Source organism: Mesoplodon mirus (genome assembly GCF_964341445.2).
Source record: "Mesoplodon mirus genome assembly, chromosome: 3".
Classification (NCBI taxonomy): domain Eukaryota; kingdom Metazoa; phylum Chordata; class Mammalia; order Artiodactyla; family Ziphiidae; genus Mesoplodon; species Mesoplodon mirus.
Window position 1 is genome coordinate 177,754,374 of NC_138978.1, and position 72,089 is coordinate 177,826,462.

Genomic DNA, 72,089 nt, shown 5'->3' on the forward strand with positions numbered 1-72,089 from the left:
GGGCACAGTTAGTACCAGCGAAAATTCTATTGCTTCTTGCCTTAATGCAGCCTCGTAGAAGCTTAGTAACTAGACCAAGAGGGAGAGAATTTACTTAGTCCGGCTTTTAGAGGAGCATAGATGACACAGTTTCACAATTAACTAATCATTCATTTCTTTAATGGGGAGAGATGCAAAGAGGAATAAAATACGGTTCCTGCCTTCCAGGATGCCCATAACATCAGGTGTATGTGGGAAGTGCCATGCAGACAGAGAGACAGGGGAAGCTTTGCTGAGGATGAGCAAGAAGGCCATTCTCAGAAGAAGGGAGAAGGCATTCAAGCAACATGTCTGTGGCCCCATTAGAAATTTTGTAGAAATGGAGGGTGAGGTGAGTGGGAAAGGTAAGATAGGCATAAAAAGGAGCAGAAGGGGCTCACCCCGGCAAAGATCTACGAGGGCAAGGGTTTCTGAAGCCCTTTCCTGTATGTCATGCTATGAAGTATGAACTTTTTGGTGCAGAAAAATAATTCAGGACTCCCTGAACACATCGAAGCAAATTTTATACTAATTAAAAAAAAGTTATTAAAAAAGTTATTAATCAGCAAATGTTAAAAACAAAATGTTTGAATAATAATTACTTTCTGAACAAAGGAGCTTTAAGTTTTAAGATTAAATTTGGTGAGCGGGTTAGATTTTTTACTTAGAATAGTATAGACCAAAAGACTGAAGGTACAGCAGTCTTATATTTAAAAAAGCACTACAGGAGGATTCAAAGGATTTAGATACTTAGATAAAAAACAACAAATGCATTAACATTTTATTGACACATATGATAGTCCAGATCCTCTGGGAAGCAGAGCCCAATAATGGGCACAACAGAAGACAGCACACTGCAGTTCTGGTATTTCATATGTAAGGTTGGTTTCCTGGTCCCATGTGTGTTTTTTGGCTGTTTTAGTGGCGGCGCTGATGGGCTTTGCTTCTCCACTACTCCTTTTCCTTGTAAGTGCAGAAGGGGACCGTGCCACTGATGGCCACTTTAACACCAATGCCAAGACACAGCTCTTCAAGTGACTTTTTATATATTCTGAAAATCCACAGTTGGCTAATTGTGGTTGACAAGTATCTCTCTGAGGACTAAACTGGGAAATTCTCCACTCCCAAATCTACATTAATTTTTGGTAGTCTCTAAAAAAAGAAAAAGAAGAGGAAAATACCAACAGTTCCTTTACTGAGAAAGTAGCCTAGATATTCTTCTGATTTTTTGAAATGTGCTCCAATCCACTAACTAGAAATAAACAATAATTATTCTTTAGTTCCTCTGATGTCAAAAGCAGTTGTATTAAGAATGTCTTTAAAAATTTATGAGGTAGAATGTTAACTAAGCTAACTCTAGTGATTTATGATCTTTTAATTTCATTTTGTTATGATGAGAATTTATAAACCTGACCTTTAAAATGAAGTGTGTGTTTTAATGAATCTTCTTTTATTTCATAAGTGGAAAAATCCAGGAAATGTGTACCTCAAGGGAAATCCAGTGAAATCTTGGTTCTGTGTAGAAGATAGGAGAAAGGAATAATGAAGCACTTCATGGCTATTAGGAATAGTTACTATCTTAGGTCCCCCCATACCCGCTACAGTGTTTTCATTTCTGTGTCATTTGCTGCAAAATATGAGGTAACACTAATACTATCTCACCTTAAGGGCTAAGACAACTGAGGCTGAGGTCTTTGCCAAAAATCACAAAGGTTTTCTGACACTGTAGTGCGGTGTGCATTCCTATAGCTCAGATTTCCACCCAGGGCAAATTTGATGACAATGACAATTTGATGTCAGAATTTGTTCTAGGGAAAGTCTTTGATGAACCCATTCACACTGGATGTGAATGACAGAGAAAACTCAATGTATTTTTTTTTTTCTTATTTTTGTAGTAGTAAACCTGGGTGTTTTGTAGTTATTAAGTGTGAGAAAATGAGAGCTCTTGCACCCGAAGCTGGGCTATAAATGGTAAAGCCTACTTATTATAATTTAATGGATAGTGCTTCCAAAATAGAAATTCACTTAAATTTACCTAGTAAGTTAGGTTAACCTAGTAGTTGGGTTAAGAAATACTTTGATTAAAACCACACTGCAAAATGGGGAACCTCAATGGATTGCTTTAAACTCTTGACCTCAAAGGAAGGAAACAAACTAACCAATAATGATAACTTGGAGAGGAAAAAAAAAGGTTTAGGATCCATAACAGATTCGGAGTTAACAATGTAATGATTCAGCATTTTGGAGGCCAAGTAAAACCAGACTTGTGGGATGCACGTCAAGTGGCATCTCACTGTGTACGACACAGAATTTTCTCTTCCACGCCGCACGTTGTTGAATATCTTCTACCATATCTCTGCAGGACCTCCACTTAATGTTAATCCCCCTCCTCACAGCAGTCGGCCTAGGAACGCTGCGAGCTGTAGGGAACCCTTGGACATTCTTTACCAACCCCCTCCCACCCACTGGCCCCACTGCCCCCAAGCTGCGGTCCAGGTCAGTTTCTACCGACGTGCAGCCATCGCCAAGACAAAGGAGCCCCAGATTGCCTTCGTAGCCACTGCTTGGCCTGGAGTCTTGTTTTGTTTTTTTTTTTTTTTTTCTTTTAACACGGTAAGGAGAGCAGTAATAGTGTTTTAGCAAGAAGTACTTTCAGTCTCGGTCAGTTGATCTTTAGTTATCACTATGCAAATTTACTTTATAGCCCTTTTATATCTCTCGCCAAGTCACTTCACACACCAATTTCCCTACTGTGCATCGCCAGACAACTGTGGCGAGTGCCGGGAGGGAAAGGGCGGGGAATGCTCGCGGTCAGCGGGCTACAAGAGTGCCTGGGCGGCTGAGATAAGGCCCGCTCAAATATGCCTTCTGGGCCGCACCACGGCCACACCCGCCGGGATCCTCTTCCCCCATCACGGGCCTTGACGCGAGGTGGGGCGGGGCGGGGAGGACGCGCCATGTCTCAAAACCAATCGACAGCGCCGGGCACTATTCAAAAGGCCGATGGGCCAATGGGAGCCCTAGGAAGCCAGACGGGGGGCGGGGCTAGGAGAAGAAGGGGCCGGGGAGGCGCGCGCCCGGGCTGCGGGACCGCGGGGCGCGAGAGCGCGAGAGCCGGCAGTGTCGTGCGCGCGGAGCTATCGCCGGGTTGCTGCTCCGCAACTCTCCCGGAGCTGTTCGTGTTCCCGCCGGAGTCCGGAGCAGGTGAGCACCCGTACCCACGCCCCGCTCCCCACGGCGCAGTCTCCGAGGGGCCGGGGGGGAGGCCCGCGGGGCGGGCGCGGCGGGTGGGCCGGGGTCCCTGGGCGCCGGGCCTGGCGCCGCGGCCTTTCCCTCCCCTCCTCCGAGTCGGTCCGGGCCGCAGCTGGCGAGGCTCAAGGTGCGTCCGGCCCGGCCAGCTGCGGAAATGGAGCTGCGGTTTTAAATTGCAGACGTTTCCCTCCATTTTGGACGCGCCGCGTCGGAGTAAAATGATGTTGGCTGGGAGGATGTGTGGGTGGGTGACCCACCCCGGTCCCTTTGTCCCCGCCCTGCAGCACCAGCCCTCCCAAGCCGGCTCCGAGCGCCTTTTTGACAGATTAGCGGGTGGCTTGGTGGGCCCTGCTCTCGGGGAGGCAGAAAGGGCGCGGCAGCCTGGCGGACGGGGAAGTGGGGTTGCAAAGTTGCCTTTAATTCTCGCTGGTTGTCACTGGCCTTGAGGGTCGTGGCGGTCTCTGTTCGGCTACTCTCCAGTGCTGGCTGCGCGCGTTGCATTCCCTCGCCCGGTGTTTCCGTACACTCAAGAAACGGGTACTTAGGCAGGTTTGCGTGCTCCAGCTAAAGCTCGATCCTATTTTTTCATCTTTTTAAAGGCTTAAAAAGAATTCTTCGTAATGACACCTTCCGACACTCGCAAGGGACACTTAGCGCTTGATGGCAGAGGGCCTGGTTCCAGGCGGTTCCATCAAAATGATTGCACGGTCTGGTCGGGAGTCAGGCTGTGGATACTCAGAACGACCCAGTAGATACATTGGACAGCGCGTGGACAGTGCCAGGGTTCAGCCTGAAGCGAGCGAGCTTGCTCACGGGCTGTGACGGGCATGCATCCGGCCGGAGCCCAGCTAGATCCACGCTCCTGGTCCCAGCCCTCAGGGACCTTGCAAATAAATACGTGCAAATTTGTAATTACACTTTGTAGCAACTGCCGTGGAGGAAAGGGTGTGTGTGTGTGTGTGTGTGTGTGTGTGTGCGCGCGCGCGCTAATTTAGACTGGGCACCAAGTCCAGTTTAAGTTTAGTTCCTGAGAGCTGTCTAGGGAGGAGGGAAAAGAGTGATAGGAGGGGGATTATTGTTACCTTCAGTTCTTTATATTGCTTAGGGGAGAAGTCAGGCCGTGCCGCCTCTACAGCCAAGAAGGTGGCGTTTCTTCTGCATCCTGCGACAGGGGCAGGAGGTAGACCAGGGGTTCCTGTTTGGGTTTTGCCTGGCAGGCCAGCCTTGGGCCCAGGTGTTGAAGAGGGAAGCTGTCAAACTTCATCTGAGCTTCCCTTTCTCTGCCACGTTTAGACTAACTTGGGAAAGTGAGTAAAGATGACCAAAGGCCTCTAACACTGCGATCAGCAGAGAATATTACATTCTGTTGTGCTGATAAACAGTAATATATTGGAGCTGATATGTGTGGGGATTCCAGTGCCAATTGACACAAGTTAGCAAGCATGTTGTGGCTTAATAGAGAAAAGCCTGAGGGTCCCCATGTTTCCACTGCTAATGGGGAATGAAGACATTGTGTTCAGTAAACAAAATCTTTCTTTGCCAACCTACTTGGCTAAAACCTCCCTCCTGAGAGAGGCCGATCCCTGCGTGTTTTGACTTCATCAGGTGAGCATAGCGATGTGCACAAACGTCCTGGGGCTTTTCTGTCCTACCTGGCTAATTCACTCCTGCAGAATTAGGATGTGATGCACTGTGTGACACTTGTGTGTGGACCTTGTGCAAAGTGGAGGTGCACATAATGTTGGTGGTTTCACCTTTTGGAACATTTGTGTGTGAGACAGTGGTCTCCTAAGGAGCGTGCTGGTTTGTTCCTATTTTTTCTTTTTTTCAGCCATTATATGAAAGATCGTTATCGAGTCCTAATTCCTAATTCTTTTTTTTAAAAAAGTTTAGAGACCTAACAGATATCCACCAGCTATCTTAATTTGTTTAACCCCAAATATTTGATAGCAGAAAAACCTCTTTGGCATTGACCTGTGTCCAGTATTGCACAGATACTGTGTGTGTGGTGTAAAATAGGTACAACGGAAAGATGCCAATAAATGAATTTTCCAAGAAGGACAGACTGCTCAAGGGCCTTTTAAAAAATCCAGGTGGTCCCCAAGTCCTGAGGGCCTGTGTTTCAACAGTTTATAAAGAGTTGTTTGACACTCGGATGGCATCTTCACGTAGAAAGATGTAATTGCCTTCTGCCAACCCTGGTTGACCAATGTCAGAGAACAAGTACTAATAGCAGTGGTTTGATTTTAGGGGGTCTGAGGAGAAGGGGGGGCACGAGAGAAGGAGGGCACATTTCCTTCCTCTTCCTTAGTGTTTGGAGGCTCACAGCTAAATGTTGAAATAGGCAAAACTTGCTGTTGTCACCTTTTTTGTGCCCCTCATCCGGGTCCCAAGGTGTCCACCGCCCTCTGCTTCCCAAGTGCCCCTCACGTGACTCCTCAGCCAGGTGTGACTTCGTCCCCAGAGTGTCAGGGGTCCTCCCCGAGCCCCTTCTCCCCGACCCCCCCAAGCCCAAACCTTCTCATTACCCCAGCGATGCTATCTGAGGTAGGTTTGGGAAGAAAGCCATCTCTTGTACCTAATGTGTAAATGGACTGACATCTTCTAATCACCACCTGAGTCTTTGTGTTTTCTTGCATCTACTGACCTAGCTCCTATCTATCTAAGCAAGTGAAGCTTGTGAAGTTTTTTCCTCAGGCAATTAACAGTGAAGAAATGTGCTTGGGAAAGACTTTTTCTCAGGAGGGGTGTGGTAATCTTTCTCCTTGCTTAACTCTGGAGAGTGTTCAGAAGTCCTCAAGCGTTGTTTTTGTTGACAGGAACTGGGTGAGGAATGTATCTTTACATGCCCAGAGGATGTTTTGGGAATTGCTTAGTTGGTGGGATGAGGGTGACGTAGGGAGAGATTTTTTGGTCCTACTCTCTGCTTCTTAGACGAGGCCCAGCTAGTTCCCTTGGTGTTGGAGCTGTCGGCAGGCGCTGGTTTTGTCCTGTGGAAATGTGACTCTGCTGGTCCAAGGAGGGAGAAACATTTCTACCTAAGAGCTTGAAGCACCCAGCAATCAGTTGATGTTTGAAAAACAGGCCTCATGTAAGTGGCAATTCCTGCAGATTGCTCGTGGCTTCTTAGAGTGTTGTTTTCATACCAGGCTTCATGGGCCATGTTTTGGTTCAGTGGAGAAGAGGGTTATAACTGGGGGTTGATGTCTGCTGTAGGCTTTTGAAAAAAGAGCTAGGATGCTGGCCCAGGTATGTGGTTGGCAGTTACTTGGTAGGCATTTGAGACTTCAGCTGTAAGACTTGAAAGTTTGGTGAAAACCCCAAATTTGCTATTCATTTTAGATTTGGAGTTATATTTTTCTCCCCGTTGGTAGGTTATAGTAATGCTAATTACACAGCCTTGAGTTTCCCAGTCTGTTGCATAGTTTACTGTTTTTAATAAAGGTAATTTATTAAAAATTAGATAATACATCTTTAAAACCTTTGTAAGACGACAGTCATCCCCCCTTACCCGCAGTTTCACGTCACCTGTGGTCCAATAATATTAAATGGATAATTCCGGAAATAAATAGTTCATAAGTTTTAAAATTGTGTGCCACTCGGAGTGGCGGGATGAAATCTTGGGCCGTCCCTCTCCGTCCAGCCTGGGACGTGAATCGTCCCTTTGTCCAGCGCATCTTGCCCATTAGTCACTTAGCAGCCATCTCGGTTATCAGATCAGCCGTCGAGGTATCACAGTGCTTGTGTTCAAGTGACCCTTATTTTACTTAATCATGGCCCCAAAGCACAAGAGTAGTGATGCTGGCAATTCAGATATGCCAAAGAGAAGCCGTAAAGTGCTTCCTTTAAGCGAAAAGGTGACAATTCTTGGCTTAATAGGGAAAGAAAAAAAAAATCCTATGCTGAGGTTGCTGAGGTCTGTGGTAGGAACGAAGCTTCTGTCTGTGAAATTGTGAAGAAGGATACATGCTAGTTTCGCTGTTGTACCTCAAACTGCAAAAGTTACAGCCAAAGTTACGGCCACAGTGCGTGGTTAAGTGCTTAGTTAAGATGGAAAAGGCATTTAATTTGTGCCTTGAAGATATTTTGAGAGAGAGACCGACCACCTTCATATAACTTTTATTAAAGTCTATTGTTATAATTGTTTTATTACTAGTTATTGTTGTTAAGCTCTTACGGTGCCTAATTTATAAATTAAACTGTATCATAGGTATGTATGTATAGGAGAAAACACAGTATGTGTGGGGCTCTATACTATCTGTGGTTTCAGGCACCCACTAGGGGTGCCTGGGGGTCTTAGAATAGATCCCTCTTGGATAAGGAGGGAACTACTGTATGTGCAGATTTATCAATCAGAAAATGTGTGTCCTTTGTGAGATTGTGCCCTGTTAATTAAAGAAGCATAGTTCCTGCAGGCGGGTAGCGTTTTGCGTGGTGCAAATCATTTGGACCCTTTATGTTTTGTCATATTTAATCCCTAGTGCCACTTCGGTGTACCGTGGCCGTATAACGTGATTCCCAATGAGATACGGTGTAGCAGAAAGAACAACCCCTGTGTCCTGACTCTGCCACTTCATGCCGTCTGTTTCTATGCCCTTGGACAAAACAGTTAACATCTTTAAGCTTCCGTTTTCTCACCTTTAAAATAGGAGTTGTCCACCCTCTCCTCTAGAGGCTTTTGTAGCCTGAAAGTCTTGACCAGTTAAACATTTTGGAAAGTTGTATTTTAGCTTTTAATCTATGAAAAAAGACAAATGTAAGTGTGTATGCGCCGACTCTAATTTTTTTTTTTTTTTAAACGACTCAGACTGATTTTCAAAAATGCCAAGTAGGAAATTTGCCGATGGTGAGGTGGTAAGAGGTCGATGGCCCGGGAGTTCACTTTATTATGAAGTAGAAGTTCTGAGCCATGACAGCAACTCCCAGCTTTACAGCGTAAAATACAAAGATGGAACTGAACTTGAATTGAAAGAGAGTGATATCAAGGTAAGCACCTTTGGTTTACAGAGCATGTTTATAATAGTTGGGAAATCACTGTAGGTGTGGTTTTTAAGCTTTAGAGCAGTCAGGTCTGGCTCTCTGCAGGCATAGGGTCGCTCTCCTGCTTTAGGTCAGATCCTGTTTTTTGGCTTTGGGAATGTATGAATGAGGCACAGTGCCCTGTTGCTAAGAAGCTGTCCGTCTGCTGAAGTCAGACACTTATATCGTCCTCTCCCTGGTTTAATGCACTCTGTCATTCGGTGACAGTTTGTCCTGCGTGGTGTTGGAGCACATCAAGGGTACAGAAGCGCACTGGGTTTTGGGGAAGGCTTTCAGAGCTCAGTGCTGAGGACAGATAGGGAAAACTCAGGTGATGGGGTGGGGGGACTTCCACAGCGCACAGCATGCCAAAGGCTTGGGTCGGGGGACACAGACGACCAATGCTGAAAGGGTGTGGTGGGCGAGGGCCAGAGGAGGGGAAAGAAGGAGCCAGAACTGGAGGGGTTTGGGCTTCATCCCGGACACCGAGGATTTAATCAGGAGAGTGACATTAATTAGATTTGAGCCCAAGGCTTCTCAACCTATCTGGTGAGGACCTGAGCTTGCAAATATCTGGTCCATGGTATAGAAGTATTTACGTAACATACCGTAATTACTAGGCAAATGGGGGAAAAAAAAGGTACAAGATAAAACCCTAGCTTTTCACTGTCAGATTCAATAGACATAAAATTACTCTGTCAAAATGCTATAAAAATTGCTGCCCATCTCTTCTCAGTTTCATTCCTTGCTGCAGATCAGTAACAAACAGTTCTTGAGCCTACAGCCTGTGGATCACAGTCTGAGCGCTCTAGACCGGGGGTTGGCAACATTTTTGAGTAAAAGGACTTGTAAATATAGTCCGTGCACTGCAGGAGCAGCGGTGGACATGGCTGGGTCCCAATGCAGTTTTATTCATGGACACTGAAGTTTGAAGTTCAGATGATTCTCACATGCCAGCAAGTTTCATTCTTCTTTTGATTTTGTTTGCAGTCCTTTGGGAACTGTAAAGCCATTCTTCGCTCCTGGGCCCCCCGAAATGGGTGGGAGGGATTTGGGCTGGGGGGTCGTTTGCCTTCCTTAGGTCTAGGTTCCTGGAAATATTAGGAGTAGGTGAGTGCAGGGTAAAACATTGCTAAGTAACCCAGTCTTGGACTCGTTTTCAAGGTCTGACCGTGTTTTATTCAGAGCAAAACTGTGAGACGAATTTTCTTGTTATGGTTTGTGTGCTAATTTTTTTTTGTCCTATCATCTCAGTTTTAATCAATGTTATTTGTATCTCTTATATATGTTATTAGAAAAATGTACAGCTGCTTGGTTTAGAACATTCATTTCCTGGCAGTACCTTCAAAGGAGAGTTAGGGGTGGAAAGGCTGCTTTGGTCTGAGGAGAGACGGGTCATTATAGCTGAAGCTGTTATTGGCCTCATCTGATGGATGCTCAGACCCCATGAGTCCCCAGGGTGGTTTTAGAGTCACTGGCGCAGTCACCACCGTTGCTGCCCTCTGGCAGTGTGGGTCTGCGTGTGTTATGACTTTCGGTGAAGCTCTGCCTTTTCTCCTCCCTCTAGCCTTTAACCTCCTTCAGGCAAAGGAAAAGTGGCTCAACTTCCAGTTCTCCCTCCAGACGCCGAGGGAGCCGCTCCAGGTCACGCTCCCGATCCCCTGGCCGGCCCCCAAAAGGTTCCCGCCCATCCCCATCCGTCTCAGCTTCGCACCAGGCTGACATGAAGGAAGCCAAGAAGGAAGCAAGGAAGGAAGTGTTGGAAGTTAAACTGACTCCGCTGGTATTGGTATGTGTGTTTGGGAGATCTCCAACCTTACACGGTGTTTAATCTGCCCAAATCATGTCTTCCCCTTTATGTGTACTCAAGTGATTTGCAGTTAATAATATTAAAGATTACATTAAAAAATGAATGTTTGGAAGAATAGAAGGTATAATGCTTTTAAATACCATGAAAAAGAACATTTTTAGGTTATGAGTGCAATTTAATATTGTGGGTTTTTTTTAAAAAGCAGTGTTTAAATTTGAAATAGATGTAGATTATAGATTGAACTGAATAGTTTTTATAGTGAATAAAAGTTCATGTAGAAAATAATGAGACATAACTGTATCTTTTTTTAATTTTTTTTAAAATTTTTTATTTTTTTTGTGGTATGTGGGCCTCTCATGCTGTGGCCTCTCCCGTTGCGGAGCACAGGCTCCGGATGCGCAGGCTCAGCGGCCATGGCTCACGGGCCCAGCCGCTCCGCGGCATGTGGGATCTTCCCGGACCGGGGCACGAACCCGTGTCCCCGGCATCGGCAGGCGGACTCCCAACCACTGCGCCACCAGGGAAGCCCCCTGTAACTGTATCTTATAAAAACATATTCTTGCTGTCTTAGTATCATTGTACTTGATTGCTTTCCTTATTCAAAGATGATACTTTTAATGGAATTTACTTTCAGAGTTCAAGGTTGGAAATATTAGGTAGGGTGTGCAGAGCCTGGAGGACCTTGCACAATGAATATTTTAGATAGTAGACCAAACTGAAATTATAAACAGAATTGAAGAAAGGTCGTTGTTTATTCTGTTCACTTAATGTTACCTCTTTTCTGGATAAAATGCACACAGATTTTTGATAACCTTAAAAAACTGGATTATTACAGTGTTTTGTAGTCAGATTTTTTAAATTTTAAGATGTTGGGCATAACCTTCTGTGTTGTATTTTCCTGCATCACTTTTGTTGTTGTATGGTATTATTTGGATTTATCATAAATTATATAGAGGTAATGTAATTGTTAGCTCCCTTGTTGATAGACATTTAGCTTTTTTTTCTTTCTAAGTTTTCATTATTATAAACAAATATTCTTACACAACATCTGATATATCCTTAGGATAAATTCTTATAAGTGGAACTGCTCGGTCAGATGGATAGAGCAGATTTGAGGCTTTTCTACATATTGCCAAATTGCTTCAGGAAAATTGATACCAGTAGGAGTAGGGTATGAATGACCATTTTCTCATTCTGAGTATAATAGTTAATAGGTTTTTTCTCTTCTGTTTGGTATTTTTTGGCCAGTATGATTGTGAAAGATTTTCAACTCACCATTTTAAATTGCATTTTGATAATTACTAGTGAGTTTGGACATTCTATTAGTGGCTCTTTTTACTAGTCAGGTGACTCAGGGTAAGGAACAGATGCTGCATGCTTTCTGTCGCATTCCATTTTTAGTTTCTCGTGACCGTTACATTTTTTACAGTGTAACCTCCCTATAGTCCTGGTGACCCCAGAGCCGCAGACTGGCTTCACCCTTTGCCCGTCGAGCCCTAGGCTCACTGTGGACCCATCACTGAGCTGAGGATGGGGCGACGTGTGTGAAAGACTGTACTTAGGCTGCACGTAGCTTTGACATCACATCATCCTTATTCTTTTGGACTCTTAATTGTGATCTTTGCAATACCTTGCCTCACTGTGTGAATACCGTGTCAGTTTGCAGTCAGTACAGTTAAGGGTCAGCTGACTAGCTGTGTTACAGGATTACATTTGTGGTTGCTGTGGATTACACATTGGACCTTTGAAAAACCGAGAGTGTAGTTTTTAGGTGGGTCCATTTGCTGCTAAGTGACTCGTTGGCACTTTGGTAAACTTAAGTATATGTTGAATGCTGTCACTGCTCAGTTAGACCTTGATTAGAACTAGAACTTGATACTATATTAATGCCGTCTTTTGACAGCTGGCCTCCCAAAAGATGTATTTGTCTTTTTAATTAATCTGTCAGTGACTTTAAAGGAGCAAAGTCACCTATTTCAGCCATACATTGCCTGGAAAATGTTTTGTAAGCGAAAGTCCTTCCTCTGTACAGTCAGTAAGAAATTCCCTCCACTGCTTGAAGAGAATGACATTCAAGGAAAGAGACTGAATTGAGAAAAGAGACATTACGGAGAGAAAATGTAAGGTTAAAGAGAAATAAGGCAGATGAAATTCAGAAAGTAGGCAGTTTGTAGGTTACTAGCAATACTCCATAAGTAGCTACTATTTCTTAATTTCCTGTTATTTGCTGTTTGAGGGCAGTGAATGTCTTTTCCTCTTTTTTTTTTAACCAATTAATGAGCTGATTTACCAATTTTTACTGTATCTCCCTCTCATGGTGAATATTATTAGAGCATCTGTTATCGAACAGTGAAATTATAAGATTTAGTCTAATTTTGTTTAAAAGATGAAAGATCTTATGTGGAAACCTCTACTGTAAGAGCCAATCTTTTGAGGATTGGGAAATTCTAATCAATTTTATTCCATTTCATTTTTTTAAAAAGTGGGCTGAAATTCTCCAGCATTATGGCTGTGAAAAGCTTTGGTTGGTTTTATTGCTTGGTTTCACAATACTGAATTTTTACCATCATGTTCCTTTTTACTAAGGTATCATTCTTATGGTTAAAATGTTTTATATTTTTCAATTTAGAAGCCATTTGGAAATAGCATCAACAGATATAACGGGGAGCCTGAGCATATAGAGAGGAATGACATACCTCACAAAAACACGCAGGTACAAAGGGGTTCATTTTCCTCTCAGGTAATTTTTTTTGTTGTTAAAGTGACTTTCTCTAAAGAAGCACATTGAAAACCATAATTTTTCTTAGAATCTTTTCTAAGATTCTGTTCTTAAATTAAGACTGAGTATAATTTTAAAAATTTATTCTTATTAGTGTATATGGCTATATTAAGATGCTGAATTAGTTAATGTGGTAGCATTAATGATACTTACTGACTACAGATATTTAATACCTTTTATTTTTTAAATAGGAAAAATTCCCTTTGTCACAAGAGAGTAGTTACATACCTACACGGTATAGCCTTCATCCGAGAAGAGAAGAGGTCAAATTAAAAGAAATAGATTCAAAGGAAGAAAAAATTGTTACAAAAGGACCTACGTCGTTGAGAACCTTTGAAGTGACAGCCACACAGCAGAAGGACTTAGAATTTGGAGGAGTACCTGGTAGGCATCAGAACCGGCCTAGGGAGGGCAGGCAGGGTGGGCAAATGCTAGTCGCTATAATGTGAGCAGGAAAGGGCTTTCTCTGAAGAAATCTGAAGGCGGCCAGGGTAGTGAGCCAGGTGGGAGCCTGGGGAAGAGTTTCCAGTCAGAAGGGACAGCAGGTGCAAAGGCCTGAGTAGGAGCATTTTTGAGGGTTGTCATAGAGTAGAAAGGGGGCCATTGTGGCTATATTTAAAACCTCTGGCAATATTTTAATAGGTTTTGAGCAAAGAAGTGCAAAGAAGTGATGACGGGAAGGTTGGTATGACTGTTGTATATAGGAAGGACGGTGAGCTATTCGTGACTGGGAAATCTGCTAATAATCAGATCTCAGTGACAGGGCCTGGCTTGGCAGTAGCACTGGGAATAAGCTGCATGCATCCAGTGGGTCCATGGTGTCTACCCTACCTGTTAGACAGGTTGCTTTTGAGGGTCAAAGGTCTGAAGCATTCAGAGGCTTGGAGTTACTAAGTGCGTGGAGCCGGTGAGGTCTTATGACTTAGTAAAAGAAAGTACTTCTTGGTTAAATGGTTCAAAATCCTACATGGCTTAACTGCTTTGTATTTTGTAATTTATAACTCTTGGCTAACTGAATCTGTTAAAGATGGTGTCCAGCATCGCTTAAAAGTCTGCGCACATGTAATGTGTATGTGATACTATTTTAATTGTTAGAAACTTAGGGGTATAAAGTGTTTTGTTCTTTAAAGATTAGACCAATAGTTTTTAGATGTTCCAATCTTCAGTTTGCTGGAGTTTCAACATGTTTGCTCCCATAGTGGTTGGGTTTTAAATGCTTTAGAGCTTGGTTTCTGAGGTGGAATTTAGCTCTTCAGTGCTGGGCATTTGCTGTTTTACTACTTTCATGCCTGTGGTTGCTTTCCCACAGGATGTGACAGGTAGAGTTAAGACTTTCTAATGATGCATTAGAAATTGGTTTCAAACAGCTAGCCAGACTTGAGTTTCGACCTTAGAAATTCAAGTGATTTTTGAAAAAAATAAAATAAAATAACCTGGATTGAAATTAGAGCCTTGAATGTTCACTAATTATTTGCAGGTGTTTTTCTCATCATGCTTGGCCTGCCTGCTTTCCTCTTCCTGTTGCTGTTGATGTGTAAACAGGAAGAGCCCAGTCTTCTGAATTTCCCGCCTCCTCTGCCAGCTTTGTACGATTTATGGGAAACCAGGGTATTTGGGGCCTACCTCCTCTGGTTTTTCCTTCAGGCTCTGTTCTACTTACTGCCGATTGGGAAGGTAAGAGTTTGTTGGTGGGGCATATGGTATTATGAGAGATTTTCTTCCCCTTGCTCCCATGTTTATATAGAGACATTTATAGTAGTTCTAAGGTTAAAAGCTGTCCTTGGTCATAACTACCCAAACTTACTTAGTTTTAGTTTGTTAAGCATTTACTCTTGTATTCTGTAACACATGCTTATTAAGCGAAACTTAAAGAATCTGATTGAGGGTTCTTGTGTAACTTTCCAAACCAAATAGAGAAGAATAAGCCATTTTTCAAAATAGCCTGACTAATGGTAAAGGTGGCTGGGAAAAAAAAATTCCCTCTCACTATATGTCATTTCAGATGCAGAATTTTAAATTACCAGTTGATAAGCTACTGAGCTCAATGGACTTTAGTCCGTATCTTTTACTTTTTTTTTTTTTTTTTTTAATATGATGAGTTTCTGATTTTCATCTCTTTCAGAAATTTGTTGTCTGGACCATTGAATGTTCTTTTCAGACTCATGCAGTGTCTTTAAAACTTGTCCTCATTGCTAAGTGTAGTTTTTTCTTCTTTCATTAGAATACTCTACTTGGATATATTTAAAAGAACATGAGATTCCCTAATCAATAAATAATTCATTTAAAGATCTTGTTCTTAGAGCTTTGCAAGTTTGCCAACTGTCTGTAAACCAAAGGATCAGTTTTATTAGGAGTGGCAAATGCCAGTGATAGGAGCATAGAGCTGCAGACTTGAAATACTTTGGAACCTCACCATAACATTGGCTCTAGAGAGGATTCTTGTGATGTGAACCTTCAGGTATTTTTGTGATAAGGCTCGAAAGTAAAAAAATCACAAATTCAGATAAACTCAGGTAAAGCTAGTTCAAACTAGATAATATTTATTGAGAAAAGCAGTTTTGATGGTTAAAATATATATATGTCTGTATCTATATCTATATCTATATATATATATATATATATAGCTATATGTCTATGTTTTTTTCCCACAGACTAAAACCCAACACAGTAGTTGTTAGATACCTTTAATAGATAAGGATCATTTGAAATTAGCCTGTGGGGTTTTGCTAATCCTGTAATCTCAAACAGATACTACATTTCTCCTGGGTTCCCTTTCATAGCTAATGAAAGGGTAAAGTAGTTTGGCCCAAGTCAAGTGATACCATATTAGTATTTTACAATTTATAATAAATTGCACCATTTCTGAATAGTTATTTGGGGAGTAAAATGTAGATGCCATTGGGCAAGTGGACTTTTTATTTTAACTCATCCTGTTCAAGTAGTGTGTTTCTTGAGTACCTTTTACATGGGGATGCTGTGGGTGATCCAAATGAAGAGATGAAATGGTCCAGTGGACATGCTCTCGGTCTCTTATTGGAGATAAAAGAATCACATGAAATGATTGAATAACTAAGTGAGTGTATATGTATAAATAGCAGAGCAAGTAAGTATATGAGTCTGTATCATCAAATAGCACATGGGCCTTGGGATTGGGGTAAGTGGGGTTGAACCCGATTGAAAGGATGACACCAACGTGAGATAGTGGAGTTGTATTCTGCTTTGTAAAGCAGTGGGGAGTCATTGCAGAGTTTTGAGCTAGAGATCGACTAGATGTACAGGTTTTTGAAAACACATCTAGTCTTGTGGTGGGACATGGGATCATTGGGGGAGAGTGGCTGTTGCAATAGTCTCAGTACACGGAGAAGTCATTACTAGATTTGTATTTGAGATAAATTCCTGAAGGTGGAATTACTTTACCTAAGGGCGTGCCATGAAGGTTTTTGAGACTTGTTACTAAAGTTTCCTACTAAAAGATGATCCTCCTTCTTGGGCATGTTGAAATTTAGGTGATTTTACAAGACATATATATCATGGTAAAGTGTTGTGCTTTTTAAATTTTAAATTAAAAAAAACACCTTTTCTTTTAAGGTTGTAGAAGGAACACCTCTTACTGATGGAAGAAGACTCAAGTACAGATTAAATGGTGATTTTTTTTTTTTTCAAGACTCAAATTGATGACTTGATAGCTCAAACTTTTGGGTGCTGTACTCTTTAAACTGTCAAAGCTGATTATGCCAGAGCAGTAAATAGTACATTTCTCTCAGTAGTCCGAAGAGCATGCAAATAAACTGCTCGCACCTGCAGCCAATATGTCAGAATTATGCCATGTTAAGTAACAAGCCACTCAGTCACTGTTTTCCACTCTCCAGTTTTATTTTCTTAATAGCATTTATCGCTCATTGAAGCAATTTTGACTATGTATTTTATCATCCTGAGTCATCCCCATAGCCTAAGAAGTTCTGCACTGATGTGGGCTTCCTGGCCACTCCTGCCCTCCGGACCTCTTGCTCTTTTGCTCCAGCCACTGGCCTCCGGGCCGTCTCTAGGCTACATTCTCAGTGCTTTTGCCTGGAAAACTTCCCGCAAAGTGTCGGCTGCTTCATCCCTGACGTGTCTCTGCTCAGAGGAGCCCTCAGATCCCTTTCTTTCCTTTACCCTGCTTTATTTTCCTCTATGACAGGTCTTCCTGACATCAGTGTACTTATCTCTTCACTGGGGTCTCCCCATTAGAAGGTGGCTTGTGGGCAGGGACTTGGCTGTGTTCATTGTGGTACCCTTGGTGCCAGCAAAGGGACTGGCCTGTAGGAGGCGCTTGTTGGTAGGAGCCCTGAGTGGATGGAATGGAAGTCTCGATGAGCATCTCAAGAAGTGGGCATTGTCCCTCCTGACATGGACACCTCCGGGGGTAGGAGTGTGTGCTGAGTAAGGGGAATAGTCCACCTTTGGCTCGTGAAGACTTTGATAAAGTACAGTTAACCTGCTTTTAAGAAATACGTGTATAGGGTCGTTATCCTTAAATGATTTTCCATTTTAACTAGATTGGGTAGACTGTTTTCCTTTTCTTGGGAATTATATTGTAAATTTTAATTCTTGGCCTGTTTTAATCCTATCACTTCTCACCTTTCGAACTGTGGATACTTTTTTTCAGTGACTCATCTAGCATCCACTGTATCTGAAATCACTCGACTGGGCTCTAAAAGGGAAGCCAGAGGAATTATTTTAGATGACTGCCTCTTGTGCCAAGTGGGTGAGGCGTTGAACCTAGCTCAGCGCCTGACCCGTGGTAGATGCTTAGCACTGACTTGCTGCTACTGTCAGATACTTTGTTTACTTTTACCAGATTCCTTGCTGCTGGAACCAGGTTTAGAATCTCCAACACACTGTCTCTCCTGCACCTTGCGGCCTCAGTGAGGCCAAGTCTGGGGAGGGGTGGGGTGTTCCCTTTGGGCCGTCCACTCTGTCGCTGTTCGTGTTTTGCGGGCTTCTCTCTAGGAACCCACTTACTTCTCTTCTAAGTGCTCTTTTCTGTTTTTGCTTCCCTTTGAGGGCGTGGCTCACTCGGAGGCTGAGAACAGTAGTACTGGGCTCGGAGCTGTCCGAGCAAGCAGGCAGTGGCTGAACTAGTTGCTTGATCCTTCCTTTGAAAATTTCCTCGTTACTCTGGTTCTAGTATTACGAGATTTTACCATCATCAACTAAGGAGATTCCTAAGACATTTTGAATAATTTAATCCACGTGGGCTAGAGAGCAAGAAACTGCTTCATCTATCATTCTTTTTCTTTAATATTCATAAATTTTATGAGCATTAAATGAATGCTTTACAAAGTTAAAGGAAAAGTTTAAAAAGTTAAAAGTTACTCTTTGGAGTAAACCTGACACTGTGGAAAATGTGGATTTAAATAATAAATTAGAGATGACCATTTGACTTTACAAAAGCTTTGGTTTTAGAATTCTTACAGAAATAACACCTACGTCTTTTCTGTGTTAGACTGTTTTTATCCAAATGCGGTTTGACTGCTTACTCAGAGAACAGTTTTTGAAGGCACTCAGCTCCTGAAAGGAAAACTGTTTCTTCGGTCCAAAGAAAAAGCAGCCAGTACACACAGCTTCTGTCTGTTGAGCCATAGCAGGGCTAGCTTGGAACAGGAGTTCCTCCTGTGGGGCCTCGTGGGTGCTTTCGACTTTGGAATGAACATCTGTGGGCCTGGCAGTCCCTCCCTGACGTCCCCACTCGGCTGGTCCCCTCAGTCTCCTGCCTGGCCCTGGGGAACATTTGGGTTGTGGCCTCTTCTTTGAGGGCAGGGTCTTGAGGTCTTTGGGAGGTGGAGTACGACCAGGATCCTTTGAAACCCTTATTGATAAGTTATTTCAGGTAAAAATATTTATAACTTAAAACCACCAACATTGCCCTAAAGGCTTTAAAATGTGTGTTTGGCCCAGCTCTGTCAATAATTAGCCATTTGACTTTAGCCTGAGGGGTTTGGATTATGTGAATTTTGAGGTTCTTTTCAGCTTTTTAATAGTGAATTTCTATGCACTTCTTTTCAGCTCTCTCTTCATTAAAAGCAGATGACTGTTCACAATGAAAAATAATAACTTAAGTATGTGAGAATATTTCACAAATTGTGTGCGAGACATGGCATCTGTATTGAAGACTGCTAACCTCAGGGGCACTGCTCGTTCATATATTTGTGTGTGTGTAGCCTAAATAATGAAACTAAGATTTTACAAAATAATGTATTATTTTATAACGGTGTAAATCTAATGTGAACCCTGGGTTAACAATTTTTTGCCCTCCCCCCCCCTTTTTTAAAGGATTCTACGCTTTTATCCTGACATCTGTACTCGTCGGAGCATCTTTCTTCTGGGATGTAGAGCTTTATTATGTGTACAGTCATTTCCTTCAGTGTGCACTTGCAGCCACTGTTTTTTCTGTGGTCTTGAGTGTTTACCTCTACGCCAGGGCTTTGAAAGCACCCCGGAATGAACTGTCGCCGGCCAGCTCTGGTGAGCAGTGTTAGAACGTGGGTCCCACAAACGCCTCCCACACCCTCACCCCACTGGCCCCCCAGCATCTGTTTCTAGGGTTTCATAGAATTCTCTTCTAGCTTCAGTTTATGAGAGATGAAGAGAAATAGGAAAAAAAAAAATGGTGAAAAAATTTAGAGAAAAATAAAAGGAAGAAAATCTGATTTTTTCCCCTTGTGTTTTCCTATTTGTTTCTTCTTCCTTTTTTAGTCACTTGATGACAGTAAGACATTTTAACAACTTACAGCATTTTAGTAACATTAGTATTATAACAATTTTAGGACAAATATTTTTTGTCCAAAATAGTAAACATCCTTTAAAAAAAAACAAACAACAAATAATAGAGATTACAAATTGGTTGATTCTAACCTAAAGTACTTACACATTAAAAAAAATTAAGTGGCTTATTTTTAAAATTGTGAGTCTACATTTTAAAAAGCTCTAGTTCCCTCAAAATCTAGGAATCTCGCCCCATAGGCCCCATGCCTATAGCAGCATGGATGTTTCCAGTTGGGGCCAGCATCCCCTGCCCCCTGTGTCCTCATGGACCCTCTTGGCTCTCACCACCATGCCTTTCCTCGCTGGTTGTTTGCCAGGCTCCTGGAGGTGATTGAATTGTGACCCTGGAGAGTGGACAGCAGTGCAATTATAAAGCCTCATAATTGGGTTTGGAATACTGTTTGGATATGGACTTTTCCCTTCACAGGAAATGCTGTCTATGATTTCTTCATTGGCCGTGAGTTAAATCCTCGGATTGGTACTTTTGATCTCAAATACTTCTGTGAATTGCGCCCCGGATTGATTGGATGGGTATGTCTTTTTAAAAAAAATTTCAATTCAGTAGTACAGATTAGTCTTGCATTTAGAAAGGATTGTAGACAATGTTAAAGTAAGCTGTGGGTGGTATGTTTTTAGGAATAATCACAGCATTGCATAAATCTGTCTGCTGAAAATATTTTCTTGCTGTAAATGTAGTCCAGAGGGTTAAGATGCCCTGTTACAGGTTATTAAACATTAAAAGAGTTTGTTTTATTTTGATTATATCTGTTTATGTTTATGTAGGAAAATAATAATGTATGAATTAAGAAAAAATGTATTTTCCTCCCCTTTAAAAAAATGTATTTTGACTTAATTTTAGACTTGTTCGAGTTGCAAAAATAAAGAGTTACTTCATACCACTCTCCCCAATGTTAACATCTGGCAGAACCATAGTATAGCTATCAAAAACAGCAATTAAAAAGAAAAAACCCCACAAATTAACATTGTTACAGTAGTATTAATTAAATCCCTAGACCTTATTTGAGTTTCACCAATGTTTCATGCTGTTGGCCTTTTCCTGTTCCAGAATCCTCTTCAGGGTCCGACAGTACATTTATTTGTTATCTGGCCTTAGACTCCTCGAGTCTGTAACAGTTGCTAGTCTTTGTCTCTCATGACCTCGACACTTTTGAAGATACTGGTCAGTTATTTTGTAAGAGTGTCCTTCAGTTTGGGTTAGTCCAGTGTTTTCTCATGATTGGAGTGAGTTATACGTCTTTGGCAAGAACACCACAGGATAAGTGTCCATCTCGGTGCATCTTATCAAGGGACTCCTGAGGTTGATATGTCTTATCACTGATGGTGGCTTCTCGGTAAGGTGGTGTCTGCAGCTTTCTCAGCTGGGAAGTTACCACCTTTCTCTCTGTAGAAACTATACCTGCCCCTTTTATTTCAGGTGGTCATTAACCTGGTGATGCTTTTGGCTGAGATGAAGCTACAGGGTCGCACTGTTCCATCCTTAGCAATGATTTTGGTCAACAGTTTCCAGCTCTTGTATGTGGTGGATGCTCTCTGGAATGAGGTAATTAATTTTAAGAGCTTTGGAGTCAGATGGCATTGAGTGTGGGTGATTGACCTGACCCCTCTGAGCCTCAGCTTCTTACACACAAAGTGAGGAGAATATAACCTGTCTGCAAGGCTTGTGAGGATTAAATGAGTTGTGAAGCCATGTGACGCATTGAGCTGACACACAGTGAGCACTGACAGAGGGTAGGTGTCGAGAACTTTGTTGATACTTCCGTGTATATCAGCTGCTCTGTCAGGTGCTAAATATTTAAGGTCTGTGGATCTTGGCTTTGTGGGTATGACCGATTCATATAAATAAAACTTTATTTATATGAATTAATTAACATTAATTTCTTAATGATTCTGTCAGATGAAAATGGATGGACAGATTATCATCGAATTAAGATTGTGTTTTTTGGATTGTCAGGGGGCAGATAGTTCTTAAATAAAGGGGGAGATGTTTTATTGGTGGTGTTTCAGAATAAAAGAGTAGCTCTAATTAGATGGATATAAAACCAGAAATCATGATACATCGAGGAAACCAGTTTAAATAAAGCTAATTTCCTAACACTTGGCTTTTCTCATACGTTGATACATCATCAGTTTTTTCTGCCACTTGAAGACTGGTAAATGTTTGCTAATCTCGGTCTCACCTAACTATATTCCTCTTGAAAATAATTTCTTCCTTGGGTCTGTTTTACAACTGTCTTATCATTTACTGTTATCTTTGTCATCATCTCCTCCAAATTCCAAGTTGAGTTTTCTTTCAGTTTGAAAAACAAAATTGGCAGCCCTCTGTCATAATGTTCCAAAATAAACTTTCTTGGCAGTCTGTTGACATTTTGAGAGAAGGTCCATCTCCTTTAAGGTGTTTTTTTTAAAAACTGTCTTATTTGGTCATATTCAGTCAAAATGACTTTGAAAGCTTAATACTGATTTGTCGATAACCTTCCTTTTCTTTGGGAGGAGATTAGGACCTCTTTCAGGTGAACAGACCTCGAGTGCAAGTAGCCACATTTGGATTCTTGTTGAGCTCCTGCCACTGAACACAGACCTGGGCTCAGCCTTAAAAGGTGCAGAGATTGTGGGAGCATCTGATACAGAGTCCTTTGAAAATTCCAAGTCTACTCAAAATTAAACATGCTTTTGAAATTAAAAAAAAAAAAAACCCCAATTCTTGTAAATGCACTTAGTCTTGCCAGTTGTAGGTCTTTCTTTGATTATGTAATAAAGGGCTCCTAAGAAGATGGTAGGTTACATTTTACAAGTCAGATGATATTTCCTCTGTTGCTTTATCACCTCAGAGATTTTTTTTTTTTTTAACTTCCTGTCTGGAAGCTTTTCAGTGGTGAGTAATTCTTCCTTCTAGTTTTCTGTCGTGTCATGGTAGTCACTTTTGAAGTGACTTAGAAATTCATATTTTCTAGAGATTTAAACAAACATTGATTTCTGTTAATTAACAGAAAATGTTTGTATTTTAAGGCAAAACTGTTAAGGCAGTTTTTCACCAGGGGTAGTGGATTAAAGTTGGGAAGTTATTTTTTTAAATATGTTATCAGTATCTCAGCCAGATTATAGTAGGCTTCTTGAAGAAAGGACTTGATTTTACGATTTTCTTTAGTATCTGGCACACTTTCGGGCAATTAGTAGATGCTTAATAATTTTCTTATTAGATTGGGTGATAGAAATTCTTCTACGTGTTGATGTGCCACACCTTAGAAAATGGAGAATACGAATTGAAATATAAATGACCCTTCCCGTGAGCCTCCGCTGGCTGTCCGGCAAATCCCCTGAGGCCCCAGGAACTGGGTAGGGCTGAGGGTTCTGCCTCTGCTCACACCAGCTGCTTATACCTTGTCCCTCACTCACTGCCCACTCCCGTGTGCCCTTTGGTTATCACTGGTCTGCTCTTGTACCTGCTCCCGTGTGCATAAGAATAGGCGCTCTTGACTAGACGGTGAACCAAAGGGCCTGGAGTTGTTACATCCATTTTTCTGTTCCATGGTCCCTTTGCTTGCTTTCTGGGAAAAAAAAATGCGTTTTGGAGATTATCACTCTTTTTCTTTAACCTAGAATATTGATTTTTTAAAATTTTAATTTTATTGGACTATAGTTGATGTACAATGTTGTGTTAGTTTCAGGTGTGCCGCAAAGTGATTCAGTTATACATATATTCATTCTTTTTTAGGATCTTTTCTCATATAGGTGATGTGCCCTGTGCTATACAGTAGGTCCGTGTTGGTTTGTTTCTTTAGCAGAGCTTACGTATACTTGCTAATTTGTCTAGTCAGCGGTGAGTACTGGTGTCAGAGGCAGATTAGAGATGCCCTTGGGCAGGGCCATCTCCACTTCCAGAGCCGGGCCTGAAGGTTTCTGGTCCAGGGGGATCTGGCTGCTGGCTTGTGCTGACCACATCCACAAGAGAGTGCGTTCAGGTCCTGATTTACCCTGAGCAGCGAGGCAGGCATTTTCCCATGTTGCCGGGTAGTGTGGAAAAGCTACATGAAAAGCCAGATTGCTGTCACAAGTTAGGTTGGTGCATGTGTGCTGGGTGCAGGGGTGGCAGGTGGAAACCCGTGCTCCCCGCCTGCCATCTTCTAGTCTAGTGGCGAGAGTCGCTTATTTACAGGACAGTCACATGGTGGCTCCAGGCTTCAGCGGGTGGTGGGTGGTGGCATCTGAGAAGTGCCTTGTCTAGGGAGAGGGTTGAGGAAAGCAGCACGGGCGAGGCTTCAGCTGAAGTTGGAGCGGGGTGTTCCAGGCAGAGGCGTGGAGGCACAAGGGGCGTGGCAGCTCTGTTGTTTCAGGATCGTGGAGGGAGAGGGTAGTGCGACAGAAGAACAGAACGATACACGTGCCAAGGGAACCGGATCCCCACTTCCACTTTAAAACGGTTTTGGTTGGTATACTTTCCCTTCGCCCTGTATAACTTTGACTGTAAACTAGAACTTTACTTGAATACTTTAAACATGGAAGCTTTTGTCCCCCAGACTTTAAAAAAAAATTTTCCCCCTCTCCATACCCTTATAGGAAGCACTGTTGACAACGATGGACATTATCCATGATGGATTTGGATTCATGCTGGCTTTTGGAGATTTAGTGTGGGTTCCATTTATCTACAGCTTCCAAGCCTTTTATTTAGTCCGTCATCCAAATGAACTGTCTTGGCCAATGGCTTCTCTAATCATTGCTCTGAAACGTGAGTATTAACTTCAGTCTCTGTGTATTAAATATTGTGTGCTGAGTCTGTTGTGCTGTGGTATCTACATATTTATAGCGTGCCCTTTTATTTTTTAATTTTTTTCAAGTCTCAGTGGCTCTTTTTATTATAATAAATGGATAAATAACCACTTAGTCCCAACAACCCAATTAAGTACTAAGTAACCAAGTTCATATTTATAAAAGGGACAAATATGGCAGAGTTATGTACAAGAAAATGCTGTTATACACTGGGAGCAGCTATCTAGCAACAGGACACAACGACAGATCTTATCAGAATGAGGCGACTGAGAAAAGCAAGGCTGATGGGAGGGGAGAACAGAAGACACAGACGTAGTAAGGTACCATCTTAGGTAGCAGAAGGCATCTGGGGAAGGGGCTCGACGCTAGCTTCGACACCAGCTGTGTATTCTTGTACAGGGTACTTGCTTTCTCTGACCCTTGAGCTCTTTTGGAAAATCGGGATTGAAGTTTAGTCTTTCCTGGACCTTTTTTTTTTTTTTAAACATCTTTATTGGAGTATAATTGCTTTACAATGTTGTTAGTTTCTGCTGAATAACAAAGTGAACCAGCTATACGTATACGTATATCCCCATGTCCCCTCCCTCTTGCATCTCCCTCCCTCCCACCCTCCCTATCCCACCCCTCCAGGTGGTCACAAAGCACCGAGCTGATCTCCCTGTGCTATGCGGCTGCTTCCCACTAGCTATCTATTTTACATTTGGGAGTCTATATATGTCCATGCCACTCTCTCACTTTGTCCCAGCTTACCCTTCCCCCTCCCCGTGTCCTCAAGTCCATTCTCTATGTGTGCGTCTTTATTCCTGTCCTGCCCCTAGGTTCGTGAGAACCATCTTTTTTTTTAGATTATACATATGTGTTAGCATACGGTATTTTTCTCTTTCTGACTTACTTCACTCTGTATGACAGACTCTAGGTCCATCCACCTCACTACAAATAGTTCATTTTCGTTTCTTTTTATGGCTGAGTAATATTCCATTTTGTATATGTGCCACATCTTCTTTATCCATTCATCTGTTGTTGGATGCTTAGGTTGCTTCCATGTCCTGGCTATTGTAAATAGAGCTGCAATGAACATTGTGGTACATGAGTGTTTTTGAATTACGGTTTTCTCAGGGTGTATGCCCAGTGGTGGGACTGCTGGGTCATATGGTAGTTCTATTTTTAGTTTTTTAAGTTACCTCCATACTCTTCTCCATAGTGGCTGTATCAATTTACATTCCCACCAACAGTGCAAGAGGGTTCCCTTTTCTCCACACCCTCTCCAGCATTTATTGTTTGTAGATTTTTTGATGATGGCCATTCTGACCTGTGTGAGTTGATACCTCATTGTAGTTTTGATTTGCATTTCTCTAATGATTAGTGATTAGCGTGCCCTTTTAAATGGCCATGATTGCCTCAAGTTTGAAGTAATCTGTGATGGATGAGTTGAGTAATAAAAAGATTCTTGCATCTTACAAAGAGAATGGATGTTTCATTCTTGGGTTCTCAGTGGTTCTTTAAACATAATTTTAAACAAACCATTTGGTTTTAAAATTTATTAAATTTAGTTTAAAATAATAAGTTCATTTAAAATTTTATTGTCTTAGTAATGATTCATTTTTTCTGTTGAGTGCCTGCCTTTTCTGGTAGCACCTTAAAAAGTAGGGAGATTGGTCTTGCCCTCCTAGAGCTTGCATTCTAGCGGGAGAAATAAGACGCTCAGACACTGCATTGAGTAGAGGAAGAGTCTAGAGGAGAGACTTACAGACCGAATATGATGGGAGTTTAAGGTAGAGAGTGCATCTCTCTAGGGGAACATCAGTGTAAACCTATTGGAGGACATGGTGCAGTGGGGAAAAGTGGGATGGGGAGGTAGATACATCGGACAGAGGGAACCACTTGGCCAGGGTAGATGCTGGAGAAGAGCGAGGAGAACACTTTGGCCAGGTGCTCGTGGGTTAGCTTCAGGATGGCTTTTCTTTCGTTTCACTGTCGGTTAAACACCTCCACCAGAGGGAGGGCAGGGAAAATTAGCACTGGACTCCAAATATTGCTAGTTTTGCTACACTAATCAGCATTTATGGTAGAAGAAGACATTCAAGTTGTTGGTTGAAATTAAGATTTAGTTTCTTCCTTTGTTTGGTTAAACGTGCCTGTATGTTATTCAAGACAGGATATGTATATTTTACAGTTAAGCTAAAAATAGCGAGTAGAGTTATGTCTTACTCCTTTATTGAGGACTGATAATAAATAGTGGTATGTCAGGGCCTCTCAATTTTGACATTTCGGAGTTTGAAATAAAGCTACCAACTTGGAGGCTTACAGTGGGATTCGGCATATATTTCTGTGCAAGTTGTTCTGGTGCCGATTTTGAGCTGTAGTTTTACTAATAAAGCATTCATGTTGTGGCCAGTAGGTATCATAACTAACAGATGAACTCCAATATTGATTTTATTGTAATGTGGGCTGCATTAGATTTTATTCATGGATGTAACTATATTTGTTAGTTTTGCCTTCAAGGTAGATGATGAAAGCTGTATGATAGTGAGATATCAGGATCATATCTTCTTTTGACCTTCTAAGATTGAGAGGTTTTGAATTGTTAAGAAATCCAACTCTTCTGTACTTTGCAAATTTCCTTGGAGCACAGGAATAATTTCTAAATGAAATTACAGATGCTTTTAAATAAAGATTATATCTAAATTGTTAACAAATGAAATTTTTAAAAAATTACAGTGTGTGGATTTGTAATCTTCCGATGTGCAAATTCTCAGAAAAATGCATTCCGGAAAAATCCCACTGATCCAAAGCTTGCACGTAAGTATTGGTTTATATTTATAGTATTTATACCACATAAAGATTTTATGTCTGTTTGTCTAGAGATCATTAAAAATGTATTTTTATTTTTGTATAGATTTAAAAACCATTCATACTGCAACAGGAAAAAATCTTCTCATTTCTGGATGGTGGGGTTTTGTTCGCCATCCCAATTACTTGGGTGATCTCATCATGGCCCTGGCATGGTCCCTCCCATGTGGTAAGCATTTAAGAAGAGAACTGATTTGACTCTTTCTCCGGCCACCACAGGATGTGTGTGTGCTCGTTGGGTCTGGGTGTTGCCTATTGGAGGTTTGGGTTGCCCGTTCCCCATCTGGGTGCTGCGCTTTTGTGTATCCAGCACCTCATTCATCCAGCGTCTGAGGGGAATTAGGAATTCACAGAGCCTTAAGTTTTACTCTAAACTTCTGGAAGCAAAATTTTAAGTTTTAAACAGTGCCTGGTAGCTTTTTTTCTAAGAAGATTATGTAGAAATTAACTTTCTATTCATGACTCAGTGTACGTAGATTCTGAAAAACTTCGGTTCTTAAGGCGAAGAAAAGGCACCCTCTGTTTTGTGTTAGTGTCAGCCCATAGCCTGCAGTGCTGTCTGCCCTGCCCACCCTGCCCCTCACGGGTGGCCTGCCGTCCTCTTCCTGAGCACCGGCGGGGAGGAAATGGGGAGATTTGCTTTAAATACAGAGGTTCTGATTTTGAAGGATTGTTAGGGTGGATTAATCCCTGTTCTCTGAATAGCTTTTAATTCAAATACTACCTCCTGCCACACACTAGTGGGATTTTATGAACCGGTTTAGTTGTCTCCCCCGTTGGAGAAAATGAAGTAACGGGATGGTCTATTTTTAGACGATTTGGGGACCAGCAGGAAACAATACTGTGTAGTTGTGTAGTGCTAATAAAAATACCTAGTACTGTTTACTGTTGCTGTCCCCAGGTTTCAATCACATTCTTCCTTATTTCTACGTGATTTATTTCACCATTTTGCTGGTGCACCGGGAGGCTCGCGATGAACGCCACTGTAGGAAGAAGTACGGCCTGGCGTGGGAGAAGTACTGCCAGCGCGTCCCGTACCGCATATTCCCATACATCTACTGATTCTGGTCTAGGCGCTCTCTAAATGCTCCTGCAGTTTTGGCTTCCATTGGCAAAAAAAGAAAAAAAACCCAAAATGAACCTTTCGTTGCACTGACAGGATCTTTATGTTTCTCTTTCTTTTTGAGGCAGGACTATAGAGCCAAGTAGTAAGTCTTTTAACCTAGCCGTGTTTATTTTTATTAAATCATAACAATTAACATAAGGAAAATATAAAGAAAGATGTTAGAATTTGCATTCTAATAGGAAATTTTCAATCCTTAAAAATCTGAAAACAGAAAATAGTCTTACAAATGCACTGAATACTGTTGTTTAGGGTTTTTGATGACCTTTCAAAGTTTGATTCCTTTGTCCAGTTGATTTTTCTTAAATGAAAACACTGTTACATCTTAAAGTACATTTATGTTTTATTGCATTAAGAGAATAGAATTTTCATTTGTTTCCCTTTAAATTAAATCATTTACTAGCTATGTGATTTGAAAGTAAAAACTGGTCCTCTCTGTTCAATGCTGTACGGGAAGGGGGATGTTGGATAGTGGACACTGTTTAATGAAGACCATTAGTAGTGGTTTGCTTAACCTCAACTTGTAAAACTGCATTTGAAACTGTAAATACATAGCTTCTATGTAATATATGGTGACTTCAGATTTTTCTGTATAGTATTTTGAATGTGAAATAATTTTCGGGACTAAGTATCTTTTTAACAAACATTTGCAGTATTTTAAATTAAGTTTTGTGAAGTACTACATGCGAATTAAACATTTTGAAAGAAGTGGAATTCATTAAATATTGTATGAAAGATGCTATTAAGAGTAGGAAGGGTATTTTTCGTAATCCAAAGTTTGTGAATTTGGCTTTGCTACCTCAATCGCAGGTGTTTGTTTTCCTTTATAAACTGTTGCAAGTAGAAAAATAGAATAAATATATATTTTTGGAATAACATCACTATTTAAGCATTTTTACAGAGTGGTGTTTGAAAATTTGCCATTTCTGAAAGGCTAATATTTTTATATGTTTTTGACTTTTTAAATTAAACTGTGTTTTTGCTACTGTTAGTTCAGGCAGTTTATACTGTATTTTGCATAGCCTTTATATTTACAAAACCCTACTCTCTGTAAAGGAGTGTTGTATTCATCTTTAGAAATCTATTTATCTAAAAACAATTTAAGGGAATAGTTTAAAATCATTTCTTTTAGTTTAATAGCTGTGCATAAGACAGCTTTAGCCATTAGATTCTACTTAAGTTGATACAGTCTCATTAATCATCCTATAATGGAACAGTAGCAAATTCACTAAGGTTTCATATTCAGAGTTAAATTGTTCTCCAGAATCTTAAACATAGGGGAATCTAATAAATATAGTGTATATGTTTGGGTTTTTAATTATACATTTTACATATGAGCCATTTAGATATGCAGTGTTTGTTCTATGCTGCAGTTCGAGGTGTATATAACTGAACTTACGTTAACGTGATCATGAAGAACATTCCGCATCCTCTAGTCTTTAAACATTGTTTTAGTGAAATTTTCAGTGTTTTGTTAGTACTGATGTATGCAAGCAGTTTTTTAATGCTTCTCTCCTGGCATCAAAAAATGGCGTCCCAGCCTATTCTATACTAGATTCACCAATGAAGCTTTAGGGGAGGAAGAAGGACCTTTGATTCTTTACTTGGTAATGAGAAAAGAGCTGTTTCCAACACAGTACTGCAGTTTCTGGACATCAGCTGCAATTTGTTTTTTATTTTGTTTTTGACATGTTTATTTGACAGGTTTTATAATGAAGTTTTAAGTTGGAAATAAAGTTGAAAATAAGATGTTGCTTTGATCACTTTGGAGTCTTTTTTTTTTTTTTGGCCTGTAACTCTGGGATCATTGGGACCAAAACAGGAGCCCTTAGATTACCACTCCCCACCCAACCCCTGTTTTTTTCTAGGATCCTTTGGGACCCTCCTGGACCACAAGGAATCCAAAAGGCAAACTGGGACCCCTGGCAAACTGCTGTTTGCATTGAAGCTCTCAGAAGTTGGAGCTTGAAAGAGGTTAGTGGAGGGTCCCAACTCCCACAGTGGTCATGGATTTAGTATTTGCTCTTTGAGAAAAGAGAGGAATGATCAAAAGTATCATAGACTCAGTAATACTTTCAAATGAATTTGTATTACTCACAAAAGCACCTAAGTTGCATGTGAAAGATAGTACATGTGTGTGAGAGAGGCATTTGTGTGTCAGTGAAATGAGATCAGACACTTTCATGTCTTCATCTCTCTTCCCAGTGTGACATGGCTTTGCAGAACGTGGGTGTTTCGAATATGCACCAACACCAAGTAGGCTAAAAATATCACATCACGTGAGTCTTATCTTGGTCTTATTTTTGTACTCTTTGAGGAAAAGGCTTTGCTTATTGGTGGTTTCCATAACTCATGGAATGTTTTGTTTTAGCAGATTGTGGATAATTCCTAAAACTATTTTAACAAATGAATTGGACCAAATAAGATCCCACCTTGTATCTTTTGTTAAAATCCTATGTTTCATCATTTTCTTATTGATTCCTAAATGACAGGGACTAGGTCTTTATAATTCTTTTCTATAGTGCTGTGTGTAATTAGATTCTCAGTGTATGTGTTTTTGATAATGTGACTTTCAGACAGTACAATTTCTTAGACACAAAAGTAAGTAGACGTTAATATTTTGTTCATGGCTGTTACAGAGTCTAGTTCTGGGTGTAAGCCCCACCCTCCCTACCCCCCCCCCATTACAGACAGAACGGATTGTTTGCTCTTCATTTGTGGAGACATGGGATTTGTTTTCTGCCAGTGGACCCATTGCTGAGGTAATGTGACAATGAACATGGCTTTGAATCCTAGCCCTGCTTCCTCCTGGCCATGTGAGCTTGGGCAAGTCACTTAATCTCTCTGAGCAGCAGTTTCTTCATGTATAAAATTTGGTTGATATATCACATAGTACATAGGTGGCCTGAAGATGATAATATAGGAATTTTTATGATTATGCAACATAATTGGTGCTCAGTAATAAAAATCTACCTACAGAAACACATTTTGACATTTATCCAATTTTCTGAATTCTCAGCATTGAATTCTCAGGGTTGGTTTTTCAGTGGAAAGAGAAGGTCTGGTGAAGTCAGAACAAGACCATTTCTGCAAGGGAAGAAGAGCCTCTTTTGTCTCCAAAGTGTGCAGTCAGGCCAACAGTGTCATGTTCTGTGTTCTCTCAGAGCAGCCTGGGAAGGTATTCCAAAGAACTACTCTTCATGTGTATGTTTTCTTGTATATAATTGCAGAAATCACTCTTTGGAATGCAAAATTTCATAAAAACATGCCCTAATATCTTGCCAGTTGCTGTAGTTTTCCCTTTTAGAAAAGTCAAACCCTCTGCTTTCCGGGATGTGCTCCCTCACCTGAACTGGAGCCCACCCACAGGGACATTGCTTAGAATGGAAGCAGCTGGGCGCTTCCTCTACGTGTTGAAGTTTTCATGTACAGATGGAAGGAAGAGACAGCTCTGTCTAGTCTGGCTGATGATACAGATGTTTTCATGAAGGATGTACACGTGAATGTCTTGAAACATGTAATTCTGGTTAGGAGTCAAAAATTACATGGTTTGTTATGGAAGTTTATTTTTCATTCTTCACACACAGCAATGCAACTTGCATTGTGATCCAGTGACTAGGAGGTTTCTTTGTGGATAAATACACGGACATTAAAAAATTTGAGGGTAAGCCAGTAGCTGTCAAAATACTGGACCTCTCAGGTGTCTGGTAAACTGGGCATTCAGAAGTATAGAGTTCTGTCTCTGTCTGCTTAGAAGCATTTAGTCTTTAAGCAGAAATCTGAAAAAAAAATCCAATATTCAAATTGTATAGTTCAAGTAAACTCACATTTTCTTTACACTAGATTTGGGGGGTTTGTTACAAATTGAATACTTTTAACTTTAGATGGTTATGTGGTTATGTAACTGCATATGGAAATTATGCCTGAAGAATTTAACATTTTAAAGAGTAACTAATACGGCTTTATGGTACATATTCTTGAGAAATCACACTGGATGTTGGTATAGCATCTGTTTTAGATTTTAGCAGTATTGGGGGCTATTTTACCTATTTTTTAGTCTAAAGTGTATCAGCCAGTCTCCCTAGTGAAATCATAAGAATGGGAAGTAGAAGGAAGGAATGGTTTGTATTACTGAGGGAAAACTCAGTGCTCTAAGACTTCGTGATAAACATTTGGGTGGTTACCTTTGTTGGCAAGAAGTATATTTCAGGAAAATCACAGCATATCTCACAAGGCAGCGAGTGTTCTAGTATTTTTTCTTTATGATTCCACCTTGCCCCCTCCATGAATAAACCAAAGAGGTGAACTCCAATGTGTGTGAGGTCTGTGCCCTAAGATCAAAGAGAGGTGTTGTCAGTGGGTCCCAGATAGGACCTTTCCTTTAATAGAAGCTGCATCTGGAGGAAGGTCAGGGAGGAGGTCAAAGAAGAGGAGGTGCGCTTCTCTGCCATTGCCATGTGGGACCACCCTGTCCCAGGCCTGTTTTCCCAGGTTCTAAGGTGAGTACTTCATTCTTTTCCTACTCTGAGAGCATAAACAATTTGTACTCTTTGGTCTATATATGATGATCCGGGATTGACAAGTATTTCAAATACAGTAAAACTCCAAATTTCTGGAATTATAATCCCTTAGGCCAGTGTTTTAAAAGACAGCAAAAACAATTACAGAACAAGTCAATCTTCTAGCAAGATGGAAGAGTCGCAAGACCCTGTGCTCACCTCCTCCCATGGCCACACCATATTTATAGAGCAAATATTGACGAGAACGACCTGAAGACTAGCAGAAAAGATTTTCCACAACTCAAGATACAAAGAAGGAACCAAAAGGAGACAGGCTGGAGGGACAGAAATGCAGTATATAGGCAAGACCCGCACCCCAGGTAGGCACCTCACAGATGGGAGGATAATCACAATTGCAGAGGTTCTCCCCAAGGAGCGAGTGGTCTGAGCCCCACATCAGGCTCCCCAGCCTGGGGGTCCTGCACCAGGAAGACACGCTTCCAGAACTTCTGGCTTTGAAGGCCAGTGGGGCTGATGTATGGGAGAGCCAAAGGGCTGTAGGAAACAGACTCCTCTCTTAAAGGGCTCATGCAAAATCTCACATGCTCTGAGATCCAGCTCAGAGGCAGTAATTTGAAAGGAGCCTGGGTAAGATCCACTTGCTGATCTTGAGGAACCTCCCTGAAGGGAGGAGACAAGTGGGACTCCCCCTGGGGACATAGATGCTGGTGGCAGGTATTTTGGAGAGCTCTCACTACCATGAGGGCTCTGGTGTTGGCAAGTGGCATTTTGGAGTCCTAGTAATAGCTTATTAGTGGCAGTGGCTTACCTGCCCACCAGCAGACTGCCCCAGGACCCAGACCCATAGGCTTGGGGCCAGTTCTGCCTACCAGTGTACCCAAAGCAGTCAGCCCCACCACAGCAGAAGGGCCCAAGTGGCCACCTAGGGTGTACCCCTAGAGAATACAGCTCTGGTGATCAGACGGGAGTGTGCTGCCGCGCCCCATAGGACATCTCCTACACAAGGCCACTTCTCTAAGAACAAGAAATGTAACCAATCTACCAAATACACAGAAATTAACATGGAGAATTAAGCAAAATGAGAAGACAGAGGAATGTGTTCCAAATGAAATAACAAGACAAAACCCCAGAAAAAGAGCTAAATGACACGGAGAGATGCCATCTACCTAATAAAGAGTTCGAGCTAATGATCATAAAGAGGCTCAACAAACTTGGGACAGGAACTGATGGTCACAGTAGAAATTTAACAAAGAGTTAGAAAATATAAAGGAGAGCCAAACAGAGCTGAAGAATACAATAACAAATTAAAAATACCCCAGAAGGAATCAATAGTAGATTAGATGATGCAGAGGAACGGATCAGTGAACTGGAAACAGAGTAGTGGGAAATCCCCCAAGCTGAACAGAAAAAACAATTTTTAACAAATGAGGATAGTTTAAGAGACCTCTTACATGAAATACAACATCAAGTGTACTAACATACATACTATAGGGGACACAGAAGGAGAAAAGAGAGAGAAAGGGGCACAGAACTTATTTGAGGAGATAGAGATAATAGCTGAAAATTTTCCTAACTTGGGAAAGGGAGCAGACATCCAGGTCTAGGAATTTACAGAGTCCCAAACAAGATCCACCCAAAGAGATCCACACCAAGACATATTGCCATTTTAATTGCCATATTAATGGCGAAAGTTAAAGAGAGAAAGTTAAAAGTAGCAAGGAGAAAGCAACTGGTTATGTATAAGGTAACGCCCATTAGACCATCAGCTAAATTTTCAGCAGAAAAAATTGCAGTCCAGAAGGGAGTGGCACAATGTATTTAAAGTGATGATAGGAAAAAATCTACAACCAGGAACACTAACTGGTGACGCTGTCATTCAGATTTGAAGGAGAAATCAAGAGTTTTACAGAGAAGCAAAAGCTTCTAAACATCACCACTAAACTGGCTTTACAAGAAATGTTAAAGGGACTTCTTTACGTAGAAAGGAAAAGACCACAACTAGAAATATGAAAATTATGAATGGAAAAATCTCATTGGTAAAGGCAAACATACAGTAAAGATATTAGCAGAAGAACCACTTATAAAGCAGGTAGGAAGGTTAAAAGACAAAAGTAGTAAAATCATCTATATCCACAATGCAGCCAAAAATAAATTTAAAAATAAATAAATAAATAGCTATTTATTACTGGAAAACAAAACAAAAAAAACCCCCAAAGTTAGTAGAAGGAAAGAAATAAAAATCAGAGCCAAAATAAATGAAATAGAGACTAAAAAAATAGAAAAGATCAATGAAACTAAGAGCTGATTCTTTGAAAAATACCACAAAATCAATAAACCTTTAGCCACACATCAAGAAAAAATGAGAGGGCCCAAATAAAATCAGAAATGATAAGAGAAGTTACTACTGTGAACAATTATATGCCAATAAAATGGATAACCTAGAAGAAATGTATAAATTCCTAGAAATGTACAACCTCCCAAGACTGAATCAGGAAGAAATAGAAAATATTAACAGACTGATTACCAGTAATGAAATTGAATCAGTAATCAAAACACTTCCAACAAACAAAAATCCAGGACCAGATGGCTTCACAGGATGTTAAAGAAGAGTTAACAACCATCTTTCTCAAACTCTTCCAAAAAACTGAAGAGGAAATAATGCTTTGGATCTCATTCTACCAGGCCAGCATTACCCTGAAACCAAAACCAGACAAAGATATCACAAAAAAAGAAAATTACAGGCCAATATCATTGATGAACATAGATGCAATAATCCTCAACAAAATATCAGCAAATTAAAGTCAGCAATGCATTAAAAGGATCACACACCATGATCAAGTGGGATTTATCCAAGGGATGCAAGGGTGGTTCAATATCAATCAATATATATACCGTGGACTATTACTCAGCCATAAAGAAGAATGAAATCTCGTCATTTGCAATAACATGGATTGACCTGTAGGGTGTTATGCTAAATAAGTCAGACAGAGAAAGACAAATATTGTATGACTTCACTCATGTGGAACCTAAAAAAACAAATGAACAAACATAGAAAAATAGAAAGAGACTCACAGATATGGAGAACAAACAGATGGTTGCCAGAGGGGAGGGGGGTAGGGGTTGAAAAGAAAATAAATGTAACTATGTGAGGTAATGAATGCTAATTAGCTTATTGTGGTGGTCATTTCAGAATTCATATTTATCTGAAACCATAAGGTTGTACACCTTAAATATATACAATTTTTTGTGTCAATTATGCTTCAATAAAGTGAAAAAAAGAAAAGATGAATCATGGTAAAAAAAAAAAGATTTCACTCTGTTCAAACTTTGTCATCTACTTCTACCGTTCTGGGTACAATGATTCATTTAGGCTCTTGAAATTTTAAAAGGTTGGGAAGGGTTCTGTATCATATCTCTGAATGGTATGAAAAAGGCTAAGTGAGTTTTGATAAGTAGAAAATTCAGTCGCTAGCAGCTCCAATTCTGGGTAACTCCAGTTGTGTGTTAGGAAGGCTCTTACTTCTCTGGTCAGGCAGGTCACTTGGGAGAAGGGATGAGCATAGCTGTCCTAAGCTCAACACTCCAGGCCCCTGGGCCAGCTCTTCTGCACGTGAGCTGCAGTGTGGAACAGCCAGTGCTGTACTCACTGACATTATCTGAGCTCAACTCTGTGGAACACAACTGTATCTGCATTCTCAGGCAGATTCTTAACCACTGCGCCACCAAGGAAGTCCGAACACAACTGTATCTGAAGCTGCAAACTGAACTCATAGAAAACACCTTGAAATTGTCTTATTCTATAAAAGACTCTTTCTGGAGATTGCTTTGTATAATGACTTTCACTTCTCTTTAACTCTTATGTAAATCCAAAGTTTCTTATATTGCATTTGCTCTAGTACTGTCCTTTCATATAAATCTTGGAAGAAGTTAATATAATGCATTTGACAAAGTGACTTCCATTTATATTTGACTTGTATCACTTGGCCATGGCATATGGGGGTCTTTCCTCTCGAAAAACTCAAATCATAGGTAATTTGTAAATAGCTCAGATTTAACTCTCCAGAGAGCCACTCAGAATAAATGGAAGTAATCTTACTTAACTTAAATCGAAGCTGGTCCTTGGTATAAAGCAGAAATAACTGAGAACATTATTGTGAGGTTAGAGACAAATGACAAAGTTGGGAGGTCAGCACATACTCCCTTCTCACCCTCTGTGAGGCATAAGCAAAGGCACCAGCAAACACCTGCTTCTCTGCAACATTTGCATGTCCAATGGGCTGTGTAGAAGAGGTTAGGATATGGGCTATCGAGTCAGCTAGACTTGGGTTCAAGCCTTATGATCTGAGCTCTAGTGACCTTGAGAAGGCCCTTCACCCTCTTTGAACCTTAGTTTCCTGATCTATAAAATGAGGATACTTTTTGAGGATTAAATAATACAGATAAAGAGCTTAGCACAGTATCAGGCACATAGGAGATACTCAGTAAACGTTGGCTAATAAGCAACAGTGCCATCATTATCAGACAGATTGTGATCTTCTGGAGGGCAGGAGCCTTATTTTGTTCATCTCTATATTTGCACCACCTAGCACAGCACTGGACACACACACGCACACACAGGTATATGACATGATACATGTATATAATGCAAAATGATCACCACAGTAAGTCTAGTTAACATTCATCACCATATATATTTATAATTTTTTCTTGTGATGAGAACTTTTAATATTTACTCTCTTAGCAATTTTCAAATATGCAATACAGTATCATTAGCTATTGTCTCCATGCTGTACATTACATTGCAGGTCTTAACTTATTTTATGACTGGAAGTTTGTACTTTTTTGACCACTTTTACCCATTTCACTCACCTCCCTACCCCAGCCTCTGGCAACCACCAATCTGTTCTCTGTATCTATGAATTTTTTTTTTCTGGATTCCAAATATAAGTGAGATCATACGGTATTTGTCTTTCTCTGTATGACTTATTTCACTTAGCATAATGCCCTCAAGGTCCATCCATGTTGTTGCAAATGGCAAGATTTCCTTATTTTTTATGGGTGAATAATATTTATTCCATTGTATATTAGAGAGCAGATCCCAAGAGTTCTCATCACAAGGAAAAAAACATTTTTCTTTTGCTTTTTTTTTTATATCTATGGGTGTTAACTAAACTTTTTGTGGTAGTCATTTCATAATATATCTAAGTCAAAAAGTCTGAGAAAACCGTAATTCAAAAAGAGTCATGTACCAAAATGTTCATTGCAGCTCTATTTACAATAGCCAAGACATGGAAGCAACCTAAGTGTCCATCAACAGATGAATGGATAAAGAAGATGTGGCACATATATACAATGGAATATTACTCAGCCATAAAAAGAAATGAAATTGAGTTATTTGTAGTGAGGTGGATGGACCTAGAGTCTGTCATACAGAGTGAAGTAAGTCAGAAAGAGAAAAACAAATACAGTATGCTAACACATATATGGAATCTAAAAAAAAAAATGGTCATGAAGAACCTAGGGGCAAGACGGGAATAAAGATGCAGACCTATTAGAGAATGGACTTGAGGATATGGGCAGGGGGAAGAGTAAGCTGGGACAAAGTGAGAGAGTGGCATGGACATATATACACTACCAAACATAAAATAGATAGCTAGTGGGAAGCAGCCACATAGCACAGGGAGATCAGCTCGGTGGTTTGTGACCACCTAGAGAGGTGGGATAGGGAGGGTGGGAGGGAGGGAGATGCAAGAGGGAAGAGATATGGGGACATATGTATAACTGATTCACTTTGTTATAAAGCAGAAACTAACACACCATTGTAAAGCAATTATACTCCAATAAAGATGTTAAAAAAAAAGTCAAATCATTGTGTTGTATACTTTAAACTTATACAGTGCTGTATGTCAATTATATCTCAGTAAAACTAGAAAAAATATTCCATTCTATGCATATATGCCACATTTTCTTTATCCATTTATCCATCAGTGGACACTCAGGTTGTTTCTATATCTTAGCTATTGTAAATAATGCTGCTATAAACATGGGAATGCAGATATCTCTTAAACATAGGGTTTTTGTTTCCTTTAGGTATATTCCCAGAAGTGGAATTGCTGGATCACATGGTAGTTTTATTTTTAATTTTTTGAGGAACCTCCACATTGTTTTCCATAGTAGCTGCACCAAATTATATGCATTTAAATAAATGTTTAAGATCAACATAAGCTACAGAAGTTTTAAAAGATCTAAATAAATATTCATGATTGAAAGTCTCAGTATTGCTAAGATATCAATTCTCCAAAAATCAAGACAACTTTAAGGAAAAAGAGAAAAGTTGGAAGACTTTATACTACCAGATATTAAGAATTACTATAAGCTACAATAATTAAAAGAGTGTGGTGCTGGCACAAAGATAGGCAAATAAATCAATGGAACAAAATTGAGACTCAAAAAATGGTCCCAGGCATATAAAATTACTTGATCTGTGACAAAGATGAAGTAGGGTAAGGATGACCATTTCAATAAAAAGGAAAAGGTGCCAAGTCAATACTTGGATACTCATATGGAAAAAATGACTTTTGACCCCACCTCATTACACACAAACTCAATTCTATGTGGATCATAAGCCTAAATGTGAAAGGTAAAGCAATATAGCTTCTAGAAGATAACATAGGAGAATACTTTCATGACCCTGAGATAGGCAAATATTTCTTAAAAAGGACACTCAAAAATAGTAACCCCCAAAGGAAAGATGGATATACTGGATTTTATTAAAACAGAGAAAAAGAAGACATTGTAAACAAAGTAAAAAGGAAAGCCACACACTGGCAGAAGAAACTTCTGATACATATATCCATATATATATCTGACAAAAGACTTACGTCCAGAATATATAAAGAACTTGTGTAAATCAGTAACAAAAAGACAGCCCAATTAAAACGTGGGCAAAAGACTCAAGCAGGAATTTCACAAGAGAGGATATTCACATGTCAATAAGCATATTAAATGGTGTTCAACTTCATTAGTCACCAAGGAAAAGCAAATTAATACCATGAAGAGATATCAATACATACCCATCAGAATGACAAAAATTAAAAGATAAACAATACCAAATGTTGGCAAGGATGTGGACTAATCTTACACATTACTGATAGGTCTGTAGATTGGTACAATCACTTTCAAAAATGATTTGGTAGTATCTACACTTAAGCTAAATATATGACCCTCAATTTAATTCCCAGGTATATATTCAAGAGAAATGAGTATTTGTGTCCATCAAAAGACATATACAATAATGTTAAAGCACATTTAATCATAATAGTTCTAAACAGAAAACAACCCTAATGTCCATCAATCAGAGTACAGATAAGTTGTGGAACATAAAAGTAGAATACTAGAGTGATGAAAAAGTAATTACTATATGCAAAATAAGGATGAACCTCACAGATGTAATGTTGAGCAAAAGAAACTAGACACAAAAGAGTACATGCTGCATGATCCCTTTTATAGAAAGTTCAAGATAGGAAAAGTAATTGATGATGATAAAAGCCGGAATAGTGATTACCTTTGAGGAGGGCATTAACTAGGACAGGATGTGAGGGAGCCTTCTGAGGTGGTGACTGACAGTAGTCTTATAGCTCTATCTGAGTAGCTGAGTGGAATACTTAAGATTTGTGACCTTTACTCTGTTTATGTTATACCTCAGTGAAAACAAGCAAAAAGAAACTAGTAAAAGAGCAATAAACCCGAAGAAAGCAGAAGGAACTAAAAAGATAAACAGAGGTTAAAAAAGGGAAAGCAAACGAACAAAACACCATTAGAGTTAATTAATAAAGGCAAAATTTGGTTTATTTGAAAAAGTAAATGAAATAGACAAACTTGGCCAGTTTATATTAGGAAAAAAAAAAAAAGATGAGGAAAAGGGTGTATAATAAAGAATCTGGCTAGCCTATGTCCCTGGTTCCTGGAAGGCGACCTCTAAACCCTTGGAATTTGTTATTCATGGTGGGCTCCTGGGACTACCCCTGAAGGTTTATGCTAATGAGGTGACTGTTGGTGGTCCCTGGATAGTTTATGCTAATGAGATGACTCAGGGTGGGGGTTGGCTATGCCAGAAGGAGCCACTGTAACATTAGAGGTTTGTGACATGGAGCCAAATGATAGCAGCCCAACCTCTGCGGATGAGAGAAGATTGAAGACTGGACTCAGCCATGTGAGCAGTGATTCAATCAAACATGGCTACATAATGAAACCCCAATCGAAAACTGAACACTGAACAACCCAGGTGTGCTTCCTGGGTTGGCAATACTCCATACACACCTAGCTACACCTTGATAGCAGGAGGGTAACACATCCCTGAAGATGTGGAAGCTTTGTATTTGGAACCCTCCCAGTCCTAGATTCTGCCCTATGTGTCTCTTCCTTTGGCTGGTTCTGATTTGTATCCTTTTGCTATAATAAAACTGTAATTGTGACACTTTCCTGAAGCTCTATGAGTCTTTCTAACAAATTATTAAGCCTAAGGGTGGTTTTTCATTTGGTGTGAGGAGTCTTGGGCAGAATTAGTCTTAGACAACTGTGCCCTAAACCTCAAGTTTGGCTAACCCCAGGTAGAGGACAAAGAGTAATTTGGAGGGCATTAAAAATCCTATTCACAAGGGAACCCCCCTACACTGTTGATGGGAATGTAATTTGGTGCAGTCACTATGGAGAACAGTACGGAGGTTACTTAAAAAGCTAAAAATAGAGCTATTATATGATCCAGCAATCCCACTCCTGGGCATATATCCGGAGAAAACCATACTTCAAAAAGATACATGCACCCCAATGTTCATAGCAGCACTATTTACAATAGCCAAGACATGGAAGCAACCTAAATGTCCATCAACAGAGGAATGGATAAAGAAGATGTGGTACATATATACAATGGAATATTACTCAGCCATAAAAAAGAATGAAATAATGCCATTTGCAGCAACATGGATGGACCTAGAGATTATCATACTAAGTGAAGTAAGTCAGACAAAGACAAATATCGCATGATATCACGTATATGTGGAATCTAAAAAAATGATACAAATGAATGTATTTACAAAACAGAAACAGACTCACAGACTCAGAAAGCAAATTTATGGTTACCAAAGGGGGAAAGGTGGGGGGTGGGATAAATTAGGAGGTTGGGATTAACATATATACGCTACTGTATATAAAATAAATACTCAACAAGGACCTACTGTATACCACAGGTAACTCTACTCAATACTCTGTAATAACCTATATGGGAAAAGAATCTGAAAAAGAATAGATATATGTATATGTATAACTAAATCACTTTGCTGTACACCTGACACTAACACATTGTAAATCAATGCTATTCCAATATAAAATAAAAATTTAAAAAATCCCATTCACAATAGCAACAATTATAAACCACTTAGGAAAACAATCTAACAAGAATTTTCTAAGACCAATGTCACAAAAACAAAACTTACTAAAGAATACAAATGACCTAAGTAAATGGAAAGAGAAACCATGTTTCTATTTGGGTTGGCCAAAAAGTTCCTTTGGTTTTTTAAGTAAAAATAAAAGACCTATTTTTCATTTTTATCAAGAACATTATTGAACAGCGTATTCACCGTTTTGTTCCACTACCTTCTGCCATCTTTCAGGCAACTTCATAATTCCATCTTCCCAAAACTTTTTATCTTTTTGAGCAAAGAACTGTTCCAGGTGCCTTTTATAGTCTTCCAGGGAATTGAAATTATTTCCATTAAGAGAATTTGTAAAGACCGAAATAAATGGAAATCCCAACGTGCAATGTCTGGTGAATAGGGAGGATGAATCAGAACTCCCCAGCTGAGCTGAAACAGTTTTTGCCTGGTCATCAAACAAACATGTGGTCTTGCATTATCCTGATGGAAGACTATGCGTTTTCTGTTGACTAATTCTGGACGCTTTTTGCCAAGTGTTGCTTTCAGTTGGTCTCACTGGGAGCAGTACTTGTTGGAATTAATCGTTTGGTTTTCCGGAAGGAGCTCATAATAGAGGACTCCCTTCCAAACCCACCATATACACAACATCACCTTCTTTGGATGAAGACCGGCCTTTGGTGTGGTTGGTGGTGTTCATTTCGCTTGCCCTACGATCTCTTCTGTTCCACATTATTGTACAGTATCCACTTTTTATAGCCCATCATAATTTGTTTTGAAAATGGAACATTTTCATTATGTTTAAGTAGAGACTCACATGTGGAAATACGGTCAAGAAGGTTTTTTTCACTTAACTTATGTGGAACCCAAACAATCAAAGCGATTAACATAGCCAAGCTGGTGCAAATGGTCTTCAGCGCTTGATTTGGATATTTTGGGTATGTTGGCTCTCTCCCGCGTGGTATAACGTTGATTGTTCTCAATTAATGTCTCGGTTTTATGGCTATCAACTGGTCTGACCGTGGAGCATTGTCCAGCGAGAAATCTCCAGCACGAAACTTTGCAAACCACTTTGCCACGTTTGATCAGTCACAGCGCCTTCTCCATATACTGCACAAATCTTTTTTTGCCTTTCAGCTGTGTTTTAACCTTTCTTGAAATAATAAAGCATAATAGGCCAAAAATGTTGCTTTTTTTCTTCCATCTTCGATATTAAAATGGCTACAGAAAAATTCACCAATTTTAATGTTTTTTTAAAAATGCACCCTGATATGACAGCTGTCACAATACAATCCAACAAAATTAAGCGCTACTAGAGCCATCTTACAGAAAAAACCAAACTTTTTGGCCAACTCGATATTGGAAAAACTCAATTTTAAAAAGATAGTAATTCTTTCCCAGATTTGTAGGTAAATGTAATGTAAGCTGATCAAAATTCTAACAGGTTGTTTAAAAAGTGAAATGTGGTTGGCCTATTCTCAAATTCACCTAGAAGAGAAACAGGTACAAAAGTCAAGATAGTTTTAAGAGGGAACAATGAGTTCAGGGATTGGATGACAACGGCGATGCCAACACTACCCAGTGATCTACAGATTCAACACAGTCTCTATCAGAACCCCAATGATGTGGGGTTTCGTAGAAACAGAGAAATCCGCCTTAGAAATTCACATGGAACCTCAAGGACAACTGAATCAACAAAGTAATATTGAAGAACAGAGTTTGAGGTCTTACACTTCCGGATTTCAAAGCTTATTACAAAGCTACACTAATCAAAATAGTGTGCAACTGGCACAAAGACAGACAACAGAACAGTGGAACAGAATAGAGAATGGACCCAGAAATAAACATGTATATGCTCAAATGATTTGCAACAACGGCGCCAAGATACTCAATGGGGCTTTCCCCTCTCCAACAAATGGTGTTGGTTAAATTGGATATCAATGTACAATATGGACTGTTACCTTACACTATACACAAAAGTTTACTCACAGTGGATCAAAGACCTAAACTGAAGAGCTAAAACTATAAAGCTCTTAGAAGACAACATAGGGGAAAACCTTTATGACATTGGATTTGTTAACTATTTCTTGGTTATGGCACCAAAAGCATAGACAACAAGAAAAAATAGATAAATTGGGCTACCTCAAAATTAAAAACTTTTATACATCAAAGGACACTATCAACAGAGTGAATTGGCAACCCACAGAATGGGAGAAAATATTTGCAACTCATATATCCGATAAGGAATTAACATCCAGAATATATATAAGGAACTCCTACAATTCAACAACAATAACCAAGAAACCCTGATTAAAAATGGGCCGAGGACTTGAATAGATACTTCTCCAAAGAAAATATACAAATGGCCAATAAACACATGAAAAGATTTCAGTACCACTAGTCCTTAGGGAAATGTAAATCAAAAGCACAATGAGATACCACTTCACATCCTTTGGGATGGCTACTATCAAGAGCCAGAAGATAACAAGTATTGGTGAGGATGTGGAGAAATTAGAACGCTGTGCACTGTTGGTGGGAATGTAAAATGGTGCAGGCACTATGGAAAAGAGTATGGCATTTCCTCAAACAATTTAACAGAATTACCATATGATCCAGCAGTTCCACTCCTAGATATCTACCCAAAGGAACTGAAACAGGGACTCAAACAGATATCTGCATACCCATGTTCATAGCAGCACTGTTCACAATGGCCAAAAGATGGAAATGACTCAAGTGTCTATGGACAGATGAGTGGATGAACAAAATGTGGTGTTATGGACGGAATATTTATAACCCCCCACCCCCGCCAATTCATATGTTGAAACCCTAACACCCAGTGTAGCTGTATTTAGAGATGGGGCCTCTAAAGAAGTAATTAAAGTCACGTGGGTGGGGGTCTTGATCCAATAAGGATTAATGTCCTTACAAGAAGAGACATCAGAGAGCTTGCTCTCTCTCTCCACACATGCACACCAAGGAAAGGTCATGTGAGGACATAGCGAGAAGGCAGCTGTCTGCAAGCCAGGAAGTGTTCCGCAACAAGAGAAGCCACTGCAATGAGAAGCCCGCGCACTGCAACAAAGAGTAGCCTCTGCTCGCCACAACTAGAGAAAGCCTGTGTGCAGCAATGAAGACCCAGCCCAGCCAAAACAAAACAAAACAAAACAAAGAAGTAGTTAAAATGGTAAATTTTATGTTATGTATATTTTACCACAATAAAAAATAGTAAAAATATAACAAAAATTTGATTAAAAAAAAGGAAAAACGAGGACTGACTTGCTCTACCAAGTCTCCACATATAACTTTACAGCTTCTAGACATGTGTGGTGTTGGTCCTGGAATAGAGAAATAGATGCCTAGAACAGATTGGAGTTTAGTAAACAACAACAATGGCCTTCAAATCAGTGGGGCAATGGTGGAAGAGTGACTGGGCTGGGGGTGGCCTTGGGCATCTGGCTGTCTGCACACTCACACTCCCCGCCTAAACTGCCTCTGTTCATAATCAGCATGTTGCCCAGTGCCCTGAGTTTCATTGCAGGCTGGCTGGGGGTGTCTCCTTGAACCTAACTGAACTCTGGAATGAGTAGGCTGCTGGGTGGCAGGCAGTTCAGCTGAGCCACCCTCAGGAGAGGTTTGCCCCACTGGTTTGAAATACCACCTTCAAATCCCAACCTAGCAGCATTCAGTCTTCACTTATGTCAGGGGAGAGTTATAAAGTTCATTTATTGTACTTATTTAAATCTTTTATTCATTTAATTTCTTTATAATTCTTTCCAACCCCCTAGAAGAAGAGTGGGAGAAATGGCATTTGATGGCATTTGGATTTCATGGGGACTGCACCGTGCTCTAGTGTCTAGTATAGGGCAGGGCACATGGTAAATGAGCAACAAAGTCTTGTTGAGGGACTGATTGATGGATTGATTGAATGAACGAATGATTACTCTTTCCAACCTTTGAAGTACTTACTCCAGTACCTAAAGGCTCTCCTGACTATGTTGAGTTTCTTCTGGATGATTATGGAGAACTCCTCATCTTTCATGTCAGTGGTGTCAGAGATCACATGATGGGTAAAAGTCAGGGCATCTGTAGAGATTCCTTGGGACCTTCCATAGTCTTGAAGCACAGCAATAAGAAAGGCTTTGGAGAAAAACATACACCAAGTTCCTGGTGAGTCTCAGGGATTTAGGGGTTGTGCACATCCCAATGTTTCCCTTGGGGATTAGCAACACTGATATCTCATGGGAAGGGAAGAGTGGAGAAGCAAGAGTAAGGAAATGCAGGAGGTGGGTGTGAGACTGGGCTGGGTGGGAGGAGAGTGTAAATCCAGCTGCCTCGCTCGGGCCTTGGTGATATCAGTCTGGCCAGCAGCATGAGCTTCCTGGGGAACTCAGGTTCTTTTGTAGGACCAGTGCCCCTCCCATATTCAGTATGGGTGTAGAGGGGCTATGGGTCCTGGGACCTCACCCACTTTTGACCCAATCTTGGCAACAATCATAGTACCTCATCTTCCTGGCAACAAACATGGGTCCCAGGGGCAAGGCCAAGACCCAAGTGTGTCACAGCCTTTCTCAAAATGACACATGGGTATTGGGAAAAGGAAGGCTCTTTTTCCTCTGGAGTTGCTAAACTGCTTGTGGCCATTTATTCCCTTGGTTGCACGGAGAAAGGCTATGTACAGCAGCAAAAAAACCAAAACCAAAACAAATAAACAAAAATGAGACCAAGATGTAGTGGAAACAGAGCTAAGATATGAGGAGGCAGGCTGAGTGACATGGAGGATGACTGACTACCTGAATCCAGCCATGCCTGAAGCCAGACCCCCTTGGCTTCCTTTCCACTTATATGCACCGATAACTTGCCCTCTTTTGCTTAAGCGAGTTTGGATTACATTCTGTAGTTTGATATCAAGATACCTAACACAACTCTTAACTGTTCTCCTTGACATCAGTTCCTCTTTCCCTTGTTTAATCCATTCTGCATAAGTTGCCAGTTGAGTAACTCCATTCTACTTTTTTTTTTTTGGCCGCCCCGCACGGCATGCCGGATCTTGGTTCCTCGACCTGGGATCGAACCTGTGCCTCTTGCAGTGGAAGCACGGAATCTTAAACACTGGACAGCCAGGGAAGTCCCTCCAGACTACTTCTTGATCAAGTAATGCCGCCGCCTAGAAGGCACCACACCAGTGCACACTGAGTAAATTTTAGTTTCCTTAACTGGGTAATTAGCACCCTGCCCGACTGGCATATCTCCTCTACCCTGCTGCTACCGAAATACCCACTAAGACAGTGAGCCTGACTTAGTGTCTTTGCTCAGCCATCTGCCTTAGATGATCTTTCTCAAATTTCCCTACAATTCTTCAAGGCCCAAGAATCTATCTCTATTGGCCCAGAGAGAAGTGACCTCCTCTGTGCCCCTCTCAGAAGGCTAAAGGCTCCAGGAGACAAGACCTGGGTTTTGGCCACCTCTGTGCCTGTAGCAGCAGCTGCCACACTGCAGCCCTGTCTGGGTGCTCAGTGACTCCTGGCTGCACTGTCTCTGTCCAGGCAGACATACGTCCGGAGCTCCAGGCCTGTAGAACCAACTGTTTACTGGACATGGTGTTGGTGTTCTCCAAACATCTCAAACTTGACATGACTCCCATTTATCAGTTTGCTCCTCTCTCTGAGTTCCCTATTTCAGTCAATGACATCAGCCTCCACCCAGCTTTCCAAGCCAGAAACCTGGAGTCATGCTTAGCTTCTCCCTCCCTCTCACCCCATCCTCTCAAACGTGGAGTCCAGCTGGTTCTGCTTCCTAAATGTCCTTCTAGTCAACAACTTCTTTTCAACTCCACCACCGCTGTCCACACCCATGTCACCACCAACTCTTGACTGGAGAATAAAGCAGATGCCCAAGTGACCAGGACCCAGACTCCAGTCCCGAGCTTCTCCAGTCCACCCCCGCCCTTCTTCCATGCTGCAGCCATCAGACCATGGGCCCCTTGCCTAGAGCGTGGCAGCGGTTCCCAGTGCTGCTGGAGGGAGCAGGCTCCCTGGGGGCTGGCCTGCGCTCATCTCTCCAGCTTCATCCTAACCATTCTCCCTTTGTCGGTCTTTGGCTCTGGTCATGATGCACATTTGGTTTCTCTAATGTGCTTTGTTCCTCTCTCACCTCTGGGCCTTTGAATGGTATTCTCTCTCATAAAAATACAATTCCCAGTTTAGTGCAGTGGTTAAACATGTGAATTTCCAAGTCAGACAGGCTAAGTTCAAATCTTGGCTCAGTCCCTTAGTTGCTGTGTGACTTTGGACAAATTACTTAACTTCTCTCTGCCAAGGTTTTCTTGTCTGAAAATAGGGATAATAATAGTAACAACACCATAAGATTGTCATGAGAATTGAATGACTTAATATACCCAAAGTCCTTAGAAGAGTGCCTGGCACCCAGTAAGTACTCTACAGTAAGTACTAAGGGTGTTAATTACTCTCCTCTTATTCGGTCCTGACCTGGATAATGCTTAACTGGTAACAAGCTTCAAGTCTCTTCTTAGAAGTTATTTCCTTAGTGGCCTTCCCTGACCCTTAGTTCTGGTCTCCCTGTTTCAGGCTCCAAGAGTATTCATCTATTCTTATATTCATTCAGAAAGTCATTTGCTCTTTCTTCAAATGTTGAATATTTATTGAGAAGTTTTCCGGTGGTGAGGGCTGCATTAGGTACTTGAAATACAATAGGGAGTAAAAACAGACCTGGTTCCTGCCTTCATGGAGCTTACAGTCTAGTGCTGCCCCTTTACAACACCCATTATACCCCGACCACACATTATTGTAACAGGCTGTAGCTGGATATCTGCTGGACGTTTGTGCCAAGCTGGTGGGGCCTAGGACCCGGCAAACATTTATATATTAATTCTTATTAAATGAATAAATGAATGAAGCGGCTGAAGCATGGAATCAATCCCTTGGGTAGGTGCCCATCTCCAGGAGTCCACTCTTAAAATGTAGGCGCCTTTGGGAGGTATCTAGTGTTGTTGGTCTCTGACCTCATAGAATTAAGGGCATAGAGATGAGAAAGTGAGACACCTGCTGGTGTGCAGGTGAGGTCTGACAAGGATGTGGGTTTACTTTGGTTCATGAGGAGATGGGGCGAGGGAGGGATGTGGGTGGGGAGGGAGAAGAGAGACTGCTCTAGTGCATGCAAGACGTCCTGGTACCTGTTGGGGGGTGGGTAGGGATGTCATAGGGGCCTCTAATCCTAGAGGGGAGGAAGGCATGGGGGAGTGCTGGTGGAGGAACTGGAGACAGACTTGTCTGGACCAGGTGTCTTTGGTCCTGGTTCTCATGCTCACCTTGTGGAAAGAAGAAAGCTGGGAGCCAATATCTTGCAGGAAATCCTTCAAAAAACTCATTCTTTTGATCAGTGGGGTGTTGGGGGTTTTGGCTAGGTGATGAGCTGGACTGCTTCCAAGCTGTGACAAGTCTCATATACCTATTGGAAGGCAGACCACAGGTTGGTGTAGTTAAGGGCATAATAATTGCACATTTTCAGATGATCTGAGCAATTTCTTCCAGCCTCTCCTAGATTCCTCCTTTTCTTTTCATCTCAAGATCTCCCCCTTCTCTGGACCCTAGTCCTGTACTTTAATGAAAACCAGCTATGGCTTTAAAGCTTTTGAGACCACAAAGCAAGCGCTGGAACACATTGGATTTGGGTAATAAGGGATGTTGTTATTACAGGAGGAATCTTGGCTGGGCCTTGTGGAATCTTGTGGATTGGTTTTGAGTTACTGCCTTCAAACAGTAACACTTACTTATTGTTCAGTGGTGTAAGAGACAGTTTGGTACAGACTTTGGAACTAGATTTTCTGTGTTCAAATCTCAATACTTCCACTTTCTAGCTGTGAAACCTTGGGCAAGTTACTCCATGCTTTTGTATCTCAGTTTCCTCATCTCTAAAATGAGGATGATAAATAATAGTACCTACTTCACATCATAGGGTTACTATGAGAATTGAGTCAGTATGAGTAAAAGTACTTTGAAAAGTATTTGACACCTTGTGAGGTACTCCTTAAGTGTGAACTACTCTCACGCCTTTCAAATTATTTGTATTACGTATTAAGTACACTTAAATATTGCATGTGACTTTTTTTTTTTTTTTTTTTTTTGCGGTATGCGGGCCTCTCACTGTTGTGGCCTCTCCCGTTGCGGAGCACAGGCTCCGGATGCGCAGGCCCAGCGGCCATGGCTCACGGGCCCAGCCGCTCCGCGGCATATGGGATCCTCCCAGACCGGGGCACGAACCCGTATCCCCTGCATCGGCAGGCGGACTCTCAACCACTGCGCCACCAGGGAGGCCCCATGTGACTATTTTTTATTTCTTTTCACATTTCTTCCTGCTAGTGTCACAAGCATAATAGAAAGAGGAATGTACCAGGTTTTGTTTCTACCTCTGTCTCTTAGGGCAGAGTGACCTTGTAAGAAACTCTCAACTTCTTAGGTCTCCATTTCCTCCTTCTAAACTGAAGATAAGAATCCCTCCTTTGCTTAAATTCACATGTTGCTATGAGAACCCAAAGAGGCCAAGCATGTGAAATTATGCTGTAAAACCATTAAGCTCAAAACAAAAATGAAGAATATAAAGCAGCTTTCATACATATGGACGATGTATTGCAGTGTAAGCCACTTTGGCCCAGGTATTAAAGAAATTCAGCCTCTGGATGAGATCATTAACCCAGGAACTTAGGGGTTTACTTGACTTGTAGGCATGTTTCTGTTGGGATTTAGAAACAGGCACATAATTTTTAAAAGATTTGTCGTTGGGATCATTAAGAACATATCTGCAAACTTTGGTGACAGACTCAATTGCCAGGGATAAATAACTGTTTTCCAGCTGAAAGTACTTAATGAGAAATCTGAAGACTAATACCAAGGCAAATCAGCATAATCTTAAAAGTGCTTTGGATAAAACACTTGCAAGTTTCCATCCTGGCTAGTCTTTTATCATTTTTCTCAAGTTCTTTAATCCATCTTCTTTCCTGCCACCCCTCTTCCTACCCACCTCTTTCCCCTTATCTGGGAAGATTACCTTCACAGACCATTAATATAAGTAATCTCAACTTTCTGGCCTTCCCCTATACAAAACTCTATAAATCTCCATCCATTGTCTCTTTTTTCCCCGCTTTTCCTTCCAGTTCTGAGTCAAGTTGATTCCTGCCCCTGTGCTCTGCATAGCTCTTCTGGAGTATTTTTTCTTTTCTGTAGCTTCAGCTTCCCATTTTCCATCCCTTTGTTTATTAACACACTCTTCTATCTTAAATACACAAACCACCTAACACTTAATCTTACTTGTTTGATTCTCAAAAAAATAGCAAACTAAATTCAAGAATACATCAAAAGGATCATAAACAGTGATCAAGTGGGATTCACCCCTGGGATGTAAGGATGGTTAAACATATGAAAATCAAAAAATGTGATATACCACAATATAAGAATGAAGGACAAAAATCCTATGATCACTTCAATAGATGCACAAAAAGCATTTGACAAAATCCAACATCTTTTCATGATAAAAACTCTCAATATTTGTTTGTCTGTTGATGGGCATTTAGGTTGCTTCCGTGTTCTGGCTATTGTAAATAGTGCTGCAATGAACATTGGGGTGCATGTGTCTTTTTGAATTACGGTTTTCTCTGGGTATATGCCCAGGAGTGGGATTGCTGGGTTATATGGTAGTTCTATTTGTAGTTTTTTAAGAAAACGAATGGATAAAGAAGATGTGGTACATATATACAATGGAATATTATTCAGCCATAAAAAGGAACGAAATTGGGTCATTTGTTGAGACGTGGATGGATCTAGAGACTGTCATACAGAATGAAGGAAGTCAGAAAGAGAAAAACAAATATTGTATATTAACGCATATATGTGCAACCTAGAAAAATGGTACAGATGAACTGGTTTGCAGGGCAGAAATAGAGACACAGATGTAGAGAACAAACGTATGGACTCCAAGGGGGGAAAGTGGCGGGGGTGGTGGTGGTGGTGGTGGTGGTGGGATGAATTGGGAGATTGGGGTTGACATATATACAGTAATATGTACAACATAGATAACTAACAAGAAACTGCTGTATAAATAAAATAAAGTAAAATAAAAATTTAAAAAGAAACCTCTCAACAAATTATGTATAGAAGGAATGTTCCTCAGCATAATAAAGGGCATATATGGCAAGCCTGTAGCTAACATCATACTCAATGGTGAAAATCTAAAAGCCTTTCCTCTAAGATCAGGAATAAGACAAAGACTCCCACTTTCACCATTTCTATTCAACATAGTACTAGAAGTCACAGTCATAGCAATTAGGTAAGAAAAAGAAATAAAGTCATCCAAATTGGAAAGGAAGAAGTAAAATTGTCTCTGTTTGCAGATGACATAATCTTATATGTAGAAAATCCTAAAGATCCCACCAAAAAATTGTTAGAATAAATGAATTCAGTAAATTTGCAAAATACAAAATTAACATACAGAAATCAGTTGCATTTCTATACAGTAACAACAAACTATCTGAATGAGAAATTAAGAAAGCAATCCCATTTACAATAGCATCAAAAATGATAAAATACTTAGAAATAAATTTAACTAAGGAAATGATAGACCAGTACACTGAAAAGTATAAGACACTGATGAAAGAGCTTGAAGAAATAAATGGAAAGTATTGTGAAAATGTCCATACTACCCAAAGTGATCTGCAGATTCAATGCAACCCTGATAAAAATTCCAATGGCAGTTTTTACAGAAATAGAAAAAGCTATCCTAAAATTTGTATGAAACCACAAAAGACCTTTAATAGCCAAAGGAATTCTGAGAAAGAAGAACAAAGCTGGAGACATAACACCTTCTGATTTCAAGCTATATTATAAAGATATAGTAATAAAAACAGTATGGTACTGGCATAAAAAGTCACATAGAATAGAGAGCCCAGATATAAACCCAGGTATATACAGTCAACTAATTTTTTTTTACTTTTGTTTTTGACTGCACCGCATGGCATGTGGGATCTTAGTCCCCTGACCAGGGATCAAACCCACGCCCCCTGCATTGGAAGTTCAGTCTTAACCAATGGAGCACTAGGGAAGTTCCCATAGTCAGTCATCTAATTTTTGACAAGGGCACCAAGAGCATAAAATGGGGAAAGGATAGTCACTTCAGTAAATAATGTTGAGAAAACTGGACATCTACATGCACAAGAATGAAACCAGACTCACAAAAATTCAGCTGAAATGGATCAAAGACTTAAATGTAAGGCCTGAAACCATAAAACTCATAGAAGAAAACATACGGAAAAAATCCTTGATTTTGGTCTTGGCAGTGATTTCTTGGATAAGACACCAAAAGCAGAGGCAACAAAAGCTAAGATAAACAAGTGGAACTATGTTAAAGAGCTTCTTCACAGTAAGGGAAACAATCAATAAACTGAAAAGTCAACCTACAGAATTGGAGGAAACTTTCGCAAACTGTCTATCAGATAAGGAGTTAATATACAAAGTATATAAGGCACTCATACAACCCAACAGCAAAACAAACAAACAAACAATCTGATTAAAACATGGGCAAAGGACCTGAAATTTTCCCAAAGAAGACACAGAAATGGCCAACGATACATGGTACATGAAAAGGTGTTCAGTATCACTAATCATCAGGGAAATGCAAATAAAAGCCACAATGAGATATTACCTTACACCTGTTAGGATGGCTATTATCAAAAAGACAAGAGATAACAAATCTTGGTGAGGATGTGGAGAAAAGGGAACCCTTAAAAACTGTTGGTGGGAATGTATATGGTAGAGCCATTATGGAAAACAGAATGTTGGCTCCTCAAAAAATTAAAAACTGTACTCCCATATGATCCAGCAATCTGACTGCTATAAATGTGAAGGAATTGAAATTAGTGTCTTGAAGAGATTATGTGCAATTCCATGCTCACTGCAGTGTTATCCACAATAGCCAAGATATGGAAACAATCTAAATGTCCTCTGATAGACAAATGGCTAAAGCAAGTGTGGTATATACATACAATCAAATATTATTCAGCCATAAAAAAGAAGGAAATCCTGCCATTTGTGACAACATGGATGGATTTGGAGGATATTATGCTAAGTGAAATAAGCCAGACAGAGAAAGACAAATACTGTATGTATCATTTACATGTGGAATCTAAAAATAAAAAACCCTATTTTACAGAAATAGAATAGAATGGTGGTTGCCAGAAGTGGGGGGGGGGGAGGAGGGGGAAATGGGGTAATGTGGGTCAAAGGGTACAAATTTTCAGTTATAAGAAGAATAACTTTTAAGGATCTAAAGCACAGTGACTATAGTTAATAATATGGTATTTTATACTTGAAAGTTGCTGAGAGCAGATCTTAAGCATTCTCACCACCATAAAAAAAAGTTAACTATGTTAACTATGTGAGGTGATGGATGTGTTAGTTATCTTGATCTTGGTTCATTGTACAATGTATATGTATAACAAATCATCATGTTGTACACTTTAAATATATACAACTATAATTGTCAATTTTTCCTCAATAAAATTTAAAAAAACCCCTACTTGTTTGTTGCAAGGGAGGCAAAAAAAAAAAAAAGACCCCTTTTAGCTCTCTAGGTTTGATCTTCTTTAGTCAGGCTTCTTGAAGAAGTTCATTGACTCCTGTCCCCTCTTCCCATTGCCTGCCAAACCTACTGTCATTTGGTGTCTTTGTTTGAAGTCATCAATGACCTTCTAGTTTCCGTATTCATGATCCCACCCTATACTTATCCCTCCCACTTGTCTTATTTGTATTCTCTGCAGCTTTTGACTAAGTTGATTACTTCCTCCTCTCTTGCCTTGGCTTCTGTGTCCACACTCAATCTTAATTTTCTCTTGAATTCTCTACTTCTTAGGTCTCATTCCTTGACTCCTCTTTTCCTTCCCTTCCCTCCTTTTAAGGTGGTGTTGCCTAGAACTCCTTCAGCCTTCTTCTCTCCCTACGTTATATTCTGTCTCTCAGATCTAATCCACAGCTGTGGTTTCCACTACTTTGTCTAGGTTGATGATACCAAAATCTTGCTTTGCATTCTTATCCACTTTCTCTTGGATAGCTTCACTTGGAAGCCCCTCTAGCTCCTCGAGATGTTTCATGTCCAAGACAGGATGTCAGAATCTGCCCTCAAACAGCCTCTGTTTCTGCTTGTTTTGTCTCTGAATGCCACTACTGCCCAATTGTCCAAGCCAGACATTTCTCCCTGGCTAATTTCACCTCTTGCTTTTCAGTCAGGTATGCCTTCACCTCAGCCACATGTAACTATACTTAGAAGATTCCAACTGGGTCATATTCTCCGAACTTAACTTTGAACTCATGTGACTCCCAGCCCTTTCACTAATTAGCTTTCTTAGTAAGTCATGAAGCCTCTCTGCTCCTCAGTTTCCATATCTGTAAAATAAGGGTATTTGAGTAGAGGATCCCCAAGATCCTTTCAAGCTCTGAAGTCTTACGATTCTAAGTGTGTGAAGCTTGCAGACACAACATCTCAATTTTCATCAGTTTGCATTCAGTGTTTAAGTATTATAATTGTCACTGCTTTCTCTAAACTCTATGTTTTCTACCATAGGTTTTTAAAATAGCTTTATTGAGATATAATTCACAAACCATGCAATTTATTCATCAGGATTTTGTCCATTCTTCAGGAATATTTGAGTTGCTTCCATCTTTTGGCTATTATGAGTAATGTTGCTGTGAACAATCATGACAAGTTTTTGTGTGCGTACATGTTTTAACTTCTCTTGGGAATATACCTAGGATTGGAACTGCTGGGTCAAATGGCAACTCTATGTTTCACTATTTGAGGAACTTAGAGACTATTTTCCCAAGTAGCTACATCATTTTATCATGAGCAGTATATGAGGGTTCCAGTGTCTCTGTATCCCTGCAATGTTTATTATCATCTGCATTTTTGATTCTATCCATCCTAGTGGGTGTGAAATTAGATCTCATTGTGGTTTTGATTTGCTTTTCCCTAACGATGTATGATGTTGAGCATCTTTCCATGTGTCTGCACACATTTTGGTTACAAATAAATTTTAGCAAGTAGGCAAATTCACAAAGATGTAATTCATGAATAATGAGGATTGACTGTGTGTGTGACCGTGTGTGTGTGATTTCATCATTTGTAAGCATTATCCCACTGATGCTTGTAGCTGTAGTTCCTTTACTTTCACTACTTGTATAGTCTAATGTATGAATATACCATGTATTTTTCCATCGTATTGTGGATGACACATTGAGTTGTCTCCAGCATTTTACCATTATAGATAACGATGTTCTGAATATTTTTGTACATGTCTATTGACACTCATGTGCAGGGGTTTACATACTTTTTATGTAGTTGAGATAATACTGTATATGCCATTTTGAATTTTTAAAAAATTCCTTAGTCACAAAACAATATAACAAGCATCTCTCCCTCCTCTGCAATTGTGGAAGTTATGTGATTTGTTTCAACTGTTTTAGTGGTTACCCTAAAAATTACAGCATGCATACTTAATTTGTAAAAGTCTATGGGTTATTATTACTTTTCACTTCCTTCCTTAAAACCTAAAAAGTCCATACTCCCCAACCCTGGCTCATACGGTATTGTTGACTGTTTTTATTCTTGGTCTTTCCATTTCAAAACATTCAATATTCTATTCTTCTTTAAAAAAGAATCCCACTGGACATTAACATTGCTGTTGTTTTTTATTTTTGTCAGAATTTATTTACCACCTCATTTACCACTTTTTTCTCCTCTTCATTCCTTCTCACATCTCAGAGTTTCCCCCTCATCTCTTTCCTCCTGCCTCATGGAAATGAGGAAGGACATTCAGGGTTTCCCTTAGCATTTGCTAAAGAGGAACTCTCTCTGCTTTTTCTCTTTTTGGTCTGTTTTATTTCATCTTCATTTTTGAAACAAAAGTTTTGTATATACAATTTTAGTTTAACAGTTCATTTCCTTTGACACATTGAAGATACCATTTCCATTCCTTTGAAAGTTACCTTTTTTTTTCCCTAGCTGCTTTTAAAAAGATTTTTTCTAAAAAAAAAAAAAAAAAGCATAATGAAAAAGGGGGCTTCCCTGGTGGCACAGTGGTTGAGAGCCCACCTGCTGATGCAGGGGACACGGGTTCGTGCCCTGGTCTGGGAAGATCCCACATGCCGCGGAGCCGCTAGGCCCGTGAGCCATGGCCGCTGAGCCTGCGCGTCCAGAGCCTGTGCTCCGCAACGGGAGAGGCCACAACAGTGAGAGGCCCGCATACCACAAAAAAAAAAAAAAAAAAAAAAGGGCAGAAGACCTGAATACACATTTTTACAAAGAAGACATACAGATGGCCAACAGGTATATGAAAATGAGCTCAACATCATTAATCAACAGGGAAATGCAAATCAAAACCAGGATACATCACCTCACACCTGTTACAATGGCTATTATCAAAAGCCTGTCTCTTGATAGGAAGTACAGGCAAGGATATTGAGAAAAGGGAACCCTTGTACACTCTTGGTGGGTATGTAAATTGCTGCAGCAACTATGGAAAGTAGTATGAAGTTTCCTCAAGAAATTAGAAATAGAACTACCATATGATCCAGTAATGTCACTTCAGGTATATATCTAAAGGAAACAAAATCACTGTTTCAAAGAGATATTTGCATTGTCACGTTTATTGCAGGATTATTCACAATAGCCAAGACATAGACATAGTTTGTGTCTAACAACGGACAATGGATTAGGAAAATGTGATACATACACACACAAAGGAGTATTATTCAACCATAAAAAAGAAAGAGATCCTGTCATATTGTGGCAACATGGATGGACCTTGAAGGCATTATGCTAAGTGACATAAGTCAGACTGAGAAAGACAAATACTGTGTGATCTCACTTATATGTGGAATCTAAAAAACTAGAACTTAGATCAGTGAATAGATTGATGGTTGCCAGAGATGGTGGGTTTGGCATGGGGAAAATAAGTGAAGGTGGTCAAAAGGTACAGACTTCCAGTTATAAGATGAATAAGTTCTGGGGAATTGTGTACAGCATGGTGACTATAGTTAATACTGTATTGCATGTTTGAAAGTTGCTAAGAGAGTTCTTAAAAGTTCTCATCACAAGAAAAAAATGTGTGACTGTTACGTGATGCATGTTCACTAAACACATTGTGGTGATCATTTTACAATATATACATATATATAAAATCATTGTGTTGTACACCTTAAACCAATATTATATGACAATTACATCTCAATAAAACTGGCAAAAAATAGACACTATGTATTCATCGATTCAGAAACAATTATACATGGTTCTTTTACTGTTGTATCCTCCATAAGCCCTATAAGGTATAATTTGCAGCACTATTACTAGTGGATTGAACATTGAAACAACATTACATTTCAAATGCTATTAAAAATCAAAATAACATATACACTATTTAATCTGCAAGCAAAATACTTCCTTTTAATAACCACTTCGTCATGAGAGTGGGAAAGAGAACTCTGTGTCTTCGTCTGTTACATCACTGCTCAATGTTGGGATTATATATCAACATCTTTCAACCCTTTTAGAATTTGGATTCCATGAGAGGGGGTTTCAGGTCTCTTCATTTTCAATCAATTACATATGCGAGCAACCACATCCAAAGGTCTTACCTAAGCATGATTCTGACTACTCTATTCATTGTTTTCTATACCCAGTCTATTTTCTACCTTTACCCCAACTTAATGGAGGCCACCAGGAGGCCATCTGAAACAACAGATTTGGTGGCAAGGCAACACCTCAATCTGATTACCTTTGTTGTTGACCTGGCTCCTGTCTAGAAGAAAGCATTTAATGTGAGGCTCCTGAGAAAAACCTAAGGCCATGGTCTTATCTTCTGATGTTTGGGAGAAAGAAATAGCTAACATTTTGAAAACTATGAGAGCCCAATTTAGTGGACTCTCAATTTAGATTGTAGGCTTAAAGTAGAGAGATCCTCCTTTACCAGAGTGATTATTTTTCATCTTTGCTTACAAACTAGTTTTTTTTTTTTTTTTAAATCAAAGTTCATCTCTCTTTTATAGGACTTCAGTAAAAGTGGCAAAAAATCTACACCAAATTTCTGGCCACTTTTCCTAGAGCTACATGCTTGGTAAGCATGTGGTCTGCTTCCAAGGTATCACAGGTAACAGTTTTGCCAAGTGGTTAGCCATGGCATAACAAGGGTCATCAGCATTCAAGTCTTTAACTTGCGTCATTACTGCCACAATCTGACTTTTAAGTCGATGTCAGGTATTTTAGGATTTTTTTCATGTCACTGCCTTATTTATAGGTACTAAAATCTATATTAATTATGATGCAAGTTCTGTCTGCTCTAGCAAAGATACAAATATAACAATGGCTTTTAAAAGGTGGAATTTTATTCTTCTCTTACATAACAGTCCAGGGCTTATACGTAAGCTCCACAGTATTAGGAACCTAGGCTTGGCTTCTTTTATCTTTTTTCTGCTATCCTCAACATGCACTTTCCATATCTAGGTCCCAGGTGGTTATTTTTAGGTCCCTGGGACTCCCTGAGCCTCAGTCCCACTTATCAGCAGGCCTAAATACCAGCTCTAGGAACCCTGGGCCCTGTAGCCAGAGACCAAGAGGTCTGGCATTGCCCACCAGAGGGCCAGCATGTGACCAGCCTCACACACCAGTTGCCTGGCATCAGAGCCAGGACCACTGCAGTCCCACAGCCTGCCATGGCAGGACCTAGACCACCCGCCAGTGGGCCAACACCAGTCCTAAGACACATTGGGCCCCTCAGCCAGCTGTGTCAGGTACCAACCCTGCCTGCCAGCAGGCCAACACCAGCTCTGGGACACTTTGGGCCCTTCAGCCAGCAGTCCCAGGATCCAGTCCCACCTACCATCAGGCTGACACCAGCTTCAAGTCCCCCAGGACTCTACAGCCAGCCACCTTGTGACCCCAACCCATCAACCATTGTCCAGCAACCTCTACACAAGGCAGGGACTGCCTGGCAACCAACCAGGCCAGCAGCCAGCCACGCCTACTGGACCACCCACAGTAGTCAGCTCATCACAACATAAGGATTCATGCAGCCCACATAGGGGGCACCCCTAGACAATACAGCTCTGGTGACCAGGGGCAGGCTCTGCTGGGATACACAGGACATCTCCTACAAAAGGCCACTTCTCCAAAGTCAGGAAATGTAACAAACCTACCAAACACGCAGAGAGAAAAAGACAGAGAACATATGTGAAGACATAATAGCTGAAAACTTCCCTAACTTGGGAAAGGAAACAGACATCCAGGTCCAGGAAGCAGAGAGAGTCCCAAACAGGATTAACACAAATAGGACCACATCAAGACACATGTAATAAAAACAGTAAAAATTAAAGACAAAGAGACTATTAAAAGCAGCAAGGGAAAAGCAACAAGTTACGTACAAGGCTACAAGGCTATCAGCTAACTTTCAGCAGAAACTCTGCAGGCCAGAAGGTAGTGGCATGATATAATTAAAGTGATAAAAGGGAAAAACAGGAATAATCTACTTGGTAAAGCTTTCATTCAGATTTGATGGACAGATCATAAGTTTTACATACAAGCAAAAGCTAAAAGAGTTCACCACTACTAAACCAGCTTTACAAGAAACATTAAAGAGACTTCTCTAAGTGACAAAGACCACAACTAGAAACATGAAAATTACAAAAGACAACATGTCAAATCAGTGGGAAAAACTGATCTAGAAAAAAAAAAAAGATCATATGGGAATAAAATGAAATTGAATATTTCCTGATTCACACCAAATATACAAACAAAACAAAACAAAAATTTAAATCCAGTGTAATTAAGTACTTAAATGTCAAAATTAAAACTTTAAAATACATTCGAGTATTTTTCTGGTTTGGGGGAAAGGAAAGATTTATAAACAAGAGCACAATATAAAAGTCTATAAACTGAATTGCATTAAAATACTTTTTTGATAAAACCTCACATTTAATAAAGACAAGCTGTATACTGTGAGATGATATCTGAAAAATATATGTGGTACGTAGTCGCCAAAGATAACCACCATTAACTCCTTCCCTCCTTGTACATGCATGCCTCTCTACTCATCACAAAATGGAGTCTGTTTCTCCTCCTCTTGAATCTGAGTTGATCTTAGTGACTTCTTTTGGCCAACAGAATGCTGTCAAAATAACTTTATGCCAGTTCCCAGCCTAGTCCTTAAGAGCTGTCAACTACAGATTGGCACTTGCCATGGGCACTCGCCATCTACCTCTACAAGGATTAAATCAGGTGCCGTTGCAGCCGCTGAACTTCAACGCCTCCTGAAGGAATTCAGGGTGGAGATCAGGAGCGAGACACTCTGTGCTTTGAGAAAAACTGGCAGAGCAAGTCTTCACACAGATATTTTCAGGAGCTGATTTTAGGAGCCCAATTCTTGTATCTCCTCATATCTAGAAAAGCACTAAATTCCTTCATGGTGACATCTGCACCTCGTGACTAGCAGAAATCTTCTGCAAAAAAATACGTGCTTGATTGCATATACTCCCCCTTCACCAAAATCACATGTATACTGACCTTCCCCCCTACTTCTTTGGAACAGTTTCTCAGAGCTATCTGAAATGCTACCTCCCTGGCTATAGTCTTCATTTTGCCCCAAATAAAATTTAACTCACAACTGTCACATTGTACATTTTTTTACATCGACAGAGCCCTGCCAGCTTCCACTTTCCCCCTTGAAGCCAACAACTGTGTAAGAAATCCAACTACCCTGCTGAGACAACCGTGCTCCAAGTCAGCCACATGGAAAAGCTCTGAAGCACCAGACATGAGTGAAGACATTTTGAACCTTCCAGCCGAGCCCAGCCATCAAATAAATGTAGTCAATTGAGTGACCCAGGGCCACATGAAGCAGCAAAAACAACCAGCTCAGCCTAGAGCCTAGGGAAATAACAAATCATTCTTGATTTAAGCCACTGAATTTTAGAGTGGTTTGTTAAATAGCAATAGATAAGTGAAGTGACATCTAACATACATATCACAAAGGATTAGTCTCAAGAATCTAAAAAGAACTCCAGCTGCCTGCTGGGAACCCTCCCTGCACTCTCTCTTCAGCCAAGGAGCTGCTCATCCGCCAGTGATTGGGAAGGTAAAAGAAAGGTCGGAGGAGGAAAAGGAGGCAGGGAAGAAGTCTCAGCGGCTGTGTGACTCCAAAAATTTTGTCTCCCACAGGCCCCTGCTGAGGCTTCACTTGGCGGCACTGTCAGCACGGTCGTGGAGCATCGTGGGTGGGAGGGAGATTTGGTCTCGCAACTCCGAAGCATGGCGGACGGTTTCCGGGATGAGCTCTTCAGCGTGTTTGGGGACGACTCGACCACTGTGCCAGCGGCCAAAAAAGACGAGAAAAATGAGAAGGGGAAATGGAAGGGGCTGCCAGGGGCTGCGGAAAAGGCTGGAAAACGTTTTGATGGTAAAGTACAATGAGTCAACTAATATTGGAAAAAAAAGAGAGATGCAGACTTCGAGGGCACAGATGAACCCATTTTTGGAAAGAAGCCCAGGGTAGAAGAGTCAATAACTGAAGACTTAAGTTTTGTCAGACTTGATGCCCAGAGTCAAGGTACAATCAGTTGAAATTGTAGAAGGGTGTACACATGAGGTTGCACTTCCTGCAGATGCAGATTATCTACCACTTAAACCTCGAGTTGTTAAATCTGTAAAGGAATACCCATCCCTTCTTTTTTTTTTTCCCTGGTACGCGGGCCTCTCACTGTTGTGGCCTCTCCCGTTGTGGAGCACAGGCTCCGGATGCGCAGGCTCACCGGCCATGGCTCACAGGCCCAGCCGCTCCGCGGCATGTGGGATCTTCCCGGACCGGGGCACGAACCCACGTCCCCTGCATTGGCAGGTGGACTGTCAACCACTGTGCCACCAGGGAAGCCCCCCATCCATTCTTGATGCTTGTCAAAGAGAAGCCATTCAGTGTGTTGATAATAATCAGTCTGTTTTAATATCTGCACATGCATCAGCAGGAAAAACTGTATGCGCTGAATATGCCATTGCATTGGCCTTAAGGGAGAAACAGCGTGTAATACTTACGAGCCCAATTAAGGCCCTGAGTAAGAAATACCGTGAAATGTATGAAGAATTTCAAGATGTTGGTCTGATGACTGGAGGTGTTACTATTTATCCTACAGCATCTTGTCTTGCTGTGACCACAGAGATTTTGAGAGGTTTGCTGTACAGGGGTTCTGAAGCTTTGTGCGAGAAGTTGCGTGGGTCATATTTGATGAAATTCATTACATAAGAGATTCAGAATGTGGTGTCGTATGGGAAGAAACTATTATTTCACTTCCTGACGATGTTCACTATGTCTTTTTTTCGGCTACTATTCCAAATGTCCGACAGTTTGCTGAGTGGATTTGCCACTTACATAAACAGCCTGGACATGTAATTTACACAGATTATCTGCCTACTCCATTACAGCACTACATTTTTCCAGCAGGGGGAGATGGTCTGCACCTTGTAGTTGATGAAAATGGTGACTTCACAGAAGATGATGCAAGTACTTCGAGATGCTGGTGATTTGGCAAAAGGAGGTCAGAAGGGGCGAAAAACAGGAACAAAAGGACTATCAAATGTGTTCAAGATTGTGAAGATGATTATGGAAAGAAATTTTCAACCTGTAATTATTTGCAGTTTTAGTAAGAAAGATTATGAACCGTATGCACTTCAAATGACCAAATTAGATTTCAACCCAGATGAAGAAAAGAAGGTGGTTGAAGAAGTATTCAGTAATGCAACTGACTGCTTGTCAGATGAAAATAAAAAGCTCCCTCAGGTTGAACATGTACTTCCTCTCTTGAAGTGAGGGATTGGTATTCACCATGGTGGTTTACTTCCTATTTTGAAAGAAACTATAGAAATTCCCTTTCCCGAAGGATTGATAAAGGCCTTTTTTGCCACTGAAACTTTTGCTATGGATATTAACGTGCCAGCTAGAACTGTTTTATTTATGAGTGCCCGAAAATTAGATGGGAAGGATTTCTGATGGATTTCCTCTGGTGAATACATTCAGATGTCTGGTTGTGCTGGAAGGAGGGTAATGGATGATAGAGGAATTGTAATTCTTACGGTAGATGAAAAGATGAGCCCAATGATTGGAAAACAACTACTTAAGGGCTCAGCTGATCCTCTAAATAGTGCTTTCCATTTGACCTACAACATGGTTTTGAACTTACTACGAGTAGAAGAGATTAGTCCCGAGTACATGTTGGAAAAATCCTTCTACCAGTTTCAGCATTATAGAGCAATTCCAGGAGTAGTAGCGAAGGTAAAGAACTCAGAAGAACACTATAATAAAACAGTAATACCAGATGAAGAAAGTGTAGTCATCTATTACAAGATTAGACAACAGCTTGCCAAATCGGGTAAACTGAAGAATATATTCACAAACCAAAATACTGCTTACCATTTCTATGACCAGGTCATTTGGTAAAGGTAAAGAATGAAGGAGATGATTTTGGCTGGAGTGTAGTGGTGAATTTCTCAAAAACATCAAACGCTAAGCCTAATTCTGGTGAACTTGATCCTTTATATGTAGTAGAAGTACTTCTGCGCTGTAGCAAAGAGAGCTTGAAAAATTCAGCTACTGAGACTGCCAAGCCAGCTAAACCTGCTGTGAAAGGAGAGATGCAGGTTGTTCCAGCTTTGGAGCATCTCCTGCCTGCTATCAGCGGTGTTAGGCTTTACACTCCTCAAGACCTTCGACCATTGGACAACAGACAGCGTTTTAAAATCAACACTGGAAGTTCAGAGACGTTTTCCTGATAGTGTTCCCGTATTAGATTCTATTGATGACATGGGCATTCGAGGTCAAGGACTGAAAAAACGTCATCCAGAAAGTAGAGGCTTTTGAGCGTAGAATGTATGCTCATCCACTTCACAATGATCCAAATTTGGCAACAACGTACACACTTCGTGAAAAAAAAGCACAGACTGCAATCGACTTCAAATCTGCAAAGTGAGAACTAAAGAAAGCAAGAACTGTCCTACAAATCAATGAATTCCAATGTTGCAAATGTGTTTTAAGGAGGTTGGGATTTGCTATGTACATCTGATGTCACAGAGATGAAAGGATGAGTGGCTTGTGAAATAAGCAGTGCTGATGAGCTCCTTCTAACTGAGATGATGTTTAATGGCCTTTTCAATGACGTATCGGCAGAACAGGCAACCTAAGCTGCTTTGTGTTTCAAGAGAATTCTAGTGATATGCCCAAATTAACAGTGCAGTTAGCAGGACCACTTCGTCAAATGCAGGAATGTGCTAAAAGAACTGCAAAAGTTTCAGCAGAAGCCAAATTGGAAATTGATGAGGAGACTTACCTAAGCTCATTTAAACCTCACTTAATGGATGTAGTATATACCTGAGCAGCTGGAACTACATTTGCCCATATCTGCAAAATGACGGATATCTTTGAAGGCAGCATAATTCATTGTATGAGGCACCTGGAAGAACTACTTCGACAAATGTGTCAAGCAGCAAAAGCCACTGGAAACACTGAGCTGGAAAATAACTCTGTAGAAGAAATCACCAAAATCAAGAGAGATATTGTGTTTGCTGCCAGCCTATACTTATAAAAAGTCAGCTAAAGGAACGTGGGATTTTAAATTGTTCACCACCTGTCTGATTACAGTTGACTACAAATGCAAAAACTAAAAAAATAAAAATAAAAATAACTCCAGAGAGTAAATCCACTAAAAAAGGACTAAAACAATTACACAGATAGGCAGATGACACGTACAGGCATTTCACAGAGGAAGAAATAAACATAAGAAGAGAAGTTCAATGTCATTACTAATCAGAATCATGCAAATTAAGATCACAAGTTAGGGCTTCCCTGGTGGCGCAGTGGTTGAGAGTCTGCCTGGTGATGCAGGGGACACACGTTCATGCCCCAGTCCGGGAAGATCCCACATGCCGCGGAGCGGCTGGGCCCGTGAGCCATGGCCGCTGAGCCTGCATGTCTGGAGCGTGTGCTCCGCAACGGGAGAGGCCACAACAGTGAGAGGCCCGCGTACAGCAGAAAAAAAAAAAAAAAAAAAAAAAAGATCACAAGTTAACTATTCTGTAATTCAACTGGCAAAAGATAGGAAGTCTGACAGAATCAAGCAGAGAGGATGTACACCAGTAATATCTCTTATATGGCTGGTAGGAGTGTATAACCACTTCAGAGAAGTTTGCCGTCTTCTTTAAAAACTGAACATTAGCGTACCCTATAAATAAGCCACTACATTCGGATATACCTACATACACAAAAAAACTTTTCCACGTGTGCAACAGAAGAGACACGCCTAAGACCTTCCACAGTAGCCTTGTGCGTAATATCTAAAAGCTGGAAACAACACTTAAAGCCCATCACTAAGAGAGTAAACAAATTATGATCTAGTAATACAATGAAATTTTATACTACACTGAAAATACAAGATTAATCTTGGTAAAATATCATTGAGGGGAATTATTAGAAGGCTCATTCAGAATATTATTTTTTGTAACTTCAAAAACAATTAAGCTTAACAATATACTGTGTAGACATACATATGTGTGATTAAAAATTTTTCTTAATACTGCAAGATAATGTGAAAGGAACTAAATCAGGAATGACGGAGACCTGAGGACCTCCATGTTCACTGCCCTTGCTGAACTCCTGCTGAACACTCTAAAATAAAATTGCTGAACAGTTGCTGAGTTGCCAAAATAATGCTGAGAACTGGACTTTTTCTGAACTAAAGAAAACATACCTTTCCCTAGTAACACATGAGATGTGCTCAATAACCCAATCATATATATAGAACAGATGTGTCCTCCAATTCAAATTGTTGGTAAACAATTTGTTTAAACATGCAGAAACTTCCCCATTTTTCCCATAAAAATCCTTACCCATTTTCCTCCAGTGGGACACTCTTCTGGCTTCCTCCAAGTCTGTGATCCCCCACTTGCAATTCTAAGACTCCCAAATAAACTGCCTTTTTGCCTCTTGACAGTTTGTGGTCCTTCCGGTTGACAATAATAAACACAAAATTCATGGGGAGGTATAGGAGGCAAGGAGATAAAATAAGGGAGATATTTGTAGACAGAAGTTGCTAATATCCTAATTCTTGTCTTATGTGGTGAATTTGCAGGTGTTTGTTTTATAATTTGAACATGTAATTTATTAGTTTTAAAAGACCCATGCAAGGATCAGTGATGACAGGGTTACATCAATACAGTACAATACAATACAATCTGGTGCATATGAAAGTCCTACCCATTCTGTCAAAAAAGAGGCCACAAGTTTATCAGTTTACTGGTTTGTTAGAAAAGTTGCCAGAAGACAATAGATTAATATCTTAAAAAATGCTGAGAAAAAAAAAACTGCCCCTCAAGAAGTTTAAAGTATTGTTCAATATATAAAAAGATTGAGATTATCATCCACAGACCCTCACTAATAGAACAATTAAGGATGTACTTCAGCACAAAGAAAAGTGACACAGAGATGAGGTATGAAAAAATACTAATAATAGTGTAGACTTATACAGAGTGGTAGACTAAACAATGGCTTCCCCAAAGATGTCCACATCCTAACCCCCAGAACCTATAAATATGTTACCTTACATGGTAAGAGGGACTTTGCAGATGTGATTAAATTACAATCTCAAAATGGGGAGATTATCCTGGATTATTCAGTGGGCCCAACATAATCAGAAGGATCCACCTAAGAGGGTGACAGGAGGATCAAAGTCAGAGAAAGAAGACGTGAGGATGGAAGCCAGGGTCAGAAGAGAGAAGATGCAATGCTGCTGGCTTTAAAGATAAGAGAAACTACAAGCCAAGGAATGAAGGCAACCTCTGGGAGGTGAAAAAGGTAGGGATTCTCCCCGAGAACCTCCAAAAGGAACAGAGCACACACATTTTAGACTTCTGACCTCCAGAACTGTAAGATAATAAAGTTTGTGTTGCTTTGAACCACTAAATTTGTGGTAATTCCAGTAACAATAGGAAACAAATACATAGTTACATATATTCACTTATTAAATCCTCACAAAGTCTCTCTGAGTTAGGCACTAGTCTTAAACCCACTTTACATGAGTAAACTGGTATTATACTCACTCTACGTGGGGAAATCAAAGTACAGAATAAATGCTGCACATGGGTGCAAATCCAGGGTCCACACCTTTAACCATCATAAAAGTGGTCTTTTAAAAGAAATAACACTGTATTAGAAAAGATTACCAAAAAAAATTTTTTTAAATATGTATTATGTCAGTAAACATAATGAACAATTACATTTTAAAAGTTAAAATTAAAATACTAAAACAATAACAGGGCTAGGTGGGAAGAAGTTCAATGAGTATTGTACATAAGATCCTTGTTACAGGCAACAGAAACAAATACTAAAAAAATTACTGACTTTGTCAGAAAAATTTATGGACAAATATGTATTAAGGGTACACACTAAAATAACATAATCTATGGGACCTAAACAGAGGTGGAAAAATAAATACTACATGGAATGACTGACTGATAGATAGACAGACAGGAGGGGTACAGATGACACAGAAAATTGTATCAATCCAACAGAAGACAGGGAAGTGTGGTATACAGAAAACACAAAAGAGAAGTAAATTTGGCCTGTTTCTTCAGTAATCACAATAATACAAGTGGATTCATCCCATTTGTTTAAAGACAGATTGAACAATCAAACTAGACGATGTAGCTATATACGTTGCTTACAAAATACATCCATAAAACAAAACCATATCAAAAAGTTAAAAATAAAGAAATAGATGCTGGTGAGAAGAGAAAATGGTGCAGTTGCTATGGAAAACAGTCATGGCAATTCCTCAAGAAATTAAACAGAGAATTACCACATGATCCAGCAATTCCACTTCTACGTATATATACCAAAAGAATCAAAAGCAGTGATTCAAACAGGTATTTGTACACCAATGGTCACAGCAGCATTATTCATAAAAGCCAACAGGTAAAAACAACTCAAATGTCCACGCACAGATAAATGGCTAAAGAAAATGTGGTATATACATACAATGGAATATTATTCAGCCTTAAAAAATGATATTCTGACACATACTACAACATGGATGAACCTGGAAGACATCATGCTAGGTAAAATAACCCAAACACAAAGGACAAATATTGAATGAGGTTCCTAGAATAGTCAAATTCATGGATACAGAGCACAACAGTGGTTATCAGGAGCTGGAGGGAGGCACTAATGAGGAGTTATTGCTTAATAAGCACGGAATTTCAGTTTGGGATGATGAAAGTTGTGGAGATAGACTGTGGTAATGGTCACACAACAATGTGAATGTACTTAATGCCACTGAAATGTACACTTAAAAATGTTATGTTATGCATATTTTACCACAGTTAAAAAAAAAAACAAGAAACAGAAAACACCATACCATGCCAATGGCAATCAAAAGAAAACTGGTGTAACAATATTCTATCAGACAAAATAGAGTTTAAAGGAAAAGCATTAATAAGAAGAAATTGAGACTCAACATAATAATAGAAGGGACAATCCATCAAAAAGCTACAATACTTGTAACTTTCATGTACCTAAGATTGCCTCAAAATATACGAAGCAAAACCTGACAGAATTACAGAAAACTTGACATTTCACAAAAACAGTCATAGTGAGATATTTTAACACACCTATCTCAGTGATTTATAGATCAAGTGAACAATAAAGTAGAATGTATACACAAGATTTGACCCTCAAAATGAACAGGCTTGACCTGATATATAGAGAGCCCTGTACATAATAAATAAGGAATTTACTTTCTTTTCGAATCACATAAAATATTTATAAAAATCGACCACATCCTAGGTAATCAAAGACAACACACTGCAAAGAAACAATATTATGCAGACCACATTTTGTAATATAGTGCGAATAAATAAGTCAACAATAAAAATACATTTTTTAAAACCATCTAGTTTGGAAAGTTGAAATACCATTCCTAAATAAACCATAGATTAAAAAGAAAATAAAAATGGAAATTACTCTCCAGTTAGAACCATCCGAAAATTAAAACATCACGTATTCAAAGTCGGTGGACTTACTTCACTCTGTATAACACACTCTAGGTCCATCCACATCTCTACAAATGACCCAGTTTCATTTCTTCTTATGGCTGAGTAATATTCTATTTATATATATGAACCAGATCCATTCATGTGTTGATGGACATTTAGGTTGTCATACAGAGTGAAGTAAGCCAGAAAGAGAAAAGCAAATATCGTATATTAACGCATATATGTGGAATCTAGCAAAATGGTACAGATGAACCTACTTGCAGGGCAGGAATAGAAATGCACACATAGAGAACGGACGTGTGGACACTGTGGGAGGGAAGGGGAGGGTGGGATGAACTGGGAGATTAGGTTTGACATAAATACACTATCATGTGTAAAATAGCTAGCTAGTGGGAACCTGCCGTATAGCACAAGGAGCTCAGCTCAGCACTCTGTGATGACCTAGATGGGTGGGATGGGGTGGGGAGGGAGGTCCAAGAGGGAGGGGATATATATATACATATAGCTGATTCACTTCATTGTACAGCAGAAACTAACACAACATTGTAAAGCAATTATAGTCCAATAAAAAAAAAGTTGGTGGTTGCAGCTTTAGCAGTTCTTAGAACTTAGAAATTAAAATTTAGAAGAGCATTAAATGCATTTAGTATTTTAAAGATTGAAAATAAAGCATTCAATAAAGAAGCTAGAAACTGAACAAGCTCAAAGGAGGAGAAATTAATAGAAAACAATCAACATCAATAAAACTGCTGAAAGCCGATGAAGGAAAAAAAAAGAAACAGTACACAGAAGGCTCTCACTTACCCCCAAAAAGTGAAATACACCAGGCCAGAAGAGTTTTACAGGTGAGTTTTATCAAACATGCAATAGAAAATCCTTATAATATACAAACTCTTCAGAAATAAAGAAGGAAAGCCACTGAACTCCTTTCTTGAAACTAAAACAGCAATGATTCCCAAACCAGACGAATACCGTATATTGCACCAAAAAAATTAGGGACAATAACACTTATGAACATAAACGCAAATATCCTAAATAAATTATTAGCTAATAAAATCCAACAATGTGTCAATGTGCATATGTGATACATACACAATTACATGTACATATCTTAGTGAAGTTTATCCCATGAATGCAAATTCAATATCTATGAATGTTACTAATGTAATTAAATAAATTAACTTCTTCGAAGATAATGGATACCTACATAAAATCACATATATACTCATCTATACTTGTGTCATGTGTCTACACATGTGTTATGTATATTTTATGCAATAAATGGTGGCAACTTTTTTTAAGGAGTTCATTACTCACTTACTGGGGGAAAAAACGCCGAACTCTCATTGAGGTGGGAATAGAAAAGAGCTCACTGACAAAGAGCAACCAACAAGCCCTGTGCCAGGAAGGCAAACTCCTGGAGGGCAGGGACAGCTGTCCGACTCGTGCCTGGGTAGCGCGGTGCTCAACCACTACCTGCGGCCCGTATACTGAAGGCGGTATTCAGAGGCACGGAGCTGGGGAACTTCGAGGCCCTCCGTTTCCAGGCAGCCCAGCAAACCAACGG

At 40.2% G+C, this 72,089-nt stretch overlaps 1 protein-coding gene and 1 pseudogene across 3 annotated transcripts; both read left to right on the forward strand.

Moving 5' to 3' along the window:
* Positions 1-3,095: 3,095 nt before the first annotated feature.
* LBR (lamin B receptor) lies at positions 3,096-30,512 on the forward strand. Of its 2 annotated transcripts, none has more exons than XM_082612073.1 (14): positions 3,096-3,222; positions 8,078-8,256; positions 9,857-10,078; positions 12,729-12,812; positions 13,070-13,262; positions 14,356-14,552; positions 16,467-16,521; positions 19,194-19,385; positions 20,113-20,216; positions 21,121-21,246; positions 24,261-24,429; positions 27,189-27,269; positions 27,367-27,489; positions 30,312-30,512. In XM_082612073.1, the coding sequence occupies exons 2-14, from the start codon at positions 8,092-8,094 to the stop codon at positions 30,410-30,412; spliced, it is 1,812 nt and encodes a 603-aa protein (XP_082468199.1). In that variant the 5' UTR covers positions 3,096-3,222; positions 8,078-8,091; the 3' UTR covers positions 30,413-30,512. The 2 variants fall into 2 exon arrangements, with proteins under 2 accessions (XP_082468199.1, XP_082468198.1); XM_082612072.1 differs by lacking the exon at positions 30,312-30,512 and adding an exon at positions 28,222-30,206 and having other exon boundaries at positions 3,097-3,222.
* Positions 30,513-62,743: 32,231 nt separating this feature from the next.
* LOC309801477 (exosome RNA helicase MTR4-like) lies at positions 62,744-66,262 on the forward strand (annotated as a pseudogene). Its single transcript has 2 exons — positions 62,744-63,175; positions 63,392-66,262. The product of its transcript is annotated as an exosome RNA helicase MTR4-like (transcript).
* Positions 66,263-72,089: the final 5,827 nt, after the last annotated feature.

Bases quoted from the DNA above. Each gene is read 5' to 3' on its own strand.
- LBR (XM_082612072.1), top strand. From the start codon at position 8,092: ATGCCAAGTAGGAAATTTGCCGATGGTGAGGTGGTAAGAGGTCGATGG. The intron at 16,522-19,193 runs GTGATTTTTTTT...CCTTTTTTAAAG, and splicing joins ACTCAAGTACAGATTAAATG to GATTCTACGCTTTTATCCTG. The intron at 24,430-27,188 runs GTGAGTATTAAC...AAAAAATTACAG, and splicing joins TCTAATCATTGCTCTGAAAC to TGTGTGGATTTGTAATCTTC.